The sequence below is a fragment of the Haliotis asinina genome, chromosome 11 (assembly GCF_037392515.1).
Source record: "Haliotis asinina isolate JCU_RB_2024 chromosome 11, JCU_Hal_asi_v2, whole genome shotgun sequence".
Lineage (NCBI taxonomy): Eukaryota > Metazoa > Mollusca > Gastropoda > Lepetellida > Haliotidae > Haliotis > Haliotis asinina.
Genome location: NC_090290.1, coordinates 41,829,910 through 41,901,998, shown reverse-complemented (window position 1 = coordinate 41,901,998; position 72,089 = coordinate 41,829,910). Strand labels below are relative to the sequence as shown.

The window sequence follows — 72,089 nt, the reverse complement described above, 5'->3', positions numbered from 1 at the left end:
TTCCTCCAATGGAAAAAAACGCCCCTGTTTCTTTTCTTGGCATCTTGGTGCGGTCTGACATTGTCATTGACAATCGACGGAAGGGTACAGGAGTGTTTTCCTTCATTACATCAAGAGTTCGATCTGTCACTCATACGTTTAAGGATTGAAAAAAAATTGAATTTAACGAGGCTTACTTGTCACGATATGAGACACAATGCATTCAGAAAAAAAAGGGAAATACGACTTTCTTAAGAATACTGACGGCCGGATACAGTTGAACCTAATGACATGGTTTAATTAAGCTCTCAAAACTGAATTCCTCTAAGCTCAATTCAAGTAGGGCTACTGCGCAGTGACCGAGTAGCCAGGAACTCCACATTTATTCTAAGTGTGTTTGCATTAATACCTGTTTAAGTTACTACCGGAAAATATGGGGTTGGTATGAGTGTGTTTGACACTGATAACGTATCAATCAGTCTTCATCACGAAATAATTCCGTCATAATCTGACAACGCGCTTGAAAATTAGTCTAATAGAAAAAGTAAAGTTACTCTAAACTGTACCTTAAGCAATTGTTATTAAGTTTGTTGTGTCCTGCCATTGTTGGAAGACATCCAAATGCAATTCCTGGTGTGTACAAGGCATAATTACAAGCTTCTATCCAAATCTGCAAATTGAATGAAAACTGAATTAAAGCAACCACATTTAAGTCCATAAAAACTGGAAAACAGCCACTGAAATCAAGTACCAACAAATCTGTATCAATACCAAGCATTAAAGATATAGCGTTTGATCAGTGAAGGACATTACAGAATTAGAACAAACATGCGATAACAACACGCATTGGAACAGGAGGAAGAATCGGATTATTTCAAATCTTCCTGACATTTATTACAGAGATAGTTTAATATTGCGAAACCGCATCATCAGTGTTGCATGGGAGGTTACTCTCTTTCCCGCCATCGTATGGGAAAATGTGGATGCATTTTCGAAACTAACGAAATGAACATGAAATCACAGATGTCCATCGAAATATATACGATATTTATGATATATTAACAAACTGTTTGGTGTTTTAAAACCAACATGTTAGTGACCCATTCATTAACCAGTAATGTTCCTACGGAAATACATAAACAACTTAGCACCAGTCAGTTTAACTTTAATTTCCGTCGCCGTTCAAAGCTTTGTTAATACAGCTATATAAATGTTGAGACGACAATCATTCAGTCAGTGAAATGTTCATTCGCGATCGCTTCACCTTGGCATCTAGCAGCTTCTCAAAATGTGGGTATATGTAGTAATATATTCCGTCAGCCGAACCGGGGAGTAGGCAGCCCCGGATGAGGAAAACAGTGATGAGGATGTAAGGAGCACCAACAGTGACGTACACCACCTGTTGCCATGGAAACACATAATGAAACTGAAGTTGATATCAGGACGTGTGGTAGCGAGAAAGCAGGTATCACACAGAACTGAGAACCATAGTCACTAATGGTGTCCCGAAAGACCAAGACTAACAATTCAAAATTCGTTTACTAACGCTTTTTAAAATTTTCTTTACCTTTCCTGCAATCTTAATCCCACGAAAGAGACATAAGAACGCCAAGGTGTATGTGATAGCAAGACAGCCAACCAGAGGCCACCGCATACTACCGAGATATTCCAAACCATCGCTTATCTGTAAGACCTTTAACCTGTTTCAAATAGAGGTAATGTACGTTTACAAAAACAAAACTGATAACAGGTTCATTTACCGGGAGATATTCAAGAAGTATCGCAGACAGAGGATAACCGTGCATGAAAATAACATTTTGAACTGAACTGAACTGAACAATAAAGCATACACATTTCTAACGTGTAACGTTATAGCATTAATTTCACAAGTAACTTACCGTCATGAAAGTTGATGCATTTTGTGACAAAATGAAATTTCACATGTACTGACGTTAAGCATAATGTGTCGAACGTATTGGCATATGACCATTAGGAAATATGAAAACGAGAACTTACAGTTTTAGAACATCAGTAAAGCACATCAAGGGTGAAGACACTATTGACGGGGACTGTTCCGATTTCATTTACTTTTATAAAATATTTACAAAGCAAACGAACATAGCAAATATGTTATAACATCCAGAAAACATATTGGCCGTCCTTCTTACGTCCAGAATTCTTCTGCTGATGTGACTGCAATTAAAGGCGTGCTTCCATTAGCCAAGGCAGTAGAATTAGAGGACGTAGATGATTTGAGAAGGGCGTGTGCTGTTCTGGCAACGGTGGTGGAAACATTTGTAGAGTTGACAGGTGCGTCATCGCCGACGTTGATGAACGATATACACGACGGTGTGTTCCATGGGTTGTCACAGTTACTCCAGGGAATGTTTCGGGAGAAGGAGTGGTAGAAGTAGTAGATTAACCATGCGAACAGGGCAGAATAGTAGTTGCTGAAAAATATGCCGATGAGGACGTTCCCAATTCCCATGCCTGGAGAAAATGTATCATTTGAGGTCATAGACGCTGACATGTATTCAAGGAACACCACCCTGTAATACTATTTCATCCTTTGATTGTGTATATTCATCTATGTTTTCAAATCCTTGAATGCTTATGCATGTACTTGTTTACATGGGTACTTTAATGGATGGGATAATGAATAATGCACTACCCAATGACTACACAATCATATATACTGGTTCATGAAGTGTAAAAGTATAAAGGTCATTAAAACAACATGTCAGTGAACATGTGCCGGATACCAATTCAGAGTGCATATATCATGCAGTTTTGTAGTTTTTTAAACGTTTTTTTCTTATACGTGGTGACTGAGTCAGTGGGTTGCGATTATACGTCACACCGGCAATGTTTATACCATATCGGGACGATAAACATTCGGTTAAACTATCAGTAATATCTGTCTGAAAGGGCAGTAAAATAGTTTAACTCTAAAGCTAACCACAACAGTTGATAAAAGACTAATAACGCAAAGATCAATACAATTACATATAATTCCAATGAAATACGAGCTATATACCGCCTGTCACCAAAGCCAGACCACCTTACTGGGGATCATTGGGACTTACAGTACTTTGACTTGGCTTATGTGGAGTCCGACCTTTACCACTGTAGAACCTTCCATCGTTCGTATTTTGCTCGCAAGAACACCATTTGTATGAGCTCTTAACTTATATGCGCTTTATGAAAGGTATACAGAATATATTTTTTTGCAACTTCATTTTAATGAAAAGATGTTTCATGAGCTAAAGACATACACAGTACCTTTAAACGGTGGACACAAGTTCCAAACTTTAACTGCTCCACTCTGTGAGAACTGACCGATCACCATTTCAAGGAACACACAAGGAACTGTGCCGATGATCATGAATACCACGAACGGTATCAGAAATGCTCCTTTAAGATATAAGATAACAATTATGAACCTCATTAGAAGTGTACCCTGTTAATCCACGCACGAAAAAAGCAACAAACGAAGTGATTAGTACTTTGTTAATTAACTGTTCCTAATTTTCGAGACAAACGTCATGAATCCTCTGGTCTGGTGCTTTCATTACATTCTACGTTGAAATGAATGAACCAGTTTGGAATTAGCTTCATCGGTATCATTTTAACCCAAACAGATTGTAGTTTACTTGTCTCTGTACTGCTGGTGATGTTTATTTATTAATTGTACTGTTTTATAGACGCGTTGCTATAACCTAAGATATACATGTATTGACCAGGTCATGTGCGTCTGTGTTTCTGTGTAAAGTAGGCTAATTGCTTTAGTGAGTCATTTCTTTATATTTTTACCAAGGGATACTTGCTAGCAAAATACCCGTGTGTCTGTATAGTATTCTAACGCAGTCTTCCTTAATCATTACTGAAATATGTCCCATAATTCTGTAAGTAATTATCGGATTTTTAACTGTACTTGCCATTACCAAAGTGGTGTTAATGTATTGGTCCTTTTCAGAATCTTGTGAACGTTTACAATAAGAATTTAATTCCTAACTGGAGGAACTTTTTGTGTATTCCTGCAGAGCGGGTTGTTAAGCTATCTTAAGTTGGTAGGTTTATCCAGCAGAGATGCGTGTTTGAAGTTTTGATATGGGTTTCCATTTTGTTGAATACCTAATGTGTAGTCCTCACACACTGATATAAGTACACCCTATGGCTTTGCGTTTCTAGTTGTTTCCCACAAGGTTCATGTCAATGTAAATACTAAGCATATACAACAATGTCGACATCACTGCCAGTTATCGACTTAGATCAAATGGTGTGATCACTGAGAGGAGTAGGTTAACAGTAGGAAGCAGTGACTTTCGCTTATTCAGTGTGATTGTATTCGGTAATCAGAAACATTCGGACAACTATGGTATTACTTCGCATTTCATCATAACCAATAGTTATAAAAGGGGTAGAGTGTGGACTTGATTTAGTCATGGCGTCTCTCTGGACGGAAGCTGACAATTTCTGTTACTTGTACCAAGTCATGTATATACATATATGTTTAATTCGCTGATACTTGCAACAATACTCTTCTCATACTTATTTTGGATATATAGAGCAAGTTTACGCAACTAGTAGAACAATCCACCTCTGGGAAAACGTGTATCAAAACACATTGCAAAACCAGTGATCGAAATGACCAAGAACTTCATGAACTGAGACGACTAACGGGATCGGGTTGTCAGGCTGACTTGGTTGACACATGTCATCGGTTCCCATTTGCACAGATCGATGTTCATTCTTTTGATCACTGAATTGTCCTGTCCAGAGTCAATTATTTACAGACATATAGCAGGAATACTGCTGGATGCAGCGTAAAACTAACCTCACTCACACTCCTTAGCCCCAACTAATGCATGCACCACGCTCCAATAACTGCCCATGTCACTACGTATGAATGATCATTTCTCTTTCTTGTCGCAAACAACATGAGGAAAGCAGATCTACTGTCAATGAAATAAGTGTTTATACTCATTGCAAAAGGCCTTTCGTCTCTCTGTCCACACACGTCCTGCATGGTTGCAAGTGGCAATGTACGTGATCCAGGTCTTTCCAGGACGGTGATGAGTGAGCGATCGAGTGAATTAGTATTTAGAGTCACATCAACAAACGGTCAGGCATATCGTGACGACACGATGATGAATTCAAGCCTTATCGACGTGTATGAATTTCAGACTGAATCAGGAAATCAACAGAAACTATTTCTAGATGTAGACGTTCTTCGTCTTCGCCTCATTCACCATCTGTACGCTCTCGCGCAGTTCCCCCCCCCCCCCCCCCCCCCCCCCCAATTTTGGTATCTCGAGAACGCTCCCTGATATCCGGCGAACCTGTACCTTCGGAGACGTTCAAACAAGAGTTTTCTTCCAATCCCGTTCTACTGACTGGGCGGAGCATGACCTGCTTGTGTAGGTCATGACTGTAAACCACTTGACACATCCAATCTCGTCTTTTTATGGTTCGGGCTCTGGCAGCCACCTTTGCGATGCCTGCATGGTTTGGGTTGATTCAATACACATGGCTGTTGGTTCGCCAACCACCTACAGCTATCTTGAACAAGATACCAACTGATGCTCTACTCACTGCATTCAACATTCAACAAAGATAGCATTCAAGGTATGTGTGATGAGCTGAATTCCTCACCACAGAGTGGCATGATCTACAGACCAAGGGTGTTAGACAGTAACACCTGAGAAAACTTCGACTTTGGCATGGTTTACTCGGTTCAGAGATCACCGCAGCTATGCCTGGATGGTCCCAAGGCACCAATGGTACTGCCTTCATATGCCTAACGAACATTCATGGGTCTTGTTTTGACCAGTTCCCCTGTGGTGACTCATCAAAAAGACCGTCTGCGCTGGACTATCTATGACGTCCTTTGCAGTGCCTTCCAGTTCGACGAAACCATTGTCAAGGACGCGGGTGCCAATCTTCTATATGGCCAAGTGCTAGAATTGGACAAAAAAACTTCGATCAATCCATCTGCTGATCCAGCTGGACACCTCTACCGTGTTTTGGTACATAAACCATCTATTCTCGACCGGCTCAGCGAATCTACTAAGTGGACGATGAACATTTTCCATTTCGTCAACTCACTTGACATTGTCGCCAGAGCCAGGCGCACTACAGGAGTAAGGAATGTGATCGCCAATGCCTTGTATCGTTCATCCATCCGTCTCCAGCAGAGGGCAAGACGCTTATTCAGATCTTCCAGTCGATGATCTACCAATTCCGTCGACAAATGAAAATTATGATGTTGCTAATCGTCGACAGAGTGAAAACCCGTAGTGGCGACATAGCGTGGTCAACAAACTGTGAGGGCGTTAAAGAGAATATTTGCTTAGTGACTTAGTCAATCATGAGTAATTGAATAAAAGTAGTCTTTTTACCCGATTGTCTGCGGTTTCTTTGGCGGGCGAGAGAGAATCAGACGGCTTTTTAGCAACTTTTATGCGCTCGGTAATAATTAACCACAAGATTTTAAAAAATGTGTTCCCTTTATGACCAGAAGTCTTTCATATGCAGTGGTAAAAAGAGTACAGAAACATTGAGTTTATTTGTTCTTTAACTGGTTTGTTAATTGCGAGCACACTGGGCGTGAAGTCACTCATGTGGAACATCATTTCCCTTTCCCCGGACTGTCGACAAGTAATTTGGTGGACGGATCGTACGTTGTTGTCGACAGTCCGGGTATAAACCAGCTGAAGAAAGACCTGTTCACAGCAACATTCATCAATCGACAGGGATACGGTCTCCTCACTATTCAGATTCCCACGTTGCCTCGAAGACCGACAGTGATGATATAGAAATTGTCACGTGGGCAATTAGTGGTGCGTGGTGCATGCATCGAGACTAAGGAAGTTAAAGACAACGGGAGCAAAGAGTGCATGGGTAAAAATGTTTACGGTTTACGGTCCTTCTACTCAGTGTCAAAGCAAGGGAGAGAGGCGCGAATCGCCAGCTAGAATAAACGTACACTATACTTCAAATTTCCACGTTAGTCCTTTCCACGAGATTGTCCTTTAACAAGCTTCTCCTCGCGCATGCTCAGACTGTACAAAATGAAGTTGTTCATACGGTTTAACATGGAGCCGATTCATTAAGACGGTGAAATGTTATATACACCCGACAAAAATTCCCTTATTACATTTCAGACCACAGTAGTGCCATCCATACCTACCTCCGCCGTTTCTCATACACATGTATGGGAATTTCCACATGCTTCCTACTCCAATTGAGTAGCCAAGAACTGTCATTATGTAGTCCACTTGGGAACTCCACTTCTCGTGCTCCATTTCTGTTGAAAATGGAACGTCGATTAGAGTAGTAGCTGTGTCATTGGACGCACAGCGAATATTTATGGCTTTAAATAATATTAGAATCGATGAATAGCTGTCACTCATGAGAACCAACAGGTAATTAAAACAGGGGATGTTGCTTTTCATTCCCCATGTCATGCGTTTTGATTTCAGCTGGTAAATTGTTCTGTGTTCATTTCAATATTTTCCACCGAACGCTTTAACACAATCGACAATACAGTACTACAGTTCGGTTTAGCGTTAACCTTACTTTCATCACACTGCGGTTTTTTTTTCACGCAACGTATGCACATGGATGTTGAACATACATACATTCCAGGCATTATCACAAAGACGTTTCTTAGCAAACAGTGTGGGTTGGTGGCTGACAGCAAACCGAGTTAAGAGTCCGTAAATTGCATGCCCTCGTACAGATGAAACTTATTCCAAAGTCAGTCTTTAATATGAAAGAACAATGGAACGACTGCATTTTAAAAGAGATCAGATATTTTAGTGTTGCCCGACAAATGGCTTTAGCGAGGTGAGCTCATCACTTTATAGGAGTTAATTTAATGCGGATGTTTTCTGTGAAGGGAAGCCACAAAACATTGACCTGACAAGACAATAACCTCAAGCCTTGACAACTTAGAGCGATGGTAAGATAATGCCGTACTCAGTAAGTCATCCCTATTGTTGGTGAAGACAGGCAACCGACCATACCCTGTACGATACATTTGACTTGCACAAATACGTAACTGTACATCAATCAACTGTATTCTCAATGTGTGTTAGTTGTCCATCGTGATTTTAACGTAGTTTGTGTGCCCTTAGCTATGTCGTTTTTATCATGTTGGTAGTTAACTTCATAAAATCAAATCAGGATATCATATTAGGCATTATGTTAGCCATTCAAACATCAGTGTGGAAGCTTGCCACCCGTTGAATCACATCCACATTGGTTCATACTGAGGTTGGGCCACATTATGACGAAATCAAATAGCGACGTTGTGATACTGGTTTAAGCACATGTTTTCTGCACATGAAACAGACCGTTAAGCTTAGCATTGGAAAACATAGGTCTTGTGTCTTGTTGCTGTCTCATAGTCCATCTGAAAAAAAATAGAAAAATTATACAAAGAAAATTAACTACATAGACACTGATATTAAAAGAATTGAATCTTACTTCAGTTTATAAAAATCTGAATGTTCTTACCATTGCGATGATGTCATTAGATGTTGAAGCTGTTGATCCACAGTTCTCGTCAAGACAGCGCCAGGAAATTCATTCTCGTTTTCTCTTGTTCACTCTGTATATAAATACCCACTGACCTAAATACCTACCACCTCTAGCAGTTGGTATAAAAGTATGACCATTGCTGGGAGAGATGTCACTGCCAAATTACTTAGCGTAGTATTTCAGTGAACAAGTTTCTCATTATAATTATTATTATGCTGAAGTGACAGGTGTCATTTTGAACACTGTCCATTATAGGTGAGCACTGACTCATAAAGGTGATACCTGATTCCTCAATAAGTTATTTTCTGTTGTACGTTGCCTTTCTGTAATCAATCATTCAGTATACACAGAAAATATCTCCTCACTTCTGATTTTTTTATTCAGGCGGATACATCAGCTAACCTGAACCAAAATCTTCACTGGGACTCATTGTCCAGGGATCTGAATGAGAAGTGTAAATTTGTTCGGTTAGATTACAAGACTCTTTATCATGATAATCACGACACTGAGTGAGTCAGTTAGTTAATATTTAATGTCACATCGGCAATATCTCAGCCATAGTGTGACGAGAACATTCAACAATGAAAAAGAGCATATATACATTAGAAAAACCCGTTAACGAAGGACAGTAAAACAACTATAATATCACAATTTCAATTAAAACTAGCATGGAAAGTTAAAACTAATAGCACTATTTAGACAATACAATATAAAAACAGACTATAGATCGCCAACAACAGAAGGCAGATCACCACACTAGGAACCATGGGGACTTACAGTACCTTTGCTACCTGCATAGACCCTAGTTGGATTTACACCATCCCTTCAGCTGCTGGCGATTGTACGAAATTAACATCACATGAATACTACGATTAAAATCCTGATAGACATAAATTTACTGTGAATGTTTGTGGACTTACGTACCCTCTCAGGAGGACAATAATTTTACAATACTTCAACCCCCTTTGAGGGTACAGCCACCAACAATTCAAGTTACTAATCTAAACTACCAATCATTAAAATACATCTATTTACACAACATAATATTCAAAATTCCACCAAAAATCAGTTTCTTTTGAAAAAAATGATTGATTATTAAATGACAACTAACAGTGGTAAAAAGGTCCTTCATAGTTTTGACATTGAAAAATTTATCCCTTGTGATGGAGAATTCAACACAGTCAAGCAGAATATGCTTGACCGTGACTCTCTCATCACAAGGGATATAAAACGGAGGATCCTCACCTTTCAATAGGTATTCATGAGTTTATCTCGTATGGCCACTAAGACATCGCCGCATGATCACCTCTTCAAATCTGGACTGACAACCCAAGTATGTGTAACCAATATACGGTTTTATTTCATGTAATTTATTTATACCTACTTGGGTGTCCCACTTCTGCTGCATCAGATCACGGATGTAAGTTCTAATGCTAGCTTTATAATCAGAGTATGGAATAAGAGGTGGTGTCACAGATTTGTTGAGTGCTGCCTTGGCAGCAAGATCGGCCATTGCGTTACCGGAAATGCCTACGTGGCTGGGTAACCAACAAAAGACGATGTCGTATTGGCCAGTGGCAAGATGATTATACAATTCAATAATTTTAATTAAAAGTGGATGTTTACAAGAGATACTTTTAATAGCCTGAGGGCAAGAAAGAGAGTCGGAATAAATTATATATTATGTACGTTTGGGGTGTCTTTGAATATATTTAAGAGCTGTTAATATAGCGTTAGCTTCTGCTGTAAAAATAGAACTGTTATCTGGTAATCTAGATGATATTGTTCTTGATCCAGTGACAGTGGCACAAGCCACAGCACCACCGTGCTTGGACCCATCTGTACATAAGGATTTATAATTGTTATATTTATGTTTCAATTGATTATATTCTTGTGTATACTGTAATTCATTCGTTTCTGATTTTTAAATGTCGTTAATGTTAGGTCAACTTGTGGCCTAACGAACTGCCAAGGAGGAGAAGATAGAAGACGGGGAGGAACTATTTTTTCCAGCTCAATGCTGGCAGCAGAAATAAGTGGTTTTATTCTTAAACCAAGAGGCGGAACAAGAGAAGATTTCTTATTGTATAAATATAAATCCTCATACAGAGGATTGAAAACACAGTTATATGCAGGGTTTGACTCATTTGAATATAGTTTTGTTACATACTGTAAAGCTATTTGTATACGTCGCTGCTCAAGAGATGGTTCATCAGCCTCGACATACAGGGTGTCCACAGGTGAAGTTCTAAAGGAGCCAAGACAAAGTCTTAGACCTTGATGATGGACTGAATCTAATAGTTTTAAGTTGCTTTTGCAGGCTCCACCATAGACGATGGAGCCATAATCAAATTTAGAACGCACGAGAGATCGATATAGATGGAGAAGGGTAGCTTGATCCCCTCCCCATTTAGAATTTGAAACCACTTTCAACAAGTCAAGTACTTTCAGGCATTTAGTTTTAAATGACTTAATACGTGGTACAAAACGTTAAGTGTGAGTCAACAATGAGACCCAAGAACTTGGCTTCCTTCAAAACTTTAATTGGCGTGCCATCTAGAGATAGTTCTGGGTCTTTATGTGGTTTGTATTTACGACAAAATGTAGGCAATTAGTTTTCGATTTAGAAAATTTAAAGCCGTTTTCAAGACACCATTTATTAATTTTGTTTAAACATAAATTGAATCGTTTAAAAGTTTTGATAAACTGTTTATCTTTATACTAACACCCTGATCCTGATTGTAATGATCAGACAGGGTAGAACCCATGCGGACCTGTAATTGTCTGTTATTTAAAAATTTGCCTATGAGTTCAGGCAAACCACCTCGCAAACCGAAATCACGTAAATCTCTCAGAATGCCATACTTCCAGGTTGTGTCATATGCCTTCTCAAGGTCAAAAAAGATAGAGACAGCGTGTTGTTTGTTTATTAATCAGCGCGTTTTTCACAAATGATTCTAAACGCACTAAGTAGTGGACAGTACTTCTGTTTTTCCGGAAACCACATTGTATATCTGTGATAAGGTTATTTGTTTCCAAGTACCAAACAAGTCGATTATTTATCATGCGTTCCATGGTCTTGCAAACACATCTAGTTAATGAAATCGGACGATAATTGGATGGATCCGTATGATCACGTCCAGGTCTAGGTATTGGTACTACTATGGCATCACGCCATGAAGAAGGAAATTTCCCGGAAGTCCAAATATCATCAAACATTGATAAGAGCGTCTCTAAACATGATTCTGGTAAATGTTTCAGGAGTTGGTAATGTATGTTATCAGCTCCTGTAGCAGTGTCATGAGCTTGATCAAGAGCAGTATGGAGTTCATAAATAGAAAACGTTTCATTATAATCTTCCCCATTATCAGAATTGAAATGAATAGTTTTCTTTTCTTGTTGTTTTTGATATTGCTGAAATTTAGGTATATAATTAGAAGAGGAAGAATGTTTAGCGAGAGTTTCGTCGAGTTTATTCGCAATATCTGATTTATCAGTAAGCAATTGATCTCCATGTTTAAGATGATGGACAGTAGATTTAGTACCTTTACCTTTAATTTTCTGGATCATGTTCCATACCTTGGACATGGGTGTCCGAGAATTTATTTTGGATACATAATTTTGCCAAGATTGGCGTTTGTTCTGTTTAAAAGTACGCCTCGCTTTAGCATTTAAAATTTTAAATTTATTTAAATTATGCACCATAGGATGGCGACGGAAATAATGTTCTGCTTCTTTTCCTTGCTTTCCTAGCTTGTTTGCACTCATCGTTGAACCATGGTTTTCTAATGTGTGGAACTACAGAGGAATGTGGTGTACACTCATCAGCTATGGAATTCAGTTGATCAGAAAAGCATTTAATAGTATCTGGAACGTCAATAAAACGTTCAGGTTTAAGTCTTTCAGCACACAGTGTTTCATATAAAGCCCAGTTAGCCTTTTTAAAATTTCGTCTTGATGATGGAGGAACATCAGATGGAATCACAGATGGAGTTACAGCTTTTAATACAGTAGGAAAATGGTGACTTCCACAGAGGTCATCGTGGACTGACCATTCGAATTCATTTAGTAGTTCAATGACAAGTCAAGAGCAGAAAAGTTCCCTGTAGCAGGGTGTAAATATGTGTTGGAACCATCATTATCAATACATAAATCGTTGTCAGAAGACAAGCCCTCCAACAATTTACCTTTAGTGTTTGTAGTTACACTACACCAGAGTGGGTTGTGCCCATTTAAATCTCCCATTATAATACAGGGCTTCGGGAGTTGGTCATACAGGGCTTGAAGATCAGTTTTGGCAAATGTCGAAGACGGCGAAATATAGAGAGAGCATAGCGTAAACGCGACATGTAAATTAATTCTCACAGCAACAGCCTGCATATTAGTATTAAGTGACAGAGGGCTTTGAATAACGTTTTGTCTGACTAGAATGGATGACGGATGACCCACCAGAGGCTCTATCACCCGGAGGTGAAAAAGACTGATATGCATTAAAATGACGAAGGTCAAATGTATCTGTTTGTTTTAATTATGTCACTTGGAGACATAACGCTGAAGGTGTAAAATCTTGGACTAATAGCTGTAATTCATGTAAATTAGTCCTCAATCCTCTGCAGTTCCACTGTACAATGTTATTGGAATAAACTATCTTTTAGGGGGATTTATTGGGGATCTACCCCGCACTCTGTTGGAGGGCGACAAGCTATGTGCCCTAGAATGGACGTTTTCAGAAACGTCCATGTCTACAAGAGACCCATATTTGTTGAGCAATTGAATTTTATTTTGTGACCCTTTAGGAACTCTGCCACTTTGTTGTTTTGAAGCATCAGGCTTAGGCTTAGATTTACCTTTAGCAGTTTGTTGTCTATCAGCTGTAGATTGAGATTCAGTGTGTGACTGCGAAGATTACTTATGATCAGAAGAAGACTTTGATGTTCCAGGAAGTGATTCCTCAGTCTGTGATGACATAGCTGGGTATAGAAGTTGTGGAGAGTCGCTGTTGACCCAAGTCAAGGTAGTTTGGCAGCTTGTAGATGATTTTGATATTTTAGAGCTACGCACAGATGATGCGTATGCCACTGTAGCATAACTTTCTGTAAGGTCAGATCTCTTCACCATTTTTTTTTGCTTCAGAGAAAGAAATCTTTTGGGTATACTTTGTTCTGTTTATTTCCATTTGCTCTCTCCAGATTGGACACTGTTTCGATGAAGATGAATGGTCGCCTGAGCAGTTGGTGCATTTTTTAAAATCACTGTCACAATCTTCTGTTGTGTGTGTCTTCTCACCACACTGACCACACACAACAGACAATGTACAGGTAGATACACCGCTTCCATATTTCTGGCATTTAAAACACCTGAGCGGGTTGGGGATGTATGTCTCAATTTGGATGTTACAGTAACCTGCCTTCACTGACATTTGGTGACGAGCAGGAAAACAAATAGGTGTTTGTATGGATTGTTTCATTACTTTTCCGTGTTGAAAAACGCTTTACATTAAGCACACCCTGATCTTTCATTTCGAATGCTATGTCAAGTTCTGACATATCAAACAACCGATCACGATCTCTGACAATACCTTTACTTGTGTTCAGGGTCTTGTGAGCAGAGACCGTGACCGGAATGCCCACAAGAGAATCAATACCCATCAGATTGGTTGCTTGCTGCTTTTTCCCACACTCAACGAGCAGGGCACCCGAACGTAAGCGTCTAAGATTCTTCATATCTCCAGCAATACGTTGAATACCCTTACATACTGCAAAATGGTTCAGTTTTAATGCTGTGTTGTCAGGAGTTTCAGTTACAAGGAAACGTGGCCAATACTCAATCGATAAAGACGGTCTATGGTCAGTATCAACAGGATCAATTTCAAGTTGACGTTTTGATTTTTTTGGGGGGATTTCATAAGCCATGGGTAATGTAAATTGGTTCATCATCCGAGCTCCCCACCAACCATGGAGTATCACAAAGGACAATGCTAAAGCAAGCGGGCCTCCAGCTTGCAACACCAAGGATACTCGGATGATATACTCAAGTAGAATAATCACAAAGTAATTACTCTACCAGATTGGCCCATGAGGCACCTCCTTCTTGACATACGACTCTAGGCAAATTACAAAACAACATAATTAAAAATCAAACATGTTTCAGAAGCCAATAAATCCAAGACCAAAATTTCAAATCATATTTGTGCAATGATACATATATTTATAATCTATGCACAGGGCTTGGCATGACCAGCCGATTGGCTGAACCGGGCCCATTCAACCTCCCGTCTAGGTGAAGTAAGGGTCGAAGGGGTGTGTTGAGCCAAGCGAACGCGGTTACAGGCCCCCAGTGCTCTCAACCCCCAGACTCCCGTCCTCCACCGACACAGGGCCGCAACCCACGGCAAACGGGTTGGTGGACCAAATATCCCCCCGGGTCCACAACGGGGGTGTCTGCGAGCTCTTAGCGTTACCCAGCACCCACCACGAGGAGGTGGCTCGCCACGGGTGCCAGGAAGTGAGATAACGTCGAATGAAATTACAACTGCACTAAACAAACTTAAGACAAAAAACTTAAATCTCATATAGATGGAATACCACCAGATGAATTTTAAAAACCGTATGGTACGCCTTGTTGCCTTACTTGACGTTATTGTTTCATAACATTTCAGAGACGAGGAAATTCGTTTTGATTAGGAAGAAAGGTGGTAAAGTAAGTCAATATACACAACCTTCCGCCCTACACGGTGTTATCTACTGACGTTCAACCGATAGTGTGTAAGTGAGTCACGATATTCCAGCTATTTTGCTGAAGTCTATAAATAATCGAGTTTAGTCCAGATAGGAAAACGAACAGATCCGGTTACTTTTCACACGTGATGAATAACACATGTTATCCTCATAAAATTATGAGAATCATATTTACCTTATCTTTCTTTCATCAAATATCTTGCACCACAAATGTGCAATCCAACAGTTGTTAGTCACATCCAGGCTATAATAAGAGTAGACACGGAGAATTGTCAGCACATTATGAAGTCAATGCGTGAGTGGGTTTCTTAAATTACCTGACTGACACAGATGGATGTGTCTGTTGTGTGCTTGTGATTTGAATGCGAGGATGGAATCAACGACCAGTCACAGATGCATGACCCAGAGACAGAATAAATTACTGATAGTAGGTGTATCCGTGAATACAGAGAAGTGTTTTAACAAGTCAGATCATGTTCAAAACAAAATCTGTCCAGCATAGAGAAATGGCCAACATGAAACGAATCGATTTGCAAAGGTTTCTCAGTACGGTTTGTTATTGTCATTTATCAGTAGTACAGCTAAATGGAAACCTTCTGAATCCGGACTGCGCCATATATAATCCAGTGATCGACATCATGAACATCAACATATGAGATATTGTGACATGCCTGGATCAATTCAGCCGATCCGTGCATTAAGGAACACCTATTGTTAGTTGGAATTTGAAGGAATTGCATCTCAGATGTAAACAATCGCGAAACCATTAGAGCGATATCGGTAGTTTAGCGGTAATAAAATAAACACAACACCGCTATCGGAAGCAATGTCGGTAATACTAGATACACTCCCAGCCATCTTCGGAGATTTCTCGTGATTTGTCGGCCGCGTCGTGAAACTCACACATCAAAACATGACGTCACTAGAAGGAGCACCCGTCTCGATGAATCTTGTTTTCATTTTTTACTGTTTCATTTTTATACATATCCATCTTTGACAACCCGTGTTGAATGCGTTTAGGTATAAGCTGTTGTCGCGAGTGGGCTGCGTTTGCGTTCAATTTCTGAATCATATTTGGGGGTGTCTTGAAAACGGTTTAAATTAAAAAGTAAAAAAATTAATCATATTCACTTCTGTAGAAAATACAAACCGCATAAAGACCCAGAATTATTTCTAAACGGCACCCCTCTCAATGTCATAAAGTATGCCACGTTCTTTCGTCTTATTTTTGACTCTCATTTTACCTTTTAGCCGCATATTAAATCCATTAAGACTAAATGCCTGAATACATTGTTGTTTCAGACTCAAAGATCAAATTACCCCCAGACACATATATCGATTACTAGTCCGTTCAAAACTTGATTATGGCCCATCGTATATAAAGTGGAGCTTGCAAATACGACCTACAATTTCTTGATTGTGTCCACCACCAAGGTCTCAGACTTAGTCTTGATTTCTTTAACACTTCTGCGGTTGGCCATAAGTTGACCCGACATTAACTACTTTAAAAACAAAATCAGATACTAATGCATTCCTTTACACACAAGAATATAATCAATTGAAATGTAAATATAGTACATAAAATCCTTATTTACAGATGGGTCCATGAACGGTGGCGCAGTAGGTTGTACCACTGTCATTGGATCCATAACAATCTCTTCTAGACTACCGCACTGCAGCTCTCTTTTTACAGCTGAAGCAAACGTCATATTTACAGCTCTTAAATATATTCAAAGACATCCTAAACATAAACAATACGTCATCGTTTCTGACTCTCGTTCTTGTCTTTTGAATCTATCATGTAAACATCCACTTTTAATAGAACGTTTGAATTACATTGTGATCTTGCTACTGACCATTTCTGGAAACACGATGAACGATCTCGACGCAGGCAGCACTCAGCAAATCAGTGACACCACGTCTTATTCCATACACAGATTACAAAGCAACCAACCTACTTATCTCCAAGGTATGGTAGCAGCTCCGTTAACTGCCTGGTAGATGACGTTTAGCTGACAGAATCCCGCACCTGAGATGGCGTGTCCTTACCCGAACTACGGTATACCCCCGTACTTCGGTCCTGACGACAGGGGATGTGCGAGAGATACAACGTCAGTACACGGGGGTCTTTGGAGTTTTACCGTAGTTCCTCCAGCAACCACAAGACGATGGTCTTCGTTTAATAGTTCATTAAAACTGTGTTGCTGGTCAATCCACTCGATGGTCACTCTATAAGACTTCAGCCGCAAAGCTTCCGTCTTACGCCAAATGCTGGTGCTTTTTAGGATAGTTTTTCAGACGATTCCTTGAGGCCAAACACCAAGAGTGGGAGAGCACCAGACTCCCGACCCGGAGCTTTGCTACCTCTTAAAGCTGGGTCCCTACGTCACAGCCAAAACCCTCTTCCTTTTGCCCATTGGTTACCAACCCACAACCCTACATAACGTTTTCACTCCCCCCCCCCCCCCCCCACACACACACACACACACACACTTCTTATTTCGTATCCCCAATACCATATTTGTAAGGCTGTGAGGTGGATTCCGAGAAACTCAAAATTTCTATCTCCTAACCAGATATGTCTCATGGAATACTACGAACTGTTGCCGAGGTCCTACCTACCTCTCTTACCTTGTTTATGTTTCCTACATCACAGGCCTTTATTTATCATTTCCTATTCTAAATATATCATTAGAACACCTTGATCACCTGTTATTAATAATATCACCCCTAGATCTAAATATTATAACAATAATTATAATTCCCCGGCCATGATACGCTCTTATTATATCAAAATATAATTCCATGCCTCTGATACGATACGCCCTCTGCCAAAGAGTGTGTCCCCACACTCTAAAGAACTGTGACGTCGATATCCAAGCCTTTGTCGGCGATTCTGGTAGTTTGGCATTCAGCCTACTTTCGTTGTGACCATGAAATTAGTTATAATACAGGTATAGGTTAAAACAGAAAGGAATACATGACAACAATTCATACATGATAACAGACATATATGAGACGGGAGTATATATCCTCTAATTATTTGGATAAACAAACGAAAAAAAAACCCTAAGAACACCGGACATGTCAGGTTAATTTGATATCGATACTGACACACATGTAGAATACAAGCACGACGTATATATGGTTATTGTACCAATATCTATGTATTTATTTGTTTGGCTTCCCTCGACGGCGCGATTGGGTGGATGTACTATGGGGTTTGTTATGTTTTTCATTGTACTGATGGCCCAGCATCCCTAATTATCCGATGCCCCAACTTATTCCTCGAAGTCTGTCCACACTTGCGTAAATGACAGTCGGTCCCAGAAGTCCTGGCTTTGTGGGGGGTTAAATAATATTAATTTTGTGGTCAGTCGGTCAGTGGCATACGGAGCCAACCACCCCTTGACCTTTGAGACGAGACCTTCGGGAAGGTCAGGTGATGCTGACAGCTTCCCTAAATACAAATATATGACTGACTCCTTAGTGACAGTTTTGACCCTTTGTGGGCCGTAATAATGCATCAACGTAATGACGTCATACCGGTCAAGAAAGTTGCGAAGTGGGAACAACACCGGATGCTTTTTCCGGATGTGCGAAATGTCACCCGATACCTTAATGACAGTGCCCTCATAGGGACTTTACAGTCTGGGCACTGTTTGGTATCCAACCAACATGGTAGTCGTGAGAGTGGCGGACCCCAGTCCAGGTAGGTCTCCAGCTCGTTGTTTCGGGGTACAACCAGGCGCACGCATGTTTACTCCCCTGGTTCCATGTCCCCTCGAGATACCTGACCAAATTCACACCCTGCGATTTTCAAAAGTGTGGCCGCACACTCTGTGTGTTGAATACGACGACACCATTTACGAAAGGTTACAGGCGGGAATTTCTTACGGCCATCACGGACTGGAAATATTCCATGGGTGCAAAGGGCACAGTACCCCAGAGTCTCCTCCGAGAACACGAATCCCGTCCTAGCTCGATTTACATAACCCGTTACCTAGTCCGATTGTGTATGGTAGAGGGTTGACCAAACCCTAGACCTCGGAATAGGTAGGAGCTGCCAAAGTATTTCCGCATAACCTCGAAGTTCCGCACCCATGTCAGTATGAAGTTGAGTCAACTGGAACAAAATGTTCACGTCTCTATCTCTAAATGCCGCTTTAACACCAAGGCCCATGAGGAGAGGAAAATTAAAGTACAGGCCATACATTAGGAGTACCGCCGCCCCGATATCCAACGCCTGATCTATGCTTTCCTGATTGGACGGGTTCCTCGTGGCCAGGCGTGACGGCCTTGCGGCCACGGGTAGCGCCTGCCTTATCCTGTCAGACAAATCAGGGGGGCTGGCTACCAGCAAAAGAACCCTCTTTTTAGTTTTCTGCCTGCTCGTTGAATAGTTGAATTCCGCGGGCTCCGCATATTATAAACGCACGAAAACAGGACGAGGTAGAGGCGACACAATTTGCCCCATACTTTATAGGAAATACTGACCGTCGGGGATCGTTGACAGAATGTGTCATCGAGGATATCAACCACGCGGTGAGTGTGATGAAGCCATGGCATAAATAAGGATTTACTAGGGTTACCAAATTGAAACAATTGAAAAACAGGAAAAAACAATAACCCAACGAGGGACAATTATCAAGAACACATGCCGGGTTACCCTTAATGCAATACGACAATAGACAATGTAGAATTTAAGAAGTTATTGCACTAACAATATAACTATGGAAAATAATTACTCAATCTGATTATGTAAACTAATTCTGCAAATACTTTCCACTAATAATAATTACTACAAATAGCCAATGGTGCTATCAGACTATTTCAGTTCCAGGGTTAACACCCCTGCTGAACTGTGAAATTGCGAAGCACTGACTTTGATAGGCACAACAACGAAGATCAGCGGCCAATACTGTCACAACTATATCTCGCCAGCACTGATTACTCAAGCAGTGACTCCCGACACAGATTTGCCAGTAAAAGACTCCACTGGTCCCTAAGCGCATGGGCAGCATGATGACGTTACTTCGTCTCGAGCTTTGTGAGTGCATGTGATATCTGACTGGTGACTCTTGTTAGTGCGGTATTCGGTCTGAGTTACACTTGTACTCTTTTTACCCTCCCCCTTTGTCTACGGAAGAGCAAGAGGCAGGCGCGGTCCCAGTTGTTCATTATGGAGTATGGCTGGCGATGTATGCCGCTGTCATGTGCACTTGACACCGGCAAACTCACCTGAATGCTAACTTTGACCATATTGTCACACGCTACCTCCCTACTTAGCGACGCAGTAGTCAGGGATCGTCACCCTTGACAATGGTTCAATATAACAGAGCAATACATATATCGACGGACGACATTGGTTTCCACAGACCATCTCGTCAGACAAGAATCCCTTAACATGCTGCGTTCACCCTCGTGGTGAACTATTTTATTGGTCTCGTCAGACAGGAATCTCCCAATATATCATTCTCGTCTGACAAGAATATCTCAGTAAATCGCTCTCGTCAGACAAGAATCCCTCACTAGACTATTACACTATCACATATTCCAACGAACAGCCTTAACAGGTCAGTACACATCTCGTTCGACATGCATCCGACATTTGTAGGCTACCAAATATCTTGTAATTAACCCCTGGGATAAGCGCCCGCCTCCTACTCGTCAATCGGGATAGGTATGATTGTCATGTATTGTGACTTCCGACCGATCTGTGTGTAAATGTTATGAGTGTCAGTGCCTACATGTCATACGTGCCCACCTAGGTTTGTGGGGTGGTTGATGTGTTAGAGTGTTCGTGTGACGGTGACTGGTTTTGTTCCTGTTTTGTCCTGGGTCGGGTTTTCATGTTCCATGTTTAGCTGGCATGGAAATCCTCCATGAGTATGTCGGGTAGCATGGTCTGTGGTATGCCGCGGCTCCTGGTTTCACCTGCATATTTCACCTTGTATTGTCGGATTCCGCCCATACGTCGCGACTGCAAAGCTATCTCTACGACTAGTACTGGTTCATCTTTAGTAAGATCGTGGCACTGGGGTACCAAGGGTGGTTGAGTTTCTTTCTGGAATTTTCTACGCAAGACCGACAGTGGGATGTCATCATCAGAATCCCACTCTTCCCCCGGATCAGTGTCTACCGTCTCCGTTAGCTGCGTGTCATTGGGGTCTGGCAGGGGTAGGTCGTGTGGGTGGTTTTCCGGTCCCATGTATGGCTTGAGACGGTTAGCATGGACAGGGGCCCGAAGTGGTCTGTGTGTTCCACAGCGGCTTAGGAGATAGTTGGGGGTTTCATACGCGAAGACGATTTAGAATGGACTCGTCTAAGCCCCGAGTTTCCGTGAGATATGGGGCTCCAGGGTGCCTTTCTTTAGCCATACTTTCTGTCCCACCAGAAAGCTGGGTTCCTGACCTTTGAGGTCATATCTTGCCTTATAGGCCTCTTGTGCTGTTTTAACATTGGCTTGTGTGATGTTTCAAGCAATCTCCCAGTTGTCTAGAAGTTGGCGCAGGTCTGTTCTGACTGTGGAGGGGAGGCCATCTGGGGGTGGTTGTAGGATATTGTAGAAATGAAGCCTGGGTTCCCATCCATAAACCATGAAGTATGGTGAGTAGCCAGTAGAATTGATAGCTGGTCACCGTCGATATCCTGCCATAATGCTTGGAAGGAGATGTGGCCAGGCTTCCTTTGCATCATCACAATAAACCCGGATAGCTTGTGAAATAACACTGTTCATTAGCTCAACGGCGGCATTAGTCTGCAGGTGAAATGGGGACGTCCGTAGCCGCTTAGCATCCAGCAGTGTGCAGAGCTCTGTGAGTAGTCAAGAAATGAACTCGCCTCCATTATCAGTCAGAAGGGCTCTCGATGTAGAGTGCCGGGTGATTATGTCATCATAGATCGCTTTTGCGACTTCCTTAGCTGTCTTGGTCTTAAGGGGGTAGGCTCCACACCATCTTGAGGCGGAGTCAACACAGACTAGAACATACAGGTACCCCTCACTGGTATTGCCAAACAAGTCAATGGACCAACGGTCAAACATGTCAACGAGCTGCAGTGGTTTAAGTGGCGTAGGGCGATAGTGGAAGTCGCGTATTGCCACCTGGCATTTTCTACATGTGGCAACACACATTTTGACGGAATTGTACATCCCTTTCCAATAGTACTTGAGCCACATGGCTGCGTAGCATCGATCTACCCCAGCAAGGAGATGGTCATGGTATGCTCTCATAATATCTTGTCTGAGTGGCGCAGGGATACAAATCTGTCTATATGTCCTCATTGTGAGTTCCGTGCGATCCTTGGGACTGTAGAAGTGTATGACAAGTCCCTCATCCAATTCGTAATCGTCCGCGTCCAGCATAATACGCCAAACTGTTTGGTCGTCCTTGGGTAGTTTCTATCTAGTTCATAATGTCCCGGAAGGAGGGGTCTCCGAGTTGTAGGTCGCATAGTCTATCTGGAGATATTCCCTCTGGGTACTGCAGTTTGTGTGTACCTTCACTGAGAGCGGCTGACTCCTGCTTTGTAGCCTGAGTAACCTCCCGGTCACCCGTTGGTATGACGTGGCTGATCGTATCAATCCCTACTAGTTCCTCGTGTTCATTATCCTCTCTAGGCGGGCAAGGTTGTCAGCTGAGGGCGTCAGCATTGCCGTTCTTGGCTCCGGGAAGATAAGTGATGTGCAGGTCATATTGAGATAGCAGTATACTCCAACGATAGAGACGGCCCGTGGCGTCTTTAATGGTGTTCAAATACCGAAGGGCTGCATGGTCAGTGAAGACTGTACAGTGGCTGTCAGTCAAGAATGGATGAAAGTGTCTCAGGCTCAACACAATAGCCAGACATTCCTTTTCCGTAATGGAGTACTTCTTTTGTGTTGGGGAGAAACTTTGATGGACAAGTTGACACTAGTAGTTTTAATGACCACTGACCGATACGTGACCCGCCAACAGAGGGCTATGGATAAAAGCCCCCCTGGACTGAGGGTCAGACAGAACTGAGCTTCTCTGCCGTCCTAACAAGACGTACAGGTCGGTTCGCCAGCCTGACCAGTACCTTGACAATATGGACTGGTAGCTTGTTGTATATACTGTTTATATATCTCATGTAACCAATGCAATCGCTGCTGTTGAGGAAACCACCCCTGGCGTCCGTCATTTGGTCGAGAAACCTGGAAAACCTAACTAGAGACTCGTGTAGTGTTACATTTTGGACTGAAGTACACTCTCAGGGGGACAGTTATTTTACAGTACTTCAACCCCCTTTGAGGGTACAGCCACTAACGACTGGAGTTACTAATTCAGTCTTCCAATTTTTTACGTTTTTAACAAATGATTCCAAACGTACTAAGTGATCGACAGTACTTCTATTGTTACGGAAACCACACTGTATATCTGTTATGAGGTTATTAGTTTCCAAGTACCAAACAAGTCGATTATTTATCATGTGATCCATGGTCTTGCAAACACAGCTATATCTGATAAACAACACACTGTCTGTGTTTTTTGAAAAAGCATATGACATTATGTGGAAATATGGCATTATAGAGATTGACATGAGGTCGTTTGCCTGAATTTATAGTCAACTTTTTAAATGACAGATAATTCCAGGTCCGCCTGGGTTTTACCCTATCTGATCATTACAATCAGGATCAGGGTGTTCCGCAAGGCAGTATTTTGTCTGTCACTCTTTTTAGCATCAATATCAACAGTTTATCTAAAGTTTTAAACGACTTAATAGATGGATCGTTATTTGTGTATGATTTGAATATTTCTTGCTGTGGGTAAAATATGCATACTATTGAAAGGCAGCTACAGATGTGTTTAAACAAAATAGATAAATGGTGTCTTGAAAACAGCTTCAAATTTTCAAAACCAGTTGTATACATTTCTGTCGTTAATACAAACCTCATACAAACCCAGAACTATTTCTAAGTGGTGCCCCAATCAACGTGGTCAAGGAGGCCAAGTTCTTGGGACGTATTTTCGATTCACTTTTGACCTTTTTGCCGCATATTAAATCCCTAAAAGCCAAATGCTTGAAGGCACTCGTTTTATTAAAGGTTTCTAATTCAAATAGGGAGGGGATCAATATCGTTCTTCACTTACATAGATCACTGGTCTGTTCTAAACTTGATTACGGCTCCGTCGTATATGGTGGAGCTTGTCAAAGCAACCTAAAACTACTTGATCTTGTGCACCACCAAGGCCTAAGACTTTCTCTTGGTTCTTTTAGAACTTCTCATATTAACAGTCTATACTTCGAATCCGATGAGCCTTCTCTCAACCAACGCCGTATAAAACTATCTTTACAATATATTACTAAATTATACTCTAATCAGTCTAATCCTGCATTTAATTGTGTCTTCAATCCTCTTCATGGGGATTTGTATAACAAAACGTCTTCCCTTGTTCCGCCTCTTGGGCTCAGAATTAAGCCATTTCTTGCTTGCTGCGTCTAGTATTGAGCTGGAAAATATAACTCCTTCCGGACTTCTTTCTTCTCCTCCTTGGCAATTGGTTAGGCCCCAAGTGGACCTGTCATTAACATCATTTAAAAAAAACTAAAGAATTACAACACAAACAAGAATATAATCAATTAAAACATAAATATAGCAATTATAAATCCTTATTTACAGACGAGTCCAAGGACAGTGGTTACTGTATGTAATTGCACAAAATTTGATTTGGAATTGTTCACACTTTAGTCTTGGCACCCTTTGTTCAGAATATTATATGACTTGAATTTTGGTTACATGAATTTTGCCTAGAGTCTTATGCCCAGAAGGCGGTTGCTCGTGGGCCAATCTGGTGGAAGAATTAATCTTTTGTTTTTTCTGCTGGAGTATATCATCCGAGTATCTTTGGTGATGCAAGTCGGAGACCCGCTTGTGTTTAGCATTGTTCTTTGTGATACTCTGTGCTGGGTGGGGAGCTCGGATGATGAAACATATATACTACCTATGGAATACCATCCCCACCCCAAAACGCAATAAACGTCAGCTTGACAACGATGATGACAACCATCGACTATTGGCCACGATTTTTAGTTATAGAAACTGTAGAGAACACACCACTCAAACGTAACCCTTTTGCCATTTCTAAGGGTATACATGGCATTGCAGGTGAGGTAAAAAACATTAGACGCTTGCATTCAGGCTCTCTGTTGGTTGAATGCAGCAGAAAACAGCAAGCAACGAACCTGATGTCAACAGAAGTATTTGTTGGAATTTCCGTCTCTATTACTGCCCACGGGACTCTGAATACTAGTAAAGGCTTAATCAGAGACAGAAACAGAGATGGATTGTTTGCTGATATGTCTGAGTTAGATATTGTTTCAGAGATGAAAGATCAGGGAGTGATTTATGTTAAAACCTTAGAGAAACTATTGATCTTGATACTAAACAATGTAACAGTCAAAATACTGCCTTGTGGGACCCCCTGATCCTGATTATATTGATCAGACATGGTAGAACCCACTCGGACTTGAAACTGCCTGTCGTTTTAAAACTGTGATATAAAAAGAGGTAAACGACCCCTCAAACCAAAATCATGTAAATCCTTTAAAATTCCATGCTTCCAGGTAGTATCGTATGCTTTCTCAAGATTAAAGAAAATCGATACAGCATGTGGGTTATTTACTATAGCATTTTTAACAAAGGATATGGTTATGGTTATGGTTCCATCGTATATGGTGGAGCCTGTCAACTAAAACTACTTGATTCTGTCCATCACGAAGGCCTAAGACATTGTCTTGGTTCTTTTAGAACCTCTCCTATGGACATTCTTTACGTCGAAGCTGATGAGCCTTCTCTTCACTAACGCCGTATAACACTATCTTTACAGTACATTGCAAAATTAACTTCGAATGAGTCTAATCCTGCATTTAAATGTGTCTTTAATCCTCTGTATGAGCATTTGTATAATAAAAAGTCTTCTCTTGTACCGCCTCTTGGGCTCAGAATTAAGCCATTTCTTGCTGCTTCCGGCATTGAGCTGGAAAATATAGCTCCTTCCCGACTTCTTTCTTAGGTGACCTAACGTTACCTACATTTAAAAAATCGGAAACAAATGAATTACAATATAAACAAGAACATAATCAATTAAAAACTAAATATAGCAATTACAAACCCTTATTCACAGACGGTTCCAAAGACGTTGGTGCAGGAGCTTGTGCCAACGTCACTGGATCCAGAACAATATCTTCTAGAATTCCAGATAACAGCTCTATTTTTACTGCAGAAGCTAACGCCCTATTAGTAGCTCTCAAACATATTCAAAAACACCCTAAACATAAGCAGTATATAATCTTTTCCAACTCTCTTTCTTACCTTCAGGCAATTAAAAATATTTCTTGCAAACATCCACTTTTAATAGAAATTATTAAATTGTACAATGATCTTGCCACTGGCCAATGCGACATTGCCTTCTGTTGGTTACCCAGCCGTGTAGGAATCTCTGGTAACACATTGGCTGACCTTGCTGCTAAAGCAGCACTCAACAAATCTGTGACACCACTTCTTATTCCTTACAGTGGTTACAAAGCCACCTTTAGATCTTATATCTGTGATCTGATGCAAAAGTAGTGGGACTCCCAAGTAGGTATAAATAAATTACATGAAATAAAACCCCACATTGGTTACACCTACTTGGGTTTTCAGTCCAGGTTTGAAGAGGTCATTATGCGACGATGTCGTATTGGCCACACCAGATACACCCACAACTACCTATTGAAAGGTGAGGATCATCCGTTCTGCATCCCTTGTGATGAAAGAATCACAGTCAAACACGTCCTGCATGACTGTGTTGAATACTCCATCACAAGGGATACCTATTTTAAATCACGAACTATGAAATATCTTTTTAACAATATAACTTCTCATTTAATTATTGGATGTTTAAAAGAATTAGATTTGTTGACTGATTTGTAATTAGATCAATATTTTATGATTGGAACCTTAAATTGATTACTCAGATTGTTAGTGGCTGTACCCTCAAGGGAGGTTGAAGTACCGTAAAATTATTGTCCTCCTGAGAGGGTACGTAAGTCCCAAAACATTTGAAGTAAAATTTAATCTTCCACACTTTTAGCTGTAATATTATTGTCATTTTAATTCGTGGCTAAACTTGCATACAATCGCCAATAGCTGAAGGGAGGGTTTAAATCCAACTATGGATCATGCAGGTAGCTAAGGTACTGTAAGTCCCCATGGCCCCTAGTATGGTGATCTCCCTTCAGTTGTTGGTGATCAATAGCCAATTTGTACGTGTTATTGTCTAACATCGTGTTCTGCTTTTAAAAATGCGTTCTAGCTAGTTTTAACTCTTTTTGTGAACCGTCGATGACTGGTTCTTTAATTACTTGTATTTTTTTGTGTGCATTTACAACATTTCTCGTCACTATATGGCTGCAATATTGCCAATGTGACATTAAATTTTAACCCACTCACTCACTCACTCACTCCAGTGCAACGTATCAGCTTGAGCCATGATATAGAGAATAACTAAAGTAATATTGAAACATTAATAACTACAGAAAACGAAAGTGAAATTTGTAACAAATGTATAAAATCTACATACATACAGAAAAATTTGAAGAATTTGATCATCACATTAATATTTTGATTGTTTATTTATATTGCATATGGAAAACAAAGGCTTTCTATTGTTGTCATATTCAGACAAAAACGGTGTTTCGAGGTTCTATATTACCAGTAATCTATGACATTGCACAACAACAAAAATTGCACTTCTTAGGACAGTTATTCCTCAAGTTATTTTAGACAGAATTTGTGTCAATAGTCATGAACTTATATAAGTATGCGTTGTTTGATCTGGGTTGGTAGGTTCAAAAACCACATGAACCCAAATTTATTTATTCTTTTTATTGTTATATTAGCACCGTGATTATGCTGTGGTGTTGACAAAATTGCACTGCTTAGCACATAGCTTTTATAGAGAGAATTCGTATTAGTGGTCATGAATGGCAGCATGTCGCTGTAAAATATGTTCATGGTGGCAAGGGAATGAAAGGTACGGTAATATAAGGCCCAGTATGCATTGAATCATCTGTGATCTTAGGTTCAAATCTGACATGAACCCCAATATATTACTTTGTATTACTGATATTGATTTGCAAGATGCTTGTACTAGTGAGTTTCCCGGAAAAGGTCAATTTGGAAGACATGCGCCAATTCTGGTTGGTTAAGCTGTTTGTTGTTGTTTTAGCAAGCCTGAAAGAGAACACGCTCATCTAAAATACAGATTCGCCCCGAAAGCACCACTTTGGTAACTTTGCAATGTTTCAAGTTTTCTTAATTATAATTATTGCTGTTCATTTATAGGAAACAAAGAATAATATCACGTTAAGAACCGCGTCTGCTCTGAACAAGTGTTGACTTTTAAGTGCTAGTAAGTCAATACATGATCATGACATAATGGCACCCAAGATTCTGCTTCCCGAAGGTACTTCTGATGTTTGCTGTAATGTTTTTTGTTGCCTCTTCTATTAACATTAATCTCAATGACATACATCTTCATAATTAAGGTTTGGTTTCTTAATGTATATATTATTTAACAGAATATAGCTACAAATAAATAATTTTGAAATGGTTGGCTTTGACCTTTTGCTTTGACCAATCGTTGTCATGTATCTCAGCGTCTGTGAGAGTGCTGTAAGACTATATTCCACAGGGGCATCATAAACGCCGGCAGCTGTATCAGCATCGGCGTAAAGTCACGTTACTTAGCTCTGATTGCACAATTAAGCAAAACACTAAAATTCAGAAGTGTAGTGTTCCCATTGTGCTTTGTAAAAGCAAGAGAGCAACGAGATATTAGCACTTGTTACAAGCAATAACAAAAACACTAGTAGTTGGTTTGAGTCGCACTAAACCTTCAAAGGTGTCAGTGTATTCCAAAAGTAGTAATTAAAGCAATACAAACATAATAGCCATCACAGTACAATATTGGTTCCAAAATATCGGTCTATCCTATGTGCATAGAACGATGCATAAAACGATGCCCATGTTGTCTGGTCCGATGTTTTCCTAACAAACTGTCGCCGTATACCTAAGTATTGCCGAGTGCAGACTTGAACAACAACAAAGACACCATCATTGCTTCATTTAGCAACCAACATTCCATCTTGAGGGCTGTCATCAGAATTGAGTATTCTTTAAAACTTGAATATTTCAGCATCCATCAATATGAACATCTACATAATTAATTGCACATTTTCGTCGTATTTGGGTGTTTGCCTCTTTATTTTCCATTGTACAAATTATTAATATGTTTAACTGCCTAGAGTCCTATGCCAGAAGGCTGTGGCTCATGGGCCAGTCTGGTGAGGTTGACCTCCAAATTCGGTATGTTTCCAATTTCTTTTCCCTGGGCTGAACCTCCCTGGCATGTACTTTGGTATACAAATACTGCTATTTGTGTCATACTCACCGGAGTATAACATCCCTGTATCCCTGGTGTTTGTATTCTGGAGATCCAATGCAATTAGACACCGTCCTGGTTGACACTCCGTGGTGGGTGGGGAGCAGGGCTGTTGAACCACACTTTTTTCATTATGTCTCAAATACACTCAGGTTCAAAAAGACGGCATTTGGATGCACGTTCGTCTGATGATGATCATGGCATTAATGTAGATTCCTGGGCTCGATTCATCGTTATTGAGGCTTTAGACCACAGTCCAATTAAACTGAACCCTTTTGCAATTTCAAAAGCTGTCAATGGATATTGTGGCGAAGTGAAAAATGTTACTCGCCTGCGCTCCGGCTCTTTGCTAGTGGAATGTTTACGTAAACAGCAATCTTTGAACCTTTTGTCTATTAAACAGTTTGCCAACGTTGAGGTTTCCGTTTCAGAACACAAAACATTAAATTCCTGTAAAGAAATTGTAAAAACAGTACCGTTCATACAATTTCTTCTCACCCCCGGGTGTTAAAGCAACAGGAGGTTCTTCGATTCTGGTGAGACAAGGTATTATTCATAGCCCTGTTTCTCTGAATACCCCCCGTCCAAGCTGTTGCTGTCCGAGTAACTTTGCACATTGTTCTTACATTGTGTTCACTCTATGTTCCTCCTTCTTCATCTCTTCAGCATGCTGGTCTTCAGGCGTTGTATGATCAACTTCCCAAGCCCTGTATCATCATGGGAGATTTGAATGGACACAACCCTCTTTGGGGAAGTGCACACACTAATAGGAAGGGGAAAGTACTGGAAGATTTTCTTGCCAACACTGACATATGCCTCTTTAATGATACTTCCAACACGTATTTACATCGCGGTACAGGTACTTGCTCATCCCTTGACCTGTCCATGACAGACCTGGATCTTATGAATCAGTTTGAATGGTCAGTCCACAATGACCTGTGTGGCAGTGATCATTTTCCAACCATTCTCAAAGCTATTGCTCCGTCAGATGCTCCTCCATCATCAAGGTGGAATTTTAAATAGGCTAACTGAACTTTATATAAAAGTCTATGTGCTGACAAACTCAAACCTGAACTTTTTCATGATATACCTGATGCCATACAATGTTTTTCAGATGAACTAAATAACATAGCTGAAGAGTGTATCCAAAAGTCCTCTGCAATTCCACATGTGCGTACACCATGGTTTAACAATGAATGCAAACAGGTTAGGAAGGCACGGAAGAAAGCTGAAATGTTTTTCCGTCGCCATCCCATGGTCAATAATTTGGACAAATTTAAAATTTTGAATGCCAAAGCACGCCGTACTTTCAAGCAAAATAAACGCCAATCGTGGCGGAACTATGTATCAAAGATTAATTCGCGCACACCAATATCAAAGGTATGGAATATGATCCAGAAAATCAAAGGTAAGGGCTCTAAATCTAGCATTCACCATCTTAAAGATGCGAATCAATTATTGATATTGCAAATAAATTAGGTGAAACGTTAGTCAAACATTCTTCCTCATCTAATTATGAACCCGAATTCCAAAAATATCAAAAACCGCAAGAAAAGAAAACTATTCATTTCAATTCAGATAATGGGGAAGATTATAATGAAACATTTTCGATGCATGAGCTTGATACTGCTCTTGACCAGGCTGACGATACTGCTTCCGGCAGTGATGGTATACATTATCAGCTCCTCAAGCACTTACCTGAGTCCTGTTTAGAGACGCTCTTACATATTTTTGACGACATTTGGACATCTGGAACATTTCGTATGGCCAATACGACATCGCCTCATAATGACCTCCTCAAATCTGGACTGACAACCCAAGTGGGTATAACCAATAAAAGGTTTTATTGCATGTAATTTATTTACACCCACTTGGGTGTCCCACCCCTTTTGCATCAGATCACGGATATACAATCTAATTGTAGCTTTATAATCAGAGTATGGGATAAGAAGTGGAGTCACGGATTTGTTGAGTGCTGCTTTGGCAGCAAGTTCGGCCATTGTATTGCCAGAAATGCCAACGTGGCTGGGTAACCAACAAAAGACGATGTCGTATTGGCCAGTTGCAAGATTATCAAATAATTCAATTATTTCTATTAAAAGTTGATGTTTACATGACAGGTTTTGAATTGCCTGGAGCTCCAGCAAGGAAGAGAATCGGAATAGATAATATACTGTTTATGTCTAGGATGTCTTTCAATATATTTAAGAGCCGTTAATATAGCGTTTGCTTCTGCTGTGAAAATAGAACTATTATCCGGTAATCTGAAAGATATTGTTCTGGATCCAATGACGGTGGCACAAGCCACTGCGCCACCATCCTTGGATCCATCTGTAAATAAAGATTTGTATGTATTATAGTTACTGTTTAATTGATTATATTCTAGTTTATATTGTAATTCATTTGTTTCTGATTTTTTAAACCTCGTCAGTGTTAGGTCAACTTCGGGTCTAACTATTTGCCAAGGTGGAGACGAAAGTAGACGGGAAGGAGATATATTGGCTAGCTCAATGCCGCAAGCAGACTTAGGTTTCACTCTAAGTCCAAGAGGCGGAACAAGAGAAGACTTTTTATTGTATAGATCCACATGAAGAGGATTAAAAACACAGTTAAATGCAGGGTTGGCCTCATTAGAATATAGTTTTGTTATATACTGTAAGGAGAGTTTTATACGTCGTTGAGTAAGAGATGGCTCATCGGCCTCGACGTAAAGACTGTCGATAGGAGAAGTTCTAAATGACCCAAGACACAGTCTTAGACCTTGCTGGTGGATAGAATCAAGTATTTTGAGGTTGCTGTTACAGGTTCCACCATACACGATGGAGCCGTAATCAAGTTTCGAACGGATGAGAGATCTGTATAAATGGAGTAGGGTAGTTTGGTCTCCACTTTGAATTGGAAACAACTTTTAACAGATCAAGTGCCTTCAGGCATTTAGTTTTAAGGGATTTAATGTGGGGTAGAAAAGTTAGATGTGAGTCGAAAATAAGACCCAAGAACCTGGCCTCCTTTACTACTTTGATGGGGGTGCCATTTAAAAATAGTTTTGGATCTTTATGCGGTTTATACTTTCTGCAGAAATGCAAGCAATTTGTTTTTGTTACAGAAAATTTAAACCCGTTTTCAAGTGACCATTTTTCAATTTTATTGAGACAAAGTTGTAATTGCCTCTCTATTGTATGCATATTTCTACCTCTACAAGAAACATGAAAATCATCCACAAATAGTGATCCATCTACTGAATCCCTTAAAACCTTAGAAAGACAATTGATTGTAATACTAAATAATGTCACAGACGAAATACTGCCTTGTGGAACACCCTGATCTTGATGAAAGTAGTCTGAGAGGGTTGATCCCACACGTACTTGAAACTGTCTGTCATTTAAAAAATTAGATATAAACTGAGGCAAGCGACCTCTCAACCCAAAAGAAGGTAAATCTTTCAAAATACCATGCTTCCAAGTAGCATCATATGCTTTTTCAAGATAAAAAAAAGATTGATACTGCATGTTGCTTTTTAATGAAAGAATTTTTAACAAATGATTTCAAACGAACCAAGTGGTCGATTGTGCTTCGGTTTTTACGAAAACCACATTGTATATCAGTAATCAGATTGTTTGTTTCCAAAAACCAAACTAAGCGATTATTTACCATTCGCTCCATGGTTTTGCAAACGCAGCTAGTTAAGGAAATAGGTCGGTAATTTGATGGATCTGTATGATCCCTCACAGGCTTTGGAATAGGAACAACTATGGCTTTTCGCCATAAAGGGGTATAAAGTTGTGTTATCCAAATATGGTCAAATATGCCAAGTAACGTTTCGAGACATGATTCAGGCAAGTGTTTTAAGAGTTGGTAATGGATATCATCAGGTTCTGTTGCAGTATCGTGAGCCTGTGATAGCGCAGTATGAAGTTCATGTAATGAAAATACCTCATTATAATCTTCACCATTATCAGATTTCAAATTTACTGGTTTCTTCTCTTGGTGTCTTTGATAAGTCTGGAATTTTGGATGATAATTTGAGGAGGACGAATGTTTAGCCAAAGTTTCACCCAGCTTGTTTGCAATATCAGATTTTTCAGTTAGTATGTTATTATCATTTTTGAGATGCTGAATACTACTGGATTTGGAACCCTTGCCTTTAATTGTTTGGATCATATCCCATACCCGTGACATAGGAGTACGGGAATTTATTTTGGAAACACAATTTTTCCAAGTATGACGTTTAATGTGTTTAAACGTTCGTCGAGCTTTAGCGTAACTGATTTTTACATTATTTAAGTTATGAACAGTGGGATGAAGACGAAAATATTTCTCTGCTTTCTTCCTCTTTTTCCTAGCCTGTTTGCATTCATCATTAAACCATGGTTTACGGATGTGCGGATTTACAGAGGACTAGTTTCATCAGCTATATGTTTCAGTTTGTCCGAGAACATTTTAATTGGATCAGGTACATCCATGAAAAGGTCTGGTTTAAGTTCCATAAGGCAGGTGGCCTGAAATAATGGCCAATTGGCCTTTGAAAAATTCCATCTTGTTACAGGTGGATCATCGGAAGGGTTAATTGCTGTAAGTACTGTTGGAAAATGGTCACTACCACAAAGATCATTATGGACTGACCATTCAAACTCATTATAAACGTTTGAATCAGTGAGTGACAGGTCTAAAGAAGAATATGTTCCCGTTGCAGGATGTAAATATGTGTCAGAGCCATCATTGAATATACATAAATTATTATCAGATATAAACTTTCCCTTTACTGTTGGTATCAGGACTTAATGGGTTATGTCCATTGAGATCACCCATTGTGATACAGGGTTTCGGTAATTGGTCATACAAATCTTGAAGATCATTCTGATGGAGAGTGGAAGAAGGAGAGATATACAAGGAACAAAGAGTAAGGGTTACATGTAAAGTAAGACGAACAGCAACAGCCTGAAGATTGGTTTTAAGAGGAACAGGGCTATGAATTATACCATGTCTCACCAGTATGGAAGATCCACCAGTGGCTTTGTCACCAGGGGGTGAAAAAGAATAAGAATGGTATTTACGCAATTCGAACTTAACATTTTGTTTCAAGTACGTTTCTTGAAAACTAAATGCTGATGGTTTAAAATCATGTGCTAGTAATTGTACTTCATAAAATTGGTCCTAAGTCCTCTGCAATTCCATTGGATCAAGGTGTTATTGTTCATTTTATAGCAGGTGGTAGTACCGGGGACCGACTTTTCCCCTTCCGAGGCGAACTGCTTCTATTTCGCGCACGGGGATGAGGAGAGACGTCCATGTCTTCTAAAAGTTGAAACTTGTTATAGATTTGTACAGGATCACGTGATCCCTTTTGTACTCGATCAGGTTTTTGTCTGTAATCTACTTTTTGAGAAGGATTTTTCACAACAGGAGATATTGTTTGTGATTCTGTCTGGCAAGCTGATGTTGCATGGTGTTTATCAACAGTAGGATCTGATGCAATTAAAGTGTTTGTCAGCTTTAACCCAGGTGATATATGTCTGACATGCAACTGACAGAACAGACTTAGTATTGGGGCGAGCAACAACTGCAGAATATGGTACACCTGATGACTGAGGGGAGGCTACATAAACTAAACGTTTTGCCTCATGATATGTGACATTCTTTTGGATTTTGATTTTGACAATTTCATATTCACGTTTCCAGACATGGCATGACTTTGACGAAGACATATGATCTCCAAGACAATTGACACATTTTGGAGAAGATAAACAGTCAGAGCCTTCATGATCATCTTTACCACACCTATAACATTTTGCACGATTTCTGCAGGTTTGGGCACCGTGACCAAACTTTTGACACTTGTAACAACGGAGTGGGTTTGGAATATACTGTTCCACTCCGATGTTACAATATCCAGCTTTTATGTACTTTGGGTGTTGGGGTTGAGAAAAAGAAATTAAGTATGTGTTGGAATTCAAAGTTTCTCGATCCCTTTTAATATGAGTGACTCCTTGGTTTTGCAGTTCAGTAACTATTTCCTTTTCACTCATGTGGGCAAGCCAGCGGTCTCTGTCCCTCAAGATGCCTTTGCTACTGTTCAAAGACTTGTGAGGAGAAACTGAAACTTCAGTATTTCTGTTTTGTGGCTATGAGGGTAGCTGATTGTTTTCCTGTTTTACACTCTATGAGGAGAAACCCTGATCTATTTTTTTTACCAGCTTGGACATCACCAACAAGTCCATAAATTGCTTTTGATGTGGCAAACGGATTTAGCTTGAGTGGTTCACCATCAGTCGAAGATACAACCAAGAATCTACTCCATGTATCTGGATACCTGTTTGTGATATGTTCCTCATCAGAGGACAAACACTCATCTAGTGCTCGTTTATGCTTTTTGGGTTGAGCCATGGTTAATAATAGAAAGTTCACCATCCCAGCTCCCTACCCTCCACCGAGTATCACAGTGGGTTTCCGACTGGCAGCACCAAGGATACTGAAATGGTTTACTCCAGCAGAAGATTAATAGAAAATTAATCGATCTACCAGATTGACCCATGAGCCACCGCCTTCTGGGCATAAGACTCTAGGCAAAGTTAATAAGATCACTTTTCAAATTTACAAGTGTTATATGAGTGAAAAGTCAAGACCAAAACCAAAACAATATCAAATCAAATTTGTGCAATTAAATAATCAGGGCTTGGCGTGACCAGCCGATTGATAGAACCAGGCCCATTCGACCACCCGTCTAGGCGAAGTCAGGGCCAAAGTGGTGTATTGAGCAACAGGAACACGCTTGCAGGCCCCTATTACCCCCAACTACCAGGATCCCCTCCTCCGCCGACACAGGGCCGCAACCCACGGCAAACGGGTTGGTGGACCAAATATTCCCCCGTGTCCATTACCGGGGTGTTGGCGAGCACTTGGCGTTACCCAGCACCCACCACGAGGAGGTTGCTCACCACAGGTGCCATTTTAAATCATGAACTATGAAGGATCTTTTTAGTAATGTTAGTGCTCATTTAATCATTGTGTTTTTAAAAGAATTAGACCTGTTACATGACTTGTAAATAGATTAACATTTTATGATTGCAAGTTGAATTAGCAGCTAAGATTGTTAGTGGCTGTATCCTCGATGGGGGTTGAAGTCCTGTAAAATTATTGTCCTCCTGAGAGGGTACGTAAGTCCCAAAACGGTTTACGTCAGATTTAATTTTCCACTTTTTTAATCGTAGAATATGTGTCATTTTAATGTGTGGCTAATCTTGCATACAGTCGCCAACAGCTGAGGGGATGGTGTAAATCCAGCAGGTAGCAGAAGTACTGTAAGTCCCCATGGTCCCTGGTGTGGTGATCTACCCTCTGTTGTTGGTGATCTATGGCCTGTTTTTATATTGTACTGTCCAAATAGTGATAGTCTATTGGTTTTACTGTCCTTCGTAGAGAGAGTCTTCATAATACGCATATATATTCTTTTTGTCATGTATGTTCTCGTCACGATATGGCTGTAATATTGCCGATGTGACGTTAAATATTAACTCACTCACTCACTGTTGTCATCATTCCGATGAGTCCATGCATCAAGGTTTGCAAATCAACACTGGATATTTCTGTTTGCACATATTTTCCTGAATACATGAAATCGATAAGTTCCATACGTGTAATAACGTTTTACAAACATCTAAATGCAATTATGAAATGGATCAGAAATTGTAATTAATGTAAATAGAACCCTGTAAGACCATTCCATTCAGAAATCGTTTAGGCCTTGAATCTTAATCGGTAACTATTTGAAACTATTTCAACCATTCTTATACAAATATACATTAAGTGAGTGAGTGAGTGAGTTTAGTTTTACGTCGCACTTAGCAATATTCCAGCTATATGGCGACGGTCTGTAAATAATCGAGTCTGGACCAGACAATCCAGTGATCAGTAACATGAGCATCGATCTGCGCAATTGGGAACCGATGACATGTGTCAACCAAGTCAGTGAGTCTGACCACCCGATCCCGTTAGTCGCCTCTTACGACAAGCATAGTCGCCTTTTATGGCAAGCATGGGTTGCTGAAGGCCTATTCTACCCCGGGACCTTCACGGGTCTATACATTAAGTGGAATATGTAATGATACATAAATGTTTATAAAATGTTCATATACAATGTACAGGAAAATACCTGTCACACCCTGTTGGTTATAACACATTGCAAAGTGGATAAATGTGTTCGTGAAAATGTCACACGTCATATGACCCAAGTATACTCAAGGACATCGAAATGAATAAAAAACCGTCGATTTCGAGCTATATACACATAATTAAAACCTAGATGTAAAATTATTTACACTAGCAAGGTTGCGTCTTTAGGCCTTCGTACACAAGTCTGTATTTTGGGCTAGAATAGCAGTGTTAAGGTCTACTTTTGAAATCACTTCATGTAAGAGGCAACAGGAATTGATGCACAGAACAGACGTTCATCCCTCTGATGAAGCAAACGAACATGACCATGGCGCTGATAAACTATTGATCAGATCATGCAACGCCTGTGGACTTACTCATGTACCCGCAGTTTGAACGACTGGACCTTTCAAGCATGTACACCCTGTGCCGTATAATATATCGTCTACAGGATGTTTAACTGCTAGTGACAGAATGAGTACGGTTTTATGATGCATATAGCAATATCCAAACAATTTCAACGGAGGAGACATCAGAAATTGGCTTCACAGATTGTACTCATGTGATAAACTGAACCCGAACCTTTTGCACGACGAGCAAATGCTATAACAAGTGGGCTACCTCACCGCCCTGTTTGAAGACTATATTTCCGACAACAGCGAAAATTGTGATGTTGCGGGTTGTTACTTTTACTAAATAGGTACAATAAAATAAACAGATGGACTTACAGCAAAAGTGTTTTTGACAAGATGGTGTTTGGGCCGTTTCAAGAGAGGCAGCTACATACATTATCGTTATAGTCAACTGCTGAAACATGAAACCATAGAAAAATGATATTTCCTATGTAAGAAGAATAAAATGAGTTGAATCTAGAACATTAATTCCGTGGAGTTTTCATGCGTGGAGGATAAGTCCCAGTGAGTGTTAGGTTTCACGGATTTCCTCAATTTCTACAAGCAAAAAGAAAAGAATTGCATTATATATTTTTCAATTTCATTATTATCATGGTACAAAATAAAAAAAAATCATACCACTGTAATTTACGGATATTCAAGATTGGAACAGGAACTGCATCATATCGCAGTCTACCCAATGATTACATGATTAGAATTGTATTATGATTTTTCCGAAAATGTTCGACATTTTTCAAAAAGGAGCATACGATAAGTCACAAAATACGACGGAATTAGGCTTATAGCTGATCAAATAATTATCGCCTTTCATGTATGGTGCAAATGTTCGTATTGAGGAAATTGGGTTGCAATTTGCCAGGAGAAATAGACTGAGGGATATTTGGCCAGAAAGATTGCAAAATAGAGACCCCAGAAGGAACCCCATTAAATATGATTCCTTTTCACAAGAAGTAAAGATAGGCTAGTCATATAACACTGGAAAACAGGTTCCTGCATGCGCACAGCGCCAATGATGTTACCTCTCTGACTGAATTTCCCTCTGTTTTGTACACCGTCCAGATGAAGACAACGGGCAATGGTAAGATTGAACCAAAGGATATCATCCATCCAAGTCCCGTGGCCCAGGTAGGGTAGATGTAGTCTCCATAGTTAGGGGGTCGGTAGGAGTACAGGGAGTAGCAGAAGATGATCTGTAAAACAAATGGCATCGTGATGAAGGAGCAATTATGATAGTGTATTGTGTACATTGCCATGAGGACAAAAGGGACTATATGCAACTCAGCCAGTGTAGGTGACAGATGCATATTTCTGTGTATGTGTGAATGACGTGAGGGAACGAGAGTCTGTTGACCTGGAAATGAGATACATAACGTGGATGGCGCCGCAAGTGGTTGTGCAGAGTACGCGAGAAACCTAGGCTTTGAATCCTGCATCGCCCCGATCATATTCTTATTTTAACAACACGAAACATACACATCTTGCATTCGTGCAACCAGTATTCCAACACCGACAGGTTGCATCAAAGAAATCATTATCCCGATATACACATCTTGCATTCGCGCAAGCAATATTTCAGCATCGACATGTTGCCGCAATTTAACAATTAACCCGACATACACATCTTGCAATGGTGCAAACAATATTCCAACATTCCACATGGTGCATTCGTGCAACCGAGCATGCATGCAACCACTACTCCAGTACTGACAGTTGGATATGGCCATGAACGTCAAACATAGACAACTGTCACTCACCAGAAGGAGTCCTGGGCAGGTGAACTTCAGGATGAAGGTCATGATCCTCGGGACAGTCTTCCCGCACATTGATTTTATGACCCTTTGCAGTCTATGTGTGCCTAAAACGAACAACTGACTCCTATTGAATATCACCGGGTACTACTATAGTGAGAGAGTGAGTTTAGTTTTACGGCGCACTCAGCAATATTCCAGCTATATGGTGGAATTTATCGAGTCTGGATCAGACAATCCAGTGAGCATCAGCATGAGCATCGATCTGCCCAAATGGGAACCGATGACGTGTCAAACAAGTCAGCAGCCCGATCACCCGATCCCATTAGTCTCCACTTACAACAAGCATAGTCGCCTTTTGTGACAAGCATGGGTTGCTGAAGACCTACTCTACTCTACCGGATCTTCTTGGGTCAGTACTACCATACTGGCAGCACTCACAATGTAGACTTCTTACGTAATATATATAGAAACTCACGACACAGTTATGTGAGAGTTAATTTCAGTTGCCTTAAAGGTATTTCCCAAAAGCCGCCACAAACTGTTTCTTAGAGACACCTCAAAAAGTCAGGGCCGCCACGTTCTCTTATTCAGTTGTCGCCTTGAATACCGTCGTTTAAAGTTGTTTTTCAGCATGTCTTCACTTTGATTGACGCTCGTTTTTAGTTTGTAACAAGATGCTTACCATAGATCCAGCTGACCACAAAGCATTCCAACATTCCAAAAACTGCTATGGAGGGGAAGAATGCATACCACTCCACCTGTGTAAGCATGTACATGCCTCCCTGTCAAAAACAGTTTTGACATTATTGATTTTGTGTGTTTAGGAGGCAGTACTGTTATGGTTTCCTACGGAATTTATATACGGAATCACATCAGGTTTCGCTCAGATACATTTTTTTTATTTTATGGGTACCATTCCGTGACAATTCTTAGCTGATGTCGGGGTTGAAATTAGAGTGTAACGACGACTTTGTCTTAAAATAGCTGAAATAAAGTTTTTTTGTGCGCTAAAGCAACGATGAGCTTGGTTCTGGTGACGTATACTTTGCCACAGTATCCATGAGAATACTGCAAAATTTCTAACCAGCCGTACTTGGAATTTTCTACAGTAAATATATGGGTTAGTTTTAGTAATGGGTGTTCTACTGGCGTGTCACCTCTGAGAGTTAGCCGCCATGCGGTAGTGATTGCAGGGGTCATTAGCACAGACCCCGGGAATCAGGGGACTGTCCTTAGACAGTTCGTGACATTCACCTGTGTCATGTAGAGTAGGCCAACGAGGAAGCTTGGCACCAGCACTAATAGCATGTTCATCCACCGTCGGCGAGATAGGCTTGGGAACTGATCTGATAAGGCTGTTAATGCGATCTCATAGCTTGGCAACTGTATAGAAACATATCAAACGCGTTTTAATTGGACACATGCATGTATTGTTTCTTAAATGTGATATTCCTACTATGACAACTATCATGTAGTGATATGTGCAGTTGTTGCTCTAAATCTGGCTATCTGTTCGACATATTTGTATCAATGTCTTATGAGGAATCTAAATATCATACATTACATCCGTATCAGGCCTTTGAAATCCATTGCTCAAAGAAAGATCAAAATCCAACTTTACATGTATACTTCGATGTTATGGTCGCATTTGAAAATACAAAAAACAACAACATTTGTCTGCCTTGATGAAAGTTCTAACAACATCACACCGTATTGTTATACGAGCATACGTTATAACGAAGCCTTGAATGGCGTAAATGTGCGAAACAGGGTTGTTTTCTGAATTTAATATAATACATAATATATTTTGCATCGGTCAATAAGGGTCTTATCGATATTGCCCGTGCTAGCTCAGCTTTGATAAACGACTTGCTCATATTCATACAATAGACAAAAGGTGATTCCAGAAATCAGTCACATCAGCCATTTTGTATATGTAGATTTAAAACAATATCAGGTGGGTTTGTTTTATTTTCTAAAACAAAGCATCCGCAGGCAATGAATATATGATTTCAGGACAACTCTTTTTCTGATGGACTTTGCTTATTTCTTGAGCTGAGCCTGTTCTTATACCGTTATATGATTACCAGAGAATCCAGTCCGAGTGTTAGCAAATTCAAGAAGGTCAAAACAGACCACAACTGAGGCAAGGGGAGTGACGCCACGGCTTCTGGATATGCGATGAATCCAAGGTTGTATCCTCGACAAATGAAACCACATAATTCATCAAATGGACAACGTCGAGTAATCATGTGTGACTTGTCGCCTCGTACTGATACTTATGTACATATAAGAGCCAGGTGTGTGAGGGCTAAGTTAATTATCTTCGGGTGTGATTGTCCGCCCATGGAAGAAATTTCCCTACTTCATTTCTCTGTCGTGTATTCTTTTTAGCAAAACCTGCAAAGTTACCAAATGAAGAGACACGGACACAACCTACGTACCTGGAGATGATCACAGAGTTTGTTAGGAAGAAAACAAAGAGTGATTTTATTTTCAATATTTTGTTGCCACGGTGGTATTGATCAGTACATATTAATTAAACAATAATCAGTAAGATGACTCTAGCTCATGAGTGAGTGAGTGAGTGAGTTTAGTTTTACGTCGCACTCAGCAACATTCCAGCTATGTGGCGGCGGTCTGCAAATAATCAAGTCTGGGCCAGACAATTCAGTGATCAACAGCATGAGCATCGATCTACGCAATGGGGAACCAATGACATGTTTCAACCAAGTCAGCGAGCTTGACCACCCGATCCTGTTAGTCGCCTCTTACGACAAGCATAGTCACCTTTTATGGCAAGCACGGGTTGCTGGAGCTCATGCGTACAAGCAAGGAAATACCTGAGTACTGGAACGAATCCACAGTCACACCACGCAGATAAGCAACGTGACCCATGATGGCAAAGAAGGCAAACCCCATATACATAGTTGTCAGCGCAATAGCGGTAGTCAGGACCAAAGCGTCCCTACAAAAAATGTTACTTTATCACATTCAAATCAAATCACATTGTACACTTAGCTAATAGTCATTCCTCCAATGGAAAAAACGCCCCTGTTTCTTTTCTTGGCATCTTGGTGCGGTCTGACATTGTCATTGACAATCGACGGAAGGGTACAGGAGTGTTTTCCTTCATTACATCAAGAGTTCGATCTGTCACTCATACGTTTAAGGATTGAAAAAAAATTGAATTTAACGAGGCTTACTTGTCACGATATGAGACACAATGCATTCAGAAAAAAAAGGGAAATACGACTTTCTTAAGAATACTGACGGCCGGATACAGTTGAACCTAATGACATGGTTTAATTAAGCTCTCAAAACTGAATTCCTCTAAGCTCAATTCAAGTAGGGCTACTGCGCAGTGACCGAGTAGCCAGGAACTCCACATTTATTCTAAGTGTGTTTGCATTAATACCTGTTTAAGTTACTACCGGAAAATATGGGGTTGGTATGAGTGTGTTTGACACTGATAACGTATCAATCAGTCTTCATCACGAAATAATTCCGTCATAATCTGACAACGCGCTTGAAAATTAGTCTAATAGAAAAAGTAAAGTTACTCTAAACTGTACCTTAAGCAATTGTTATTAAGTTTGTTGTGTCCTGCCATTGTTGGAAGACATCCAAATGCAATTCCTGGTGTGTACAAGGCATAATTACAAGCTTCTATCCAAATCTGCAAATTGAATGAAAACTGAATTAAAGCAACCACATTTAAGTCCATAAAAACTGGAAAACAGCCACTGAAATCAAGTACCAACAAATCTGTATCAATACCAAGCATTAAAGATATAGCGTTTGATCAGTGAAGGACATTACAGAATTAGAACAAACATGCGATAACAACACGCATTGGAACAGGAGGAAGAATCGGATTATTTCAAATCTTCCTGACATTTATTACAGAGATAGTTTAATATTGCGAAACCGCATCATCAGTGTTGCATGGGAGGTTACTCTCTTTCCCGCCATCGTATGGGAAAATGTGGATGCATTTTCGAAACTAACGAAATGAACATGAAATCACAGATGTCCATCGAAATATATACGATATTTATGATATATTAACAAACTGTTTGGTGTTTTAAAACCAACATGTTAGTGACCCATTCATTAACCAGTAATGTTCCTACGGAAATACATAAACAACTTAGCACCAGTCAGTTTAACTTTAATTTCCGTCGCCGTTCAAAGCTTTGTTAATACAGCTATATAAATGTTGAGACGACAATCATTCAGTCAGTGAAATGTTCATTCGCGATCGCTTCACCTTGGCATCTAACAGCTTCTCAAAATGTGGGTATATGTAGTAATATATTCCGTCAGCCGAACCGGGGAGTAGGCAGCCCCGGATGAGGAAAACAGTGATGAGGATGTAAGGAGCACCAACAGTGACGTACACCACCTGTTGCCATGGAAACACATAATGAAACTGAAGTTGATATCAGGACGTGTGGTAGCGAGAAAGCAGATATCACACAGAACTGAGAACCATAGTCACTAATGGTGTCCCGAAAGACCAAGACTAACAATTCAAAATTCGTTTACTAACGCTTTTTAAAATTTTCTTTACCTTTCCTGCAATCTTAATCCCACGAAAGAGACATAAGAACGCCAAGGTGTATGTGATAGCAAGACAGCCAACCAGAGGCCACCGCATACTACCGAGATATTCCAGACCATCGCTTATCTGTAAGACCTTTAACCTGTTTCAAATAGAGGTAATGTACGTTTACAAAAACAAAACTGATAACAGGTTCATTTACCGGGAGATATTCAAGAAGTATCGCAGACAGAGGATAACCGTGCATGAAAATAACATTTTGAACTGAACTGAACTGAACAATAAAGCATACACATTTCTAACGTGTAACGTTATAGCATTAATTTCACAAGTAACTTACCGTCATGAAAGTTGATGCATTTTGTGACAAAATGAAATTTCACATGTACTGACGTTAAGCATAATGTGTCGAACGTATTGGCATGTGACCATTAGGAAATATGAAAACGAGAACTTACAGTTTTAGAACATCAGTAAAGCACATCAAGGGTGAAGACACTATTGACGGGGAGTGTTCCGATTTCATTTACTTTTATAAAATATTTACAAAGCAAACGAACATAGCAAATATGTTATAACATCCAGAAAACATATTGGCCGTCCTTCTTACGTCCAGAATTCTTCTGCTGATGTGACTGCAATTAAAGGCGTGCTTCCATTAGCCAAGGCAGTAGAATTAGAGGACGCAGATGATTTGAGAAGGGCGTGTGCTGTTCTGGCAACGGTGGTGGAAACATTTGTAGAGTTGACAGGTGCGTCATCGCCGACGTTGATGAACGATATACACGACGGTGTGTTCCATGGGTTGTCACAGGTACTCCAGGGAATGTTTCGGGAGAAGGAGTGGTAGAAGTAGTAGATTAACCATGCGAACAGGGCAGAATAGTAGTTGCTGAAAAATATGCCGATGAGGACGTTCCCAATTCCCATGCCTGGAGAAAATGTATCATTTGAGGTCATAGACGCTGACATGTATTCAAGGAACACCACCCTGTAATACTATTTCATCCTTTGATTGTGTATATTCATCTATGTTTTCAAATCCTTGAATGCTTATGCATGTACTTGTTTACATGGGTACTTTAATGGATGGGATAATGAATAATGCACTACCCAATGACTACACAATCATATATACTGGTTCATGAAGTGTAAAAGTATAAAGGTCATTAAAACAACATGTCAGTGAACATGTGCCGGATACCAATTCAGAGTGCATATATCATGCAGTTTTGTAGTTTTTTAAACGTTTTTTTCTTATACGTGGTGACTGAGTCAGTGGGTTGCGATTATACGTCACACCGGCAATGTTTATACCATATCGGGACGATAAACATTCGGTTAAACTATCAGTAATATCTGTCTGAAAGGGCAGTAAAACAGTTTAACTCTAAAGCTAACCACAGCAGTTGATAAAAGACTAATAACGCAAAGATCAATACAATTACATATAATTCCAATGAAATACGAGCTATATACCGCCTGTCACCAAAGCCAGACCACCTTACTGGGGATCATTGGGACTTACAGTACTTTGACTTGGCTTATGTGGAGTCCGACCTTTACCACTGTAGAACCTTCCATCGTTCGTATTTTGCTCGCAAGAACACCATTTGTATGAGCTCTTAACTTATATGCGCTTTATGAAAGGTATACAGAATATTTTTTTTTGCAACTTCATTTTAATGAAAAGATGTTTCATGAGCTAAAGACATACACAGTACCTTTAAACGGTGGACACAAGTTCCAAACTTTAACTGCTCCACTCTGTGAGAACTGACCGATCACCATTTCAAGGAACACACAAGGAACTGTGCCGATGATCATGAATACCACGAACGGTATCAGAAATGCTCCTTTAAGATATAAGATAACGATTATGAACCTCATTAGAAGTGTACCCTGTTAATCCACGCACGAAAAAAGCAACAAACGAAGTGATTAGTACTTTGTTAATTAACTGTTCCTAATTTTCGAGACAAACGTCATGAATCCTCTGGTCTGGTGCTTTCATTACATTCTACGTTGAAATGAATGAACCAGTTTGGAATTAGCTTCATCGGTATCATTTTAACCCAAACAGATTGTAGTTTACTTGTCTCTGTACTGCTGGTGATGTTTATTTATTAATTGTACTGTTTTATAGACGCGTTGCTATAACCTAAGATATACATGTATTGACCAGGTCATGTGCGTCTGTGTTTCTGTGTAAAGTAGGCTAATTGCTTTAGTGAGTCATTTCTTTATATTTTTACCAAGGGATACTTGCTAGCAAAATACCCGTGTGTCTGTATAGTATTCTAACGCAGTCTTCCTTAATCATTACTGAAATATGTCCCATAATTCTGTAAGTAATTATCGGATTTTTAACTGTACTTGCCATTACCAAAGTGGTGTTAATGTATTGGTCCTTTTCAGAATCTTGTGAACGTTTACAATAAGAATTTAATTCCTAACTGGAGGAACTTTTTGTGTATTCCTGCAGAGCGGGTTGTTAAGCTATCTTAAGTTGGTAGGTTTATCCAGCAGAGATGCGTGTTTGAAGTTTTGATATGGGTTTCCATTTTGTTGAATACCTAATGTGTAGTCCTCACACACTGATATAAGTACACCCTATGGCTTTGCGTTTCTAGTTGTTTCCCACAAGGTTCATGTCAATGTAAATACTAAGCATATACAACAATGTCGACATCACTGCCAGTTATCGACTTAGATCAAATGGTGTGATCACTGAGAGGAGTAGGTTAACAGTAGGAAGCAGTGACTTTCGCTTATTCAGTGTGATTGTATTCGGTAATCAGAAACATTCGGACAACTATGGTATTACTTCGCATTTCATCATAACCAATAGTTATAAAAGGGGTAGAGTGTGGACTTGATTTAGTCATGGCGTCTCTCTGGACGGAAACTGACAATTTCTGTTACTTGTACCAAGTCATGTATATACATATATGTTTAATTCGCTGATACTTGCAACAATACTCTTCTCATACTTATTTTGGATATATAGAGCAAGTGTACGCAACTAGTAGAACAATCCACCTCTGGGAAAACGTGTATCAAAACACATTGCAAAACCAGTGATCGAAATGACCAAGAACTTCATGAACTGAGACGACTAACGGGATCGGGTTGTCAGGCTGACTTGGTTGACACATGTCATCGGTTCCCATTTGCACAGATCGATGTTCATTCTTTTGATCACTGAATTGTCCTGTCCAGAGTCAATTATTTACAGACATATAGCAGGAATACTGCTGGATGCAGCGTAAAACTAACCTCACTCACACTCCTTAGCCCCAACTAATGCATGCACCACGCTCCAATAACTGCCCATGTCACTACGTATGAATGATCATTTCTCTTTCTTGTCGCAAACAACATGAGGAAAGCAGATCTACTGTCAATGAAATAAGTGTTTATACTCATTGCAAAAGGCCTTTCGTCTCTCTGTCCACACACGTCCTGCATGGTTGCAAGTGGCAATGTACGTGATCCAGGTCTTTCCAGGACGGTGATGAGTGAGCGATCGAGTGAATTAGTATTTAGAGTCACATCAACAAACGGTCAGGCATATCGTGACGACACGATGATGAATTCAAGCCTTATCGACGTGTATGAATTTCAGACTGAATCAGGAAATCAACAGAAACTATTTCTAGATGTAGACGTTCTTCGTCTTCGCCTCATTCACCATCTGTACGCTCTCGCGCAGTTCCCCCCCCCCCCCCCAATTTTGGTATCTCGAGAACGCTCCCTGATATCCGGCGAACCTGTACCTTCGGAGACGTTCAAACAAGAGCTTTCTTCCAATCCCGTTCTACTGACTGGGCGGAGCATGACCTGCTTGTGTAGGTCATGACTGTAAACCACTTGACACATCCAATCTCGTCTTTTTATGGTTCGGGCTCTGGCAGCCACCTTTGCGATGCCTGCATGGTTTGGGTTGATTCAATACACATGGCTGTTGGTTCGCCAACCACCTACAGCTATCTTGAACAAGATACCAACTGATGCTCTACTCACTACATTCAACATTCAACAAAGATAGCATTCAAGGTATGTGTGATGAGCTGAATTCCTCACCACAGAGTGGCATGATCTACAGACCAAGGGTGTTAGACAGTAACACCTGAGAAAACTTCGACTTTGGCATGGTTTACTCGGTTCAGAGATCACCGCAGCTATGCCTGGATGGTCCCAAGGCACCAATGGTACTGCCTTCATATGCCTAACGAACATTCATGGGTCTTGTTTTGACCAGTTCCCCTGTGGTGACTCATCAAAAAGACCGTCTGCGCTGGACTATCTATGACGTCCTTTGCAGTGCCTTCCAGTTCGACGAAACCATTGTCAAGGACGCGGGTGCCAATCTTCTATATGGCCAAGTGCTAGAATTGGACAAAAAAAACTTCGATCAATCCATCTGCTGATCCAGCTGGACACCTCTACCGTGTTTTGGTACATAAACCATCTATTCTCGACCGGCTCAGCGAATCTACTAAGTGGACGATGAACATTTTCCATTTCGTCAACTCACTTGACATTGTCGCCAGAGCCAGGCGCACTACAGGAGTAAGGAATGTGATCGCCAATGCCTTGTATCGTTCATCCATCCGTCTCCAGCAGAGGGCAAGACGCTTATTCAGATCTTCCAGTCGATGATCTACCAATTCCGTCGACAAATGAAAATTATGATGTTGCTAATCGTCGACAGAGTGAAAACCCGTAGTGGCGACATAGCGTGGTCAACAAACTGTGAGGGCGTTAAAGAGAATGTTTGCTTAGTGACTTAGTCAATCATGAGTAATTGAATAAAAGTAGTCTTTTTACCCGATTGTCTGCGGTTTCTTTGGCGGGCGAGAGAGAATCAGACGGCTTTTTAGCAACTTTTATGCGCTCGGTAATAATTAACCACAAGATTTTAAAAAATGTGTTCCCTTTATGACCAGAAGTCTTTCATATGCAGTGGTAAAAAGAGTACAAAAACATTGAGTTTATTTGTTCTTTAACTGGTTTGTTAATTACGAGCACACTGGGCGTGAAGTCACTCATGTGGAACATCATTTCCCTTTCCCCGGACTGTCGACAAGTAATTTGGTGGACGGATCGTTCGTTGTTGTCGACAGTCCGGGTATAAACCAGCTGAAGAAAGACCTGTTCACAGCAACATTCATCAATCGACAGGGATACGGTCTCCTCACTATTCAGATTCCCACGTTGCCTCGAAGACCGACAGTGATGATATAGAAATTGTCACGTGGGCAATTAGTGGTGCGTGGTGCATGCATCGAGACTAAGGAAGTTAAAGACAACGGGAGCAAAGAGTGCATGGGTAAAAATGTTTACGGTTTACGGTCCTTCTACTCAGTGTCAAAGCAAGGGAGAGAGGCGCGAATCGCCAGCTAGAATAAACGTACACTATACTTCAAATTTCCACGTTAGTCCTTTCCACGAGATTGTCCTTTAACAAGCTTCTCCTCGCGCATGCTCAGACTGTACAAAATGAAGTTGTTCATACGGTTTAACATGGAGCCGATTCATTAAGACGGTGAAATGTTATATACACCCGACAAAAATTCCCTTATTACATTTCAGACCACAGTAGTGCCATCCATACCTACCTCCGCCGTTTCTCATACACATGTATGGGAATTTCCACATGCTTCCTACTCCAATTGAGTAGCCAAGAACTGTCATTATGTAGTCCACTTGGGAACTCCACTTCTCGTGCTCCATTTCTGTTGAAAATGGAACGTCGATTAGAGTAGTAGCTGTGTCATTGGACGCACAGCGAATATTTATGGCTTTAAATAATATTAGAATCGATGAATAGCTGTCACTCATGAGAACCAACAGGTAATTAAAACAGGGGATGTTGCTTTTCATTCCCCATGTCATGCGTTTTGATTTCAGCTGGTAAATTGTTCTGTGTTCATTTCAATATTTTCCACCGAACGCTTTAACACAATCGACAATACAGTACTACAGTTCGGTTTAGCGTTAACCTTACTTTCATCACACTGCGGTTTTTTTTTCACGCAACGTATGCACATGGATGTTGAACATACATACATTCCAGGCATTATCACAAAGACGTTTCTTAGCAAACAGTGTGGGTTGGTGGCTGACAGCAAACCGAGTTAAGAGTCCGTAAATTGCATGCCCTCGTACAGATGAAACTTATTCCAAAGTCAGTCTTTAATATGAAAGAACAATGGAACGACTGCATTTTAAAAGAGATCAGATATTTTAGTGTTGCCCGACAAATGGCTTTAGCGAGGTGAGCTCATCACTTTATAGGAGTTAATTTAATGCGGATGTTTTCTGTGAAGGGAAGCCACAAAACATTGACCTGACAAGACAATAACCTCAAGCCTTGACAACTTAGAGCGATGGTAAGATAATGCCGTACTCAGTAAGTCATCCCTATTGTTGGTGAAGACAGGCAACCGACCATACCCTGTACGATACATTTGACTTGCACAAATACGTAACTGTACATCAATCAACTGTATTCTCAATGTGTGTTAGTTGTCCATCGTGATTTTAACGTAGTTTGTGTGCCCTTAGCTATGTCGTTTTTATCATGTTGGTAGTTAACTTCATAAAATCAAATCAGGATATCATATTAGGCATTATGTTAGCCATTCAAACATCAGTGTGGAAGCTTGCCACCCGTTGAATCACATCCACATTGGTTCATACTGAGGTTGGGCCACATTATGACGAAATCAAATAGCGACGTTGTGATACTGGTTTAAGCACATGTTTTCTGCACATGAAACAGACCGTTAAGCTTAGCATTGGAAAACATAGGTCTTGTGTCTTGTTGCTGTCTCATAGTCCATCTGAAAAAAAATAGAAAAATTATACAAAGAAAATTAACTACATAGACACTGATATTAAAAGAATTGAATCTTACTTCAGTTTATAAAAATCTGAATGTTCTTACCATTGCGATGATGTCATTAGATGTTGAAGCTGTTGATCCACAGTTCTCGTCAAGACAGCGCCAGGAAATTCATTCTCGTTTTCTCTTGTTCACTCTGTATATAAATACCCACTGACCTAAATACCTACCACCTCTAGCAGTTGGTATAAAAGTATGACCATTGCTGGGAGAGATGTCACTGCCAAATTACTTAGCGTAGTATTTCAGTGAACAAGTTTCTCATTATAATTATTATTATGCTGAAGTGACAGGTGTCATTTTGAACACTGTCCATTATAGGTGAGCACTGACTCATAAAGGTGATACCTGATTCCTCAATAAGTTATTTTCTGTTGTACGTTGCCTTTCTGTAATCAATCATTCAGTATACACAGAAAATATCTCCTCACTTCTGATTTTTTTATTCAGGCGGATACATCAGCTAACCTGAACCAAAATCTTCACTGGGACTCATTGTCCAGGGATCTGAATGAGAAGTGTAAATTTGTTCGGTTAGATTACAAGACTCTTTATCATGATAATCACGACACTGAGTGAGTGAGTTAGTTAATATTTAATGTCACATCGGCAATATCTCAGCCATAGTGTGACGAGAACATTCAACAATGAAAAAGAGCATATATACATTAGAAAAACCCGTTAACGAAGGACAGTAAAACAACTATAATATCACAATTTCAATTAAAACTAGCATGGAAAGTTAAAACTAATAGCACTATTTAGACAATACAATATAAAAACAGACTATAGATCGCCAACAACAGAAGGCAGATCACCACACTAGGAACCATGGGGACTTACAGTACCTTTGCTACCTGCATAGACCCTAGTTGGATTTACACCATCCCTTCAGCTGCTGGCGATTGTACGAAATTAACATCACATGAATACTACGATTAAAATCCTGATAGACATAAATTTACTGTGAATGTTTGTGGACTTACGTACCCTCTCAGGAGGACAATAATTTTACAATACTTCAACCCCCTTTGAGGGTACAGCCACCAACAATTCAAGTTACTAATCTAAACTACCAATCATTAAAATACATCTATTTACACAACATAATATTCAAAATTCCACCAAAAATCAGTTTCTTTTGAAAAAAATGATTGATTATTAAATGACAACTAACAGTGGTAAAAAGGTCCTTCATAGTTTTGACATTGAAAAATTTATCCCTTGTGATGGAGAATTCAACACAGTCAAGCAGAATATGCTTGACCGTGACTCTCTCATCACAAGGGATATAAAACGGAGGATCCTCACCTTTCAATAGGTATTCATGAGTTTATCTCGTATGGCCACTAAGACATCGCCGCATGATCACCTCTTCAAATCTGGACTGACAACCCAAGTATGTGTAACCAATATACGGTTTTATTTCATGTAATTTATTTATACCTACTTGGGTGTCCCACTTCTGCTGCATCAGATCACGGATGTAAGTTCTAATGCTAGCTTTATAATCAGAGTATGGAATAAGAGGTGGTGTCACAGATTTGTTGAGTGCTGCCTTGGCAGCAAGATCGGCCATTGCGTTACCGGAAATGCCTACGTGGCTGGGTAACCAACAAAAGACGATGTCGTATTGGCCAGTGGCAAGATGATTATACAATTCAATAATTTTAATTAAAAGTGGATGTTTACAAGAGATACTTTTAATAGCCTGAAGGCAAGAAAGAGAGTCGGAATAAATTATATATTATGTACGTTTGGGGTGTCTTTGAATATATTTAAGAGCTGTTAATATAGCGTTAGCTTCTGCTGTAAAAATAGAACTGTTATCTGGTAATCTAGATGATATTGTTCTTGATCCAGTGACAGTGGCACAAGCCACAGCACCACCGTGCTTGGACCCATCTGTACATAAGGATTTATAATTGTTATATTTATGTTTCAATTGATTATATTCTTGTGTATACTGTAATTCATTCGTTTCTGATTTTTTAAATGTCGTTAATGTTAGGTCAACTTGTGGCCTAACGAACTGCCAAGGAGGAGAAGATAGAAGACGGGGAGGAACTATTTTTTCCAGCTCAATGCTGGCAGCAGAAATAAGTGGTTTTATTCTTAAACCAAGAGGCGGAACAAGAGAAGATTTCTTATTGTATAAATATAAATCCTCATACAGAGGATTGAAAACACAGTTATATGCAGGGTTTGACTCATTTGAATATAGTTTTGTTACATACTGTAAAGCTATTTGTATACGTCGCTGCTCAAGAGATGGTTCATCAGCCTCGACATACAGGGTGTCCACAGGTGAAGTTCTAAAGGAGCCAAGACAAAGTCTTAGACCTTGATGATGGACTGAATCTAATAGTTTTAAGTTGCTTTTGCAGGCTCCACCATAGACGATGGAGCCATAATCAAATTTAGAACGCACGAGAGATCGATATAGATGGAGAAGGGTAGCTTGATCCCCTCCCCATTTAGAATTTGAAACCACTTTCAACAAGTCAAGTACTTTCAGGCATTTAGTTTTAAATGACTTAATACGTGGTACAAAACGTTAAGTGTGAGTCAAAAATGAGACCCAAGAACTTGGCTTCCTTCAAAACTTTAATTGGCGTGCCATCTAGAGATAGTTCTGGGTCTTTATGTGGTTTGTATTTACGACAAAATGTAGGCAATTAGTTTTCGATTTAGAAAATTTAAAGCCGTTTTCAAGACACCATTTATTAATTTTGTTTAAACATAAATTGAATCGTTTAAAAGTTTTGATAAACTGTTTATCTTTATACTAACACCCTGATCCTGATTGTAATGATCAGACAGGGTAGAACCCATGCGGACCTGTAATTGTCTGTTATTTAAAAAAATGCCTATGAGTTCAGGCAAACCACCTCGCAAACCGAAATCACGTAAATCTCTCAGAATGCCATACTTCCAGGTTGTGTCATATGCCTTCTCAAGGTCAAAAAAGATAGAGACAGCGTGTTGTTTGTTTATTAATCAGCGCGTTTTTCACAAATGATTCTAAACGCACTAAGTAGTGGACAGTACTTCTGTTTTTCCGGAAACCACATTGTATATCTGTGATAAGGTTATTTGTTTCCAAGTACCAAACAAGTCGATTATTTATCATGCGTTCCATGGTCTTGCAAACACATCTAGTTAATGAAATCGGACGATAATTGGATGGATCCGTATGATCACGTCCAGGTCTAGGTATTGGTACTACTATGGCATCACGTCATGAAGAAGGAAATTTCCCGGAAGTCCAAATATCATCAAACATTGATAAGAGCGTCTCTAAACATGATTCTGGTAAATGTTTCAGGAGTTGGTAATGTATGTTATCAGCTCCTGTAGCAGTGTCATGAGCTTGATCAAGAGCAGTATGGAGTTCATAAATAGAAAACGTTTCATTATAATCTTCCCCATTATCAGAATTGAAATGAATAGTTTTCTTTTCTTGTTGTTTTTGATATTGCTGAAATTTAGGTATATAATTAGAAGAGGAAGAATGTTTAGCGAGAGTTTCGTCGAGTTTATTCGCAATATCTGATTTATCAGTAAGTAATTGATCTCCATGTTTAAGATGATGGACAGTAGATTTAGTACCTTTACCTTTAATTTTCTGGATCATGTTCCATACCTTGGACATGGGTGTCCGAGAATTTATTTTGGATACATAATTTTGCCAAGATTGGCGTTTGTTCTGTTTAAAAGTACGCCTCGCTTTAGCATTTAAAATTTTAAATTTATTTAAATTATGCACCATAGGATGGCGACGGAAATAATGTTCTGCTTGTTTTCCTTGCTTTCCTAGCTTGTTTGCACTCATCGTTGAACCATGGTTTTCTAATGTGTGGAACTACAGAGGAATGTGGTGTACACTCATCAGCTATGGAATTCAGTTGATCAGAAAAGCATTTAATAGTATCTGGAACGTCAATAAAACGTTCAGGTTTAAGTCTTTCAGCACACAGTCTTTCATATAAAGCCCAGTTAGCCTTTTTAAAATTTCGTCTTGATGATGGAGGAACATCAGATGGAATCACAGATGGAGTTACAGCTTTTAATACAGTAGGAAAATGGTGACTTCCACAGAGGTCATCGTGGACTGACCATTCGAATTCATTTAGTAGTTCAATGACAAGTCAAGAGCAGAAAAGTTCCCTGTAGCAGGGTGTAAATATGTGTTGGAACCATCATTATCAATACATAAATCGTTGTCAGAAGACAAGCCCTCCAACAATTTACCTTTAGTGTTTGTAGTTACACTACCCCAGAGTGGGTTGTGCCCATTTAAATCTCCCATTATAATACAGGGCTTCGGGAGTTGGTCATACAGGGCTTGAAGATCAGTTTTGGCAAATGTCGAAGACGGCGAAATATAGAGAGAGCATAGCGTAAACGCGACATGTAAATTAATTCTCACAGCAACAGCCTGCATATTAGTATTAAGTGACAGAGGGCTTTGAATAACGTTTTGTCTGACTAGAATGGATGACGGATGACCCACCAGAGGCTCTATCACCCGGAGGTGAAAAAGACTGATATGCATTAAAATGACGAAGGTCAAATGTATCTGTTTGTTTTAATTATGTCACTTGGAGACATAACGCTGAAGGTGTAAAATCTTGGACTAATAGCTGTAATTCATGTAAATTAGTCCTCAATCCTCTGCAGTTCCACTGTACAATGTTATTGGAATAAACTATCTTTTAGGGGGATTTATTGGGGATCTACCCCGCACTCTGTTGGAGGGCGACAAGCTATGTGCCCTAGAATGGACGTTTTCAGAAACGTCCATGTCTACAAGAGACCCATATTTGTTGAGCAATTGAATTTTATTTTGTGACCCTTTAGGAACTCTGCCACTTTGTTGTTTTGAAGCATCAGGCTTAGGCTTAGATTTACCTTTAGCAGTTTGTTGTCTATCAGCTGTAGATTGAGATTCAGTGTGTGACTGCGAAGATTACTTATGATCAGAAGAAGACTTTGATGTTCCAGGAAGTGATTCCTCAGTCTGTGATGACATAGCTGGGTATAGAAGTTGTGGAGAGTCGCTGTTGACCCAAGTCAAGGTAGTTTGGCAGCTTGTAGATGATTTTGATATTTTAGAGCTACGCACAGATGATGCGTATGCCACTGTAGCATAACTTTCTGTAAGGTCAGATCTCTTCACCATTTTTTTTTGCTTCAGAGAAAGAAATCTTTTGGGTATACTTTGTTCTGTTTATTTCCATTTGCTCTCTCCAGATTGGACACTGTTTCGATGAAGATGAATGGTCGCCTGAGCAGTTGGTGCATTTTTTAAAATCACTGTCACAATCTTCTGTTGTGTGTGTCTTCTCACCACACTGACCACACACAACAGACAATGTACAGGTAGATACACCGCTTCCATATTTCTGGCATTTAAAACACCTGAGCGGGTTGGGGATGTATGTCTCAATTTGGATGTTACAGTAACCTGCCTTCACTGACATTTGGTGACGAGCAGGAAAACAAATAGGTGTTTGTATGGATTGTTTCATTACTTTTCCGTGTTGAAAAACGCTTTACATTAAGCACACCCTGATCTTTCATTTCGAATGCTATGTCAAGTTCTGACATATCAAACAACCGATCACGATCTCTGACAATACCTTTACTTGTGTTCAGGGTCTTGTGAGCAGAGACCGTGACCGGAATGCCCACAAGAGAATCAATACCCATCAGATTGGTTGCTTGCTGCTTTTTCCCATACTCAACGAGCAGGGCACCCGAACGTAAGCGTCTAAGATTCTTCATATCTCCAGCAATACGTTGAATACCCTTACATACTGCAAAATGGTTCAGTTTTAATGCTGTGTTGTCAGGAGTTTCAGTTACAAGGAAACGTGGCCAATACTCAATCGATAAAGACGGTCTATGGTCAGTATCAACAGGATCAATTTCCAGTTGACGTTTTGATTTTTTGGGGGGGATTTCATAAGCCATGGGTAATGTAAATTGGTTCATCATCCGAGCTCCCCACCAACCATGGAGTATCACAAAGGACAATGCTAAAGCAAGCGGGCCTCCAGCTTGCAACACCAAGGATACTCGGATGATATACTCAAGTAGAATAATCACAAAGTAATTACTCTACCAGATTGGCCCATGAGGCACCTCATTCTTGACATACGACTCTAGGCAAATTACAAAACAACATAATTAAAAATCAAACATGTTTCAGAAGCCAATAAATCCAAGACCAAAATTTCAAATCATATTTGTGCAATGATACATATATTTATAATCTATGCACAGGGCTTGGCATGACCAGCCGATTGGCTGAACCGGGCCCATTCAACCTCCCGTCTAGGTGAAGTAAGGGTCGAAGGGGTGTGTTGAGCCAAGCGAACGCGGTTACAGGCCCCCAGTGCTCTCAACCCCCAGACTCCCGTCCTCCACCGACACAGGGCCGCAACCCACGGGAAACGGGTTGGTGTACCAAATATCCCCCCGGGTCCACAACGGGGGTGTCTGCGAGCTCTTAGCGTTACCCAGCACCCACCACGAGGAGGTGGCTCGCCACGGGTGCCAGGAAGTGAGATAACGTCGAATGAAATTACAACTGCACTAAACAAACTTAAGACAAAAAACTTAAATCTCATATAGATGGAATACCACCAGATGAATTTTAAAAACCGTATGGTACGCCTTGTTGCCTTACTTGACGTTATTGTTTCATAACATTTCAGAGACGAGGAAATTCGTTTTGATTAGGAAGAAAGGTGGTAAAGTAAGTCAATATACACAACCTTCCGCCCTACACGGTGTTATCTACTGACGTTCAACCGATAGTGTGTAAGTGAGTCACGATATTCCAGCTATTTTGCTGAAGTCTATAAATAATCGAGTTTAGTCCAGATAGGAAAACGAACAGATCCGGTTACTTTTCACACGTGATGAATAACACATGTTATCCTCATAAAATTATGAGAATCATATTTACCTTATCTTTCTTTCATCAAATATCTTGCACCACAAATGTGCAATCCAACAGTTGTTAGTCACATCCAGGCTATAATAAGAGTAGACACGGAGAATTGTCAGCACATTATGAAGTCAATGCGTGAGTGGGTTTCTTAAATTACCTGACTGACACAGATGGATGTGTCTGTTGTGTGCTTGTGATTTGAATGCGAGGATGGAATCAACGACCAGTCACAGATGCATGACCCAGAGACAGAATAAATTACTGATAGTAGGTGTATCCGTGAATACAGAGAAGTGTTTTAACAAGTCAGATCATGTTCAAAACAAAATCTGTCCAGCATAGAGAAATGGCCAACATGAAACGAATCGATTTGCAAAGGTTTCTCAGTACGGTTTGTTATTGTCATTTATCAGTAGTACAGCTAAATGGAAACCTTCTGAATCCGGACTGCGCCATATATAATCCAGTGATCGACATCATGAACATCAACATATGAGATATTGTGACATGCCTGGATCAATTCAGCCGATCCGTGCATTAAGGAACACCTATTGTTAGTTGGAATTTGAAGGAATTGCATCTCAGATGTAAACAATCGCGAAACCATTAGAGCGATATCGGTAGTTTAGCGGTAATAAAATAAACACAACACCGCTATCGGAAGCAACGTCGGTAATACTAGATACACTCCCAGCCATCTTCGGAGATTTCTCGTGATTTGTCGGCCGCGTCGTGAAACTCACACATCAAAACATGACGTCACTAGAAGGAGCACCCGTCTCGATGAATCTTGTTTTCATTTTTTACTGTTTCATTTTTATACATATCCATCTTTGACAACCCGTGTTGAATGCGTTTAGGTATAAGCTGTTGTCGCGAGTGGGCTGCGTTTGCGTTCAATTTCTGAATCATATTTGGGGGTGTCTTGAAAACGGTTTAAATTAAAAAGTAAAAAAATTAATCATATTCACTTCTGTAGAAAATACAAACCGCATAAAGACCCAGAATTATTTCTAAACGGCACCCCTCTCAATGTCATAAAGTATGCCACGTTCTTTCGTCTTATTTTTGACTCTCATTTTACCTTTTAGCCGCATATTAAATCCATTAAGACTAAATGCCTGAATACATTCGATTTGTTGAAAGTTGTTTCAGACTCAAAGATCAAATTACCCCCAGACACATATATCGCTTACTAGTCCGTTCAAAACTTGATTATGGCCCATCGTATATAAAGTGGAGCTTGCAAATACGACCTACAATTTCTTGATTGTGTCCACCACCAAGGTCTCAGACTTAGTCTTGATTTCTTTAACACTTCTGCGGTTGGCCATAAGTTGACCCGACATTAACTACTTTAAAAACAAAATCAGATACTAATGAATTCCTTTACACACAAGAATATAATCAATTGAAATGTAAATATAGTACATAAAATCCTTATTTACAGATGGGTCCATGAACGGTGGCGCAGTAGGTTGTACCACTGTCATTGGATCCATAACAATCTCTTCTAGACTACCGCACTGCAGCTCTGTTTTTACAGCTGAAGCAAACGTCATATTTACAGCTCTTAAATATATTCAAAGACATCCTAAACATAAACAATACGTCATCGTTTCTGACTCTCGTTCTTGTCTTTTGAATCTATCATGTAAACATCCACTTTTAATAGAACGTTTGAATTACATTGTGATCTTGCTACTGACCATTTCTGGAAACACGATGAACGATCTCGACGCAGGCAGCACTCAGCAAATCAGTGACACCACGTCTTATTCCATACACAGATTACAAAGCAACCAACCTACTTATCTCCAAGGTATGGTAGCAGCTCCGTTAACTGCCTGGTAGATGACGTTTAGCTGACAGAATCCCGCACCTGAGATGGCGTGTCCTTACCCGAACTACGGTATACCCCCGTACTTCGGTCCTGACGACAGGGGATGTGCGAGAGATACAACGTCAGTACACGGGGGTCTTTGGAGTTTTACCGTAGTTCCTCCAGCAACCACAAGACGATGGTCTTCGTTTAATAGTTCATTAAAACTGTGTTGCTGGTCAATCCACTCGATGGTCACTCTATAAGACTTCAGCCGCAAAGCTTCCGTCTTACGCCAAATGCTGGTGCTTTTTAGGATAGTTTTTCAGACGATTCCTTGAGGCCAAACACCAAGAGTGGGAGAGCACCAGACTCCCGACCCGGAGCTTTGCTACCTCTTAAAGCTGGGTCCCTACGTCACAGCCAAAACCCTCTTCCTTTTGCCCATTGGTTACCAACCCACAACCCTACATAACGTTTTTACTCCCCCCCCCCCCCCCCCCCCCACACACACACTTCTTATTTCGTATCCCCAATACCATATTTGTAAGGCTGTGAGGTGGATTCCGAGAAACTCAAAATTTCTATCTCCTAACCAGATATGTCTCATGGAATACTACGAACTGTTGCCGAGGTCCTACCTACCTCTCTTACCTTGTTTATGTTTCCTACATCACAGGCCTTTATTTATCATTTCCTATTCTAAATATATCATTAGAACACCTTGATCACCTGTTATTAATAATATCACCCCTAGATCTAAATATTATAACAATAATTATAATTCCCCGGCCATGATACGCTCTTATTATATCAAAATATAATTCCATGCCTCTGATACGATACGCCCTCTGCCAAAGAGTGTGTCCCCACACTCTAAAGAACTGTGACGTCGATATCCAAGCCTTTGTCGGCGATTCTGGTAGTTTGGCATTCAGCCTACTTTCGTTGTGACCATGAAATTAGTTATAATACAGGTATAGGTTAAAACAGAAAGGAATACATGACAACAATTCATACATGATAACAGACATATATGAGACGGGAGTATATATCCTCTAATTATTTGGATAAACAAACGAAAAAAAACCCCTAAGAACACCGGACATGTCAGGTTAATTTGATATCGATACTGACACACATGTAGAATACAAGCACGACGTATATATGGTTATTGTACCAATATCTATGTATTTATTTGTTTGGCTTCCCTCGACGGCGCGATTGGGTGGATGTACTATGGGGTTTGTTATGTTTTTCATTGTACTGATGGCCCAGCATCCCTAATTATCCGATGCCCCAACTTATTCCTCGAAGTCTGTCCACACTTGCGTAAATGACAGTCGGTCCCAGAAGTCCTGGCTTTGTGGGGGGTTAAATAATATTAATTTTGTGGTCAGTCGGTCAGTGGCATACGGAGCCATCCACCCCTTGACCTTTGAGACGAGACCTTCGGGAAGGTCAGGTGATGCTGACAGCTTCCCTAAATACAAATATATGACTGACTCCTTAGTGACAGTTTTGACCCTTTGTGGGCCGTAATAATGCATCAACGTAATGACGTCATACCGGTCAAGAAAGTTGCGAAGTGGGAACAACACCGGATGCTTTTTCCGGATGTGCGAAATGTCACCCGATACCTTAATGACAGTGCCCTCATAGGGACTTTACAGTCTGGGCACTGTTTGGTATCCAACCAACATGGTAGTCGTGAGAGTGGCGGACCCCAGTCCAGGTAGGTCTCCAGCTCGTTGTTTCGGGGTACAACCAGGCGCACGCATGTTTACTCCCCTGGTTCCATGTCCCCTCGAGATACCTGACCAAATTCACACCCTGCGATTTTCAAAAGTGTGGCCGCACACTCTGTGTGTTGAATACGACGACACCATTTACGAAAGGTTACAGGCGGGAATTTCTTACGGCCATCACGGACTGGAAATATTCCATGGGTGCAAAGGGCACAGTACCCCAGAGTCTCCTCCGAGAACACGAATCCCGTCCTAGCTCGATTTACATAACCCGTTACCTAGTCCGATTGTGTATGGTAGAGGGTTGACCAAACCCTAGACCTCGGAATAGGTAGGAGCTGCCAAAGTATTTCCGCATAACCTCGAAGTTCCGCACCCATGTCAGTATGAAGTTGAGTCAACTGGAACAAAATGTTCACGTCTCTATCTCTAAATGCCGCTTTAACACCAAGGCCCATGAGGAGAGGAAAATTAAAGTACAGGCCATACATTAGGAGTACCGCCGCCCCGATATCCAACGCCTGATCTATGCTTTCCTGATTGGACGGGTTCCTCGTGGCCAGGCGTGACGGCCTTGCGGCCACGGGTAGCGCCTGCCTTATCCTGTCAGACAAATCAGGGGGGCTGGCTACCAGCAAAAGAACCCTCTTTTTAGTTTTCTGCCTGCTCGTTGAATAGTTGAATTCCGCGGGCTCCGCATATTATAAACGCACGAAAACAGGACGAGGTAGAGGCGACACAATTTGCCCCATACTTTATAGGAAATACTGACCGTCGGGGATCGTTGACAGAATGTGTCATCGAGGATATCAACCACGCGGTGAGTGTGATGAAGCCATGGCATAAATAAGGATTTACTAGGGTTACCAAATTGAAACAATTGAAAAACAGGAAAAAACAATAACCCAACGAGGGACAATTATCAAGAACACATGCCGGGTTACCCTTAATGCAATACGACAATAGACAATGTAGAATTTAAGAAGTTATTGCACTAACAATATAACTATGGAAAATAATTACTCAATCTGATTATGTAAACTAATTCTGCAAATACTTTCCACTAATAATAATTACTACAAATAGCCAATGGTGCTATCAGACTATTTCAGTTCCAGGGTTAACACCCCTGCTGAACTGTGAAATTGCGAAGCACTGACTTTGATAGGCACAACAACGAAGATCAGCGGCCAATACTGTCACAACTATATCTCGCCAGCACTGATTACTCAAGCAGTGACTCCCGACACAGATTTGCCAGTAAAAGACTCCACTGGTCCCTAAGCGCATGGGCAGCATGATGACGTTACTTCGTCTCGAGCTTTGTGAGTGCATGTGATATCTGACTGGTGACTCTTGTTAGTGTACTCTTTTTACCCTCCCCCTTTGTCTACGGAAGAGCAAGAGGCAGGCGCGGTCCCAGTTGTTCATTATGGAGTATGGCTGGCGATGTATGCCGCTGTCATGTGCACTTGACACCGGCAAACTCACCTGAATGCTAACTTTGACCATATTGTCACACGCTACCTCCCTACTTAGCGACGCAGTAGTCAGGGATCGTCACCCTTGACAATGGTTCAATATAACAGAGCAATACATATATCGACGGACGACATTGGTTTCCACAGACCATCTCGTCAGACAAGAATCCCTTAACATGCTGCGTTCACCCTCGTGGTGAACTATTTTATTGGTCTCGTCAGACAGGAATCTCCCAATATATCATTCTCGTCTGACAAGAATATCTCAGTAAATCGCTCTCGTCAGACAAGAATCCCTCACTAGACTATTACACTATCACATATTCCAACGAACAGCCTTAACAGGTCAGTACACATCTCGTTCGACATGCATCCGACATTTGTAGGCTACCAAATATCTTGTAATTAACCCCTGGGATAAGCGCCCGCCTCCTACTCGTCAATCGGGATAGGTATGATTGTCATGTATTGTGACTTCCGACCGATCTGTGTGTAAATGTTATGAGTGTCAGTGCCTACATGTCATACGTGCCCACCTAGGTTTGTGGGGTGGTTGATGTGTTAGAGTGTTCGTGTGACGGTGACTGGTTTTGTTCCTGTTTTGTCCTGGGTCGGGTTTTCATGTTCCATGTTTAGCTGGCATGGAAATCCTCCATGAGTATGTCGGGTAGCATGGTCTGTGGTATGCCGCGGCTCCTGGTTTCACCTGCATATTTCACCTTGTATTGTCGGATTCCGCCCATACGTCGCGACTGCAAAGCTATCTCTACGACTAGTACTGGTTCATCTTTAGTAAGATCGTGGCACTGGGGTACCAAGGGTGGTTGAGTTTCTTTCTGGAATTTTCTACGCAAGACCGACAGTGGGATGTCATCATCAGAATCCCACTCTTCCCCCGGATCAGTGTCTACCGTCTCCGTTAGCTGCGTGTCATTGGGGTCTGGCAGGGGTAGGTCGTGTGGGTGGTTTTCCGGTCCCATGTATGGCTTGAGACGGTTAGCATGGACAGGGGCCCGAAGTGGTCTGTGTGTTCCACAGCGGCTTAGGAGATAGTTGGGGGTTTCATACGCGAAGACGATTTAGAATGGACTCGTCTAAGCCCCGAGTTTCCGTGAGATATGGGGCTCCAGGGTGCCTTTCTTTAGCCATACTTTCTGTCCCACCAGAAAGCTGGGTTCCTGACCTTTGAGGTCATATCTTGCCTTATAGGCCTCTTGTGCTGTTTTAACATTGGCTTGTGTGATGTTTCAAGCAATCTCCCAGTTGTCTAGAAGTTGGCGCAGGTCTGTTCTGACTGTGGAGGGGAGGCCATCTGGGGGTGGTTGTAGGATATTGTAGAAATGAAGCCTGGGTTCCCATCCATAAACCATGAAGTATGGTGAGTAGCCAGTAGAATTGATAGCTGGTCACCGTCGATATCCTGCCATAATGCTTGGAAGGAGATGTGGCCAGGCTTCCTTTGCATCATCACAATAAACCCGGATAGCTTGTGAAATAACACTGTTCATTAGCTCAACGGCGGCATTAGTCTGCAGGTGAAATGGGGACGTCCGTAGCCGCTTAGCATCCAGCAGTGTGCAGAGCTCTGTGAGTAGTCAAGAAATGAACTCGCCTCCATTATCAGTCAGAAGGGCTCTCGATGTAGAGTGCCGGGTGATTATGTCATCATAGATCGCTTTTGCGACTTCCTTAGCTGTCTTGGTCTTAAGGGGGTAGGCTCCACACCATCTTGAGGCGGAGTCAACACAGACTAGAACATACAGGTACCCCTCACTGGTATTGCCAAACAAGTCAATGGACCAACGGTCAAACATGTCAACGAGCTGCAGTGGTTTAAGTGGCGTAGGGCGATAGTGGAAGTCGCGTATTGCCACCTGGCATTTTCTACATGTGGCAACACACATTTTGACGGAATTGTACATCCCTTTCCAATAGTACTTGAGCCACATGGCTGCGTAGCATCGATCTACCCCAGCAAGGAGATGGTCATGGTATGCTCTCATAATATCTTGTCTGAGTGGCGCAGGGATACAAATCTGTCTATATGTCCTCATTGTGAGTTCCGTGCGATCCTTGGGACTGTAGAAGTGTATGACAAGTCCCTCATCCAATTCGTAATCGTCCGCGTCCAGCATAATACGCCAAACTGTTTGGTCGTCCTTGGGTAGTTTCTATCTAGTTCATAATGTCCCGGAAGGAGGGGTCTCCGAGTTGTAGGTCGCATAGTCTATCTGGAGATATTCCCTCTGGGTACTGCAGTTTGTGTGTACCTTCACTGAGAGCGGCTGACTCCTGCTCTGTAGCCTGAGTAACCTCCCGGTCACCCGTTGGTATGACGTGGCTGATCGTATCAATCCCTACTAGTTCCTCGTGTTCATTATCCTCTCTAGGCGGGCAAGGTTGTCAGCTGAGGGCGTCAGCATTGCCGTTCTTGGCTCCGGGAAGATAAGTGATGTGCAGGTCATATTGAGATAGCAGTATACTCCAACGATAGAGACGGCCCGTGGCGTCTTTAATGGTGTTCAAATACCGAAGGGCTGCATGGTCAGTGAAGACTGTACAGTGGCTGTCAGTCAAGAATGGATGAAAGTGTCTCAGGCTCAACACAATAGCCAGACATTCCTTTTCCGTAATGGAGTACTTCTTTTGTGTTGGGGAGAAACTTTGATGGACAAGTTGACACTAGTAGTTTTAATGACCACTGACCGATACGTGACCCGCCAACAGAGGGCTATGGATAAAAGCCCCCCTGGACTGAGGGTCAGACAGAACTGAGCTTCTCTGCCGTCCTAACAAGACGTACAGGTCGGTTCGCCAGCCTGACCAGTACCTTGACAATATGGACTGGTAGCTTGTTGTATATACTGTTTATATATCTCATGTAACCAATGCAATCGCTGCTGTTGAGGAAACCACCCCTGGCGTCCGTCATTTGGTCGAGAAACCTGGAAAACCTAACTAGAGACTCGTGTAGTGTTACATTTTGGACTGAAGTACACTCTCAGGGGGACAGTTATTTTACAGTACTTCAACCCCCTTTGAGGGTACAGCCACTAACGACTGGAGTTACTAATTCAGTCTTCCAATTTTTTACGTTTTTAACAAATGATTCCAAACGTACTAAGTGATCGACAGTACTTCTATTGTTACGGAAACCACACTGTATATCTGTTATGAGGTTATTAGTTTCCAAGTACCAAACAAGTCGATTATTTATCATGTGATCCATGGTCTTGCAAACACAGCTATATCTGATAAACAACACACTGTCTGTGTTTTTTGAAAAAGCATATGACATTATGTGGAAATATGGCATTATAGAGATTGACATGAGGTCGTTTGCCTGAATTTATAGTCAACTTTTTAAATGACAGATAATTCCAGGTCCGCCTGGGTTTTACCCTATCTGATCATTACAATCAGGATCAGGGTGTTCCGCAAGGCAGTATTTTGTCTGTCACTCTTTTTAGCATCAATATCAACAGTTTATCTAAAGTTTTAAACGACTTAATAGATGGATCGTTATTTGTGTATGATTTTAATATTTCTTGCTGTGGGTAAAATATATAAACTATATAAAAACTATCTTTACAATATATTACTAAATTATACTCTAATCAGTCTAATCCTGCATTTAATTGTGTCTTCAATCCTCTTCATGGGGATTTGTATAACAAAACGTCTTCCCTTGTTCCGCCTCTTGGGCTCAGAATTAAGCCATTTCTTGCTTGCTGCGTCTAGTATTGAGCTGGAAAATATAACTCCTTCCGGACTTCTTTCTTCTCCTCCTTGGCAATTGGTTAGGCCCCAAGTGGACCTGTCATTAACATCATTTAAAAAAAAACTAAAGAATTACAACACAAACAAGAATATAATCAATTAAAACATAAATATAGCAATTATAAATCCTTATTTACAGACGAGTCCAAGGACAGTGGTTACTGTATGTAATTGCACAAAATTTGATTTGGAATTGTTCACACTTTAGTCTTGGCACCCTTTGTTCAGAATATTATATGACTTGAATTTTGGTTACATGAATTTTGCCTAGAGTCTTATGCCCAGAAGGCGGTTGCTCGTGGGCCAATCTGGTGGAAGAATTAATCTTTTGTTTTTTCTGCTGGAGTATATCATCCGAGTATCTTTGGTGATGCAAGTCGGAGACCCGCTTGTGTTTAGCATTGTTCTTTGTGATACTCTGTGCTGGGTGGGGAGCTCGGATGATGAAACATATATACTACCTATGGAATACCATCCCCACCCCAAAACGCAATAAACGTCAGCTTGACAACGATGATGACAACCATCGACTATTGGCCACGATTTTTAGTTATAGAAACTGTAGAGAACACACCACTCAAACGTAACCCTTTTGCCATTTCTAAGGGTATACATGGCATTGCAGGTGAGGTAAAAAACATTAGACGCTTGCATTCAGGCTCTCTGTTGGTTGAATGCAGCAGAAAACAGCAAGCAACGAACCTGATGTCAACAGAAGTATTTGTTGGAATTTCCGTCTCTATTACTGCCCACGGGACTCTGAATACTAGTAAAGGCTTAATCAGAGACAGAAACAGAGATGGATTGTTTGCTGATATGTCTGAGTTAGATATTGTTTCAGAGATGAAAGATCAGGGAGTGATTTATGTTAAAACCTTAGAGAAACTATTGATCTTGATACTAAACAATGTAACAGTCAAAATACTGCCTTGTGGGACCCCCTGATCCTGATTATATTGATCAGACATGGTAGAACCCACTCGGACTTGAAACTGCCTGTCGTTTTAAAACTGTGATATAAAAAGAGGTAAACGACCCCTCAAACCAAAATCATGTAAATCCTTTAAAATTCCATGCTTCCAGGTAGTATCGTATGCTTTCTCAAGATTAAAGAAAATCGATACAGCATGTGGGTTATTTACTATAGCATTTTTAACAAAGGATATGGTTATGGTTATGGTTCCATCGTATATGGTGGAGCCTGTCAACTAAAACTACTTGATTCTGTCCATCACGAAGGCCTAAGACATTGTCTTGGTTCTTTTAGAACCTCTCCTATGGACATTCTTTACGTCGAAGCTGATGAGCCTTCTCTTCACTAACGCCGTATAACACTATCTTTACAGTACATTGCAAAATTAACTTCGAATGAGTCTAATCCTGCATTTAAATGTGTCTTTAATCCTCTGTATGAGCATTTGTATAATAAAAAGTCTTCTCTTGTACCGCCTCTTGGGCTCAGAATTAAGCCATTTCTTGCTGCTTCCGGCATTGAGCTGGAAAATATAGCTCCTTCCCGACTTCTTTCTTAGGTGACCTAACGTTACCTACATTTAAAAAATCGGAAACAAATGAATTACAATATAAACAAGAACATAATCAATTAAAAACTAAATATAGCAATTACAAACCCTTATTCACAGACGGTTCCAAAGACGTTGGTGCAGGAGCTTGTGCCAACGTCACTGGATCCAGAACAATATCTTCTAGAATTCCAGATAACAGCTCTATTTTTACTGCAGAAGCTAACGCCCTATTAGTAGCTCTCAAACATATTCAAAAACACCCTAAACATAAGCAGTATATAATCTTTTCCAACTCTCTTTCTTACCTTCAGGCAATTAAAAATATTTCTTGCAAACATCCACTTTTAATAGAAATTATTAAATTGTACAATGATCTTGCCACTGGCCAATGCGACATTGCCTTCTGTTGGTTACCCAGCCGTGTAGGAATCTCTGGTAACACATTGGCTGACCTTGCTGCTAAAGCAGCACTCAACAAATCTGTGACACCACTTCTTATTCCTTACAGTGGTTACAAAGCCACCTTTAGATCTTATATCTGTGATCTGATGCAAAAGTAGTGGGACTCCCAAGTAGGTATAAATAAATTACATGAAATAAAACCCCACATTGGTTACACCTACTTGGGTTGTCAGTCCAGGTTTGAAGAGGTCATTATGCGACGATGTCGTATTGGCCACACCAGATACACCCACAACTACCTATTGAAAGGTGAGGATCATCCGTTCTGCATCCCTTGTGATGAAAGAATCACAGTCAAACACGTCCTGCATGACTGTGTTGAATACTCCATCACAAGGGATACCTATTTTAAATCACGAACTATGAAATATCTTTTTAACAATATAACTTCTCATTTAATTATTGGATGTTTAAAAGAATTAGATTTGTTGACTGATTTGTAATTAGATCAATATTTTATGATTGGAACTTTAAATTGATTACTCAGATTGTTAGTGGCTGTACCCTCAAGGGAGGTTGAAGTACCGTAAAATTATTGTCCTCCTGAGAGGGTACGTAAGTCCCAAAACATTTGAAGTAAAATTTAATCTTCCACACTTTTAGCTGTAATATTATTGTCATTTTAATTCGTGGCTAAACTTGCATACAATCGCCAATAGCTGAAGGGAGGGTTTAAATCCAACTATGGATCATGCAGGTAGCTAAGGTACTGTAAGTCCCCATGGCCCCTAGTATTGTGATCTCCCTTCAGTTGTTGGTGATCAATAGCCAATTTGTACGTGGTATTGTCTAACATCGTGTTCTGCTTTTAAAAATGCGTTCTAGCTAGTTTTAACTCTTTTTGTGAACCGTCGATGACTGGTTCTTTAATTACTTGTATTTTTTTGTGTGCATTTACAACATTTCTCGTCACTATATGGCTGCAATATTGCCAATGTGACATTAAATTTTAACCCACTCACTCACTCACTCACTCCAGTGCAACGTATCAGCTTGAGCCATGATATAGAGAATAACTAAAGTAATATTGAAACATTAATAACTACAGAAAACGAAAGTGAAATTTGTAACAAATGTATAAAATCTACATACATACAGAAAAATTTGAAGAATTTGATCATCACATTAATATTTTGATTGTTTATTTATATTGCATATGGAAAACAAAGGCTTTCTACTGTTGTCATATTCAGACAAAAACGGTGTTTCGAGGTTCTATATTACCAGTAATCTATGACATTGCACAACAACAAAAATTGCACTTCTTAGGACAGTTATTCCTCAAGTTATTTTAGACAGAATTTGTGTCAATAGTCATGAACTTATATAAGTATGCGTTGTTTGATCTGGGTTGGTAGGTTCAAAAACCACATGAACCCAAATTTATTTATTCTTTTTATTGTTATATTAGCACCGTGATTATGCTGTGGTGTTGACAAAATTGCACTGCTTAGCACATAGCTTTTATAGAGAGAATTCGTATTAGTGGTCATGAATGGCAGCATGTCGCTGTAAAATATGTTCATGGTGGCAAGGGAATGAAAGGTACGGTAATATAAGGCCCAGTATGCATTGAATCATCTGTGATCTTAGGTTCAAATCTGACATGAACCCCAATATATTACTTTGTATTACTGATATTGATTTGCAAGATGCTTGTACTAGTGAGTTTCCCGGAAAAGGTCAATTTGGAAGACATGCGCCAATTCTGGTTGGTTAAGCTGTTTGTTGTTGTTTTAGCAAGCCTGAAAGAGAACACGCTCATCTAAAATACAGATTCGCCCCGAAAGCACCACTTTGGTAACTTGAAACATTTGCAATGTTTCAAGTTTTCTTAATTATAATTATTGCTGTTCATTTATAGGAAACAAAGAATAATATCACGTTAAGAACCGCGTCTGCTCTGAACAAGTGTTGACTTTTAAGTGCTAGTAAGTCAATACATGATCATGACATAATGGCACCCAAGATTCTGCTTCCCGAAGGTACTTCTGATGATTGCTGTAATGTTTTTTGTTGTCTCTTCTATTAACATTAATCTCAATGACATACATCTTCATAATTAAGGTTTGGTTTCTTAATGTATATATTATTTAACAGAATATAGCTACAAATAAATAATTTTGAAATGGTTGGCTTTGACCTTTTGCTTTGACCAATCGTTGTCATGTATCTCAGCGTCTGTGAGAGTGCTGTAAGACTATATTCCACAGGGGCATCATAAACGCCGGCAGCTGTATCAGCATCGGCGTAAAGTCACGTTACTTAGCTCTGATTGCACAATTAAGCAAAACACTAAAATTCAGAAGTGTAGTGTTCCCATTGTGCTTTGTAAAAGCAAGAGAGCAACGAGATATTAGCACTTGTTACAAGCAATAACAAAAACACTAGTAGTTGGTTTGAGTCGCACTAAACCTTCAAAGGTGTCAGTGTATTCCAAAAGTAGTAATTAAAGCAATACAAACATAATAGCCATCACAGTACAATATTGGTTCCAAAATATCGGTCTATCCTATGTGCATAGAACGATGCATAAAACGATGCCCATGTTGTCTGGTCCGATGTTTTCCTAACAAACTGTCGCCGTATACCTAAGTATTGCCGAGTGCAGACTTGAACAACAACAAAGACACCATCATTGCTTCATTTAGCAACCAACATTCCATCTTGAGGGCTGTCATCAGAATTGAGTATTCTTTAAAACTTGAATATTTCAGCATCCATCAATATGAACATCTACATAATTAATTGCACATTTTCGTCGTATTTGGGTGTTTGCCTCTTTATTTTCCATTGTACAAATT

General features: G+C 40.4%; 2 protein-coding genes across 2 annotated transcripts in view; both read right to left on the bottom strand.

Moving 5' to 3' along the window:
- LOC137255440 (sodium- and chloride-dependent GABA transporter 3-like) overlaps nucleotides 1-7,286 on the bottom strand; it is an 11,610-nt gene extending 4,324 nt beyond the window's left edge. Inside the window, exons 1-6 of the mRNA XM_067792882.1 lie at nucleotides 7,172-7,286; nucleotides 3,262-3,393; nucleotides 2,148-2,469; nucleotides 1,547-1,679; nucleotides 1,244-1,378; nucleotides 546-649 (exon numbers count right to left, since the gene is read on the bottom strand). Of these exons, the coding sequence (XP_067648983.1) occupies nucleotides 546-649; nucleotides 1,244-1,378; nucleotides 1,547-1,679; nucleotides 2,148-2,469; nucleotides 3,262-3,393; nucleotides 7,172-7,286 (941 nt within the window). The remainder of the gene's footprint in view (nucleotides 1-545; nucleotides 650-1,243; nucleotides 1,379-1,546; nucleotides 1,680-2,147; nucleotides 2,470-3,261; nucleotides 3,394-7,171) is intronic.
- A 31,193-nt stretch (nucleotides 7,287-38,479) lies between these two features.
- On the bottom strand, nucleotides 38,480-50,328 carry LOC137256125 (sodium- and chloride-dependent GABA transporter 3-like). Its single transcript, XM_067793830.1, has 13 exons — nucleotides 50,214-50,328; nucleotides 46,314-46,445; nucleotides 45,200-45,521; nucleotides 44,599-44,731; nucleotides 44,296-44,430; nucleotides 43,598-43,701; nucleotides 42,866-42,990; nucleotides 42,110-42,222; nucleotides 41,277-41,405; nucleotides 40,705-40,804; nucleotides 40,026-40,126; nucleotides 39,291-39,461; nucleotides 38,480-38,808 (listed from the first exon to the last, which is right to left on the bottom strand). The coding sequence occupies exons 1-13, from the start codon at nucleotides 50,326-50,328 to the stop codon at nucleotides 38,728-38,730; spliced, it is 1,761 nt and encodes a 586-aa protein (XP_067649931.1). The 3' UTR covers nucleotides 38,480-38,727.
- Between the last annotated feature and the right edge of the window lie 21,761 nt (nucleotides 50,329-72,089).

Coding starts and splice junctions, on each gene's coding strand:
- LOC137256125 (XM_067793830.1), bottom strand. CDS start 50,328: ATGGAGCACGAGAAGTGGAGTTCCCAAGTGGACTACATAATGACAGTT. Junction 41,406..42,109: donor CACTCGGACTGGATTCTCTG/GTAATCATATAA, acceptor GTTTCTATACAG/TTGCCAAGCTATGAGATCGC. Junction 40,127..40,704: donor TGTGGTCAGCTGGATCTATG/GTAAGCATCTTG, acceptor TGTTCGTTTTAG/GCACACATAGACTGCAAAGG.